The sequence below is a fragment of the Odontesthes bonariensis genome, chromosome 4 (assembly GCF_027942865.1).
Source record: "Odontesthes bonariensis isolate fOdoBon6 chromosome 4, fOdoBon6.hap1, whole genome shotgun sequence".
Taxonomy (NCBI): domain Eukaryota; kingdom Metazoa; phylum Chordata; class Actinopteri; order Atheriniformes; family Atherinopsidae; genus Odontesthes; species Odontesthes bonariensis.
In genome coordinates, this window is record NC_134509.1 from 27239455 (window position 1) to 27301416 (window position 61962).

At 38.7% G+C, this 61962-nt stretch overlaps 2 protein-coding genes across 2 annotated transcripts in view; both read left to right on the top strand.

Annotated features, from left to right (window-relative positions):
• LOC142378840 (complement C3-like) overlaps positions 1-11982 on the top strand; it is a 24522-nt gene extending 12540 nt beyond the window's left edge. Inside the window, exons 17-43 of the mRNA XM_075463767.1 lie at positions 371-439; positions 620-817; positions 910-1021; positions 1130-1218; positions 1310-1449; positions 1748-1960; positions 2361-2424; positions 2518-2607; positions 2751-2957; positions 3102-3177; positions 3308-3467; positions 3655-3750; positions 4179-4329; positions 4644-4729; positions 5734-5811; positions 5915-6070; positions 6172-6234; positions 6771-6852; positions 6969-7017; positions 7147-7237; positions 7352-7441; positions 7529-7631; positions 7791-7880; positions 8051-8143; positions 8258-8341; positions 11502-11646; positions 11771-11982. Of these exons, the coding sequence (XP_075319882.1) occupies positions 371-439; positions 620-817; positions 910-1021; positions 1130-1218; positions 1310-1449; positions 1748-1960; positions 2361-2424; positions 2518-2607; positions 2751-2957; positions 3102-3177; positions 3308-3467; positions 3655-3750; positions 4179-4329; positions 4644-4729; positions 5734-5811; positions 5915-6070; positions 6172-6234; positions 6771-6852; positions 6969-7017; positions 7147-7237; positions 7352-7441; positions 7529-7631; positions 7791-7880; positions 8051-8143; positions 8258-8341; positions 11502-11646; positions 11771-11912 (3017 nt within the window). The 3' untranslated portion in view covers positions 11913-11982. The remainder of the gene's footprint in view (positions 1-370; positions 440-619; positions 818-909; positions 1022-1129; positions 1219-1309; positions 1450-1747; positions 1961-2360; positions 2425-2517; positions 2608-2750; positions 2958-3101; positions 3178-3307; positions 3468-3654; positions 3751-4178; positions 4330-4643; positions 4730-5733; positions 5812-5914; positions 6071-6171; positions 6235-6770; positions 6853-6968; positions 7018-7146; positions 7238-7351; positions 7442-7528; positions 7632-7790; positions 7881-8050; positions 8144-8257; positions 8342-11501; positions 11647-11770) is intronic.
• A 19041-nt stretch (positions 11983-31023) lies between these two features.
• On the top strand, positions 31024-60415 carry LOC142378842 (complement C3-like). The gene is made up of 43 exons (XM_075463768.1): positions 31024-31118; positions 34612-34810; positions 35170-35332; positions 35696-35790; positions 36214-36302; positions 36409-36491; positions 36573-36663; positions 36761-36863; positions 37160-37280; positions 37992-38107; positions 38323-38466; positions 38772-38871; positions 38988-39082; positions 39197-39388; positions 39476-39631; positions 40281-40410; positions 42256-42324; positions 44994-45191; positions 45315-45429; positions 45530-45618; positions 46686-46825; positions 47949-48161; positions 49992-50049; positions 50150-50239; positions 50528-50734; positions 50931-51006; positions 51199-51358; positions 51502-51597; positions 51890-52040; positions 52129-52214; positions 52349-52426; positions 52554-52709; positions 52874-52936; positions 55596-55677; positions 55845-55893; positions 56415-56505; positions 56605-56694; positions 57170-57272; positions 57440-57529; positions 59120-59212; positions 59296-59379; positions 59822-59960; positions 60271-60415. Exons 1-43 carry the CDS (start codon positions 31024-31026, stop codon positions 60413-60415), a joined length of 4983 nt encoding a protein of 1660 aa, XP_075319883.1.
• Positions 60416-61962: the final 1547 nt, after the last annotated feature.

A 61962-nucleotide genomic window follows, 5' to 3' on the forward strand; every position in this document is an offset into this window, starting at 1 on the left:
GAAAGGCCCCAGCTGGGATTTAAACCAGCAACCCTCTTGCAGTGAGGCAACACTGCTAACAACAGAACCATTGTGCAGCCCACCTTTGATTGTAACAGATATGGAGACTGAAAAATAGTGAATATAAAGAAGCTAGAGAATAATATGATAACGGAAAGGAAATGTGCGGAAAGAGATACACAATTCTCAGGCTCACTGTATGGTATGATTAAAGGTTAATTTAAGGTATGTTTAACATTTGATTTAACTAGTTTTCTTGTTAAAAATTGATTTAATGTGTGTGATAGTAGACATTCCTAGAAAAAGACTCAACTCTTGATTGAAGCTTGTTAGGTTCTGTGTCAAATATCATTCTGTGTTGCATTTTCAGAATTGAAATGTGCGAGACCTTCAAGGCGAAAACGGGCCTCAACTATACTCGAAGTCAGAACCACCTTAAGTAAGATGCACTGCTCTAAACCGCTTGATAGCCAATATTGAGCCATTTTCCGATACATAACTTTAATCTTTGCATCAGTGAAAAGTCAGAAAGCTGTTCTACTTTATATTTTTGACTTCTATTTCTAAAGGTCTTTATTTATAACTTTATTTTTCTATCCACAACCCTCCGTCTCTCCAGTGAGCCAATATGATAATAAACTGCAACGTGACTGTTGTTTGGATGGCATGAAGGACACCCCACTTTCATACACCTGTACGCGGCGCAGTGAGTACATAGTGGATGGCAAAGCCTGTGTTGATGCCTTCCTGCACTGCTGCACGGAGATGGAAAGCCAGATAGCTGAGAAAAAACAGGACAACCTTCAACTTGCTCGCAGTAAGTGATTGGAAAAAGGATGGAGGGTGGCTCTTCATGTTCATATCAGTTGCGATAAAAAGGCATAATGATACCATATTCATTATCAATAGGTGAGTCGGATGAAAGTTACATGGATAGCAATGAAATTGTTACTCGCACCAAGTTCCCTGAAAGTTGGCTGTGGTCAGACATCACTCTGCCTGCTTGCCGTAGACCAAACTGGTGAGTAAAGTGAAAGTTGTACAAAAAATATAAAGGAGATCAGTTTAAATGCTAAACCAATCGATCTACAGCTGTCCCTCAAACTGCTGAGACTTTCCTGTATTTCAGCGAGACCACTTCGTGGGAAAAAGGGATTCCTTTGCAAGATTCAATCACAACCTGGCAGTTCACTGGCATCAGTCTCTCAAGAACTCATGGTGAGGAGGAGTCCCTCTGCCACCATTTAAATGCTTACTCTTCTCTGCTGTTTAATCTCTTTTTTTCTTTTTCCATTCTATCTACTTTAAGGAATTTGTGTTGGTGAGTCTTTAGAGGTCATTGTCCGTAAGGATTTCTTCATCGATCTCAGGCTGCCTTATTCTGCTGTCCGCGGAGAGCAGCTGGAAATCAAAGCAATTCTTCACAACTACAGCCCTGACATTATCACTGTACGTCAAAAACAAAAGTAACAACAAAAACAAAAACAGTTCTTCTGCGATGAGGATATTTCCTGAAATGATGAGTGCATGCTTTCCAGATAATCATTAACTAATACCAATGAATGTGATCCTTTTTTGACTCCTTGTACATTCTTCTCAATGATGAAAATAATTTCTATACTCTCAATGCAATTGCTAAAAGTTAAGCACATGTCCAGAAAGACAAATATATTTCACTTTGTTGGACGATCATATTGTTTGCATTTGTGAAACAACACCTCTTTCTTCACCTTTGTCCCGTTTTAAGGTTCGTGTTGATCTGTCTGAGGAGGAGAGTGTGTGCAGTGCAGCTTCCAAACGCAGGAGGTATCGCCAGGAAGTCAAAGTGGGGCCGGAAACTACGCGTTCTGTACCCTTTGTCATTATTCCCATGAAAGAAGGACAACACAGCATCGAGGTCAAAGCAGCAGTTAAAGACTCCCACCTCAATGATGGAATCATGAAGCTACTAAGGGTGGTGGTAAGAGAGACAAATCTATATTTTTATGCTATATAATAGGCTGTTTATCTATTCTCTGTAGAAAAGTATACAGACTTGGATTTTTCAATCAATCTCACCTACATGTAATACAAAACAAAAAAAGTTGGAAGAAATGATCCTGAATAATTCTTCCTAATACACAAAACATAGAATCATGTAAAGGACCTATGACAGAAACAGCTAATTGTGAGTCTCATGTCACAGGGTCTGTCTGAATTCTAAGGTAAATTAAGAGTATTGCATGTACATTAATATCAAAATAATATCAACTGAATCCATTTCAAGGAAAAATGGAAGATAACAAAATCTGGGAACTTTGAAAGTATCTGAATACGTTCTGTATCAACAATTAATAATGTTTAACCTTTTTTTTTTCCAGCCTGAGGGTGTACTGGTCAAAAAGCTTCAGAGTGTAACTCTAGATCCAGTTAAAAAAGGCAAAGGTGAGTTCACCTACACAAAAGTGCAATGTAGCTGTTTAGTAATAGCATGTTTTATCACTCTCTAACTGATCCCTCACTGCTTTCTGCTTTTAGATCGTGTACAAGTAGAAACTTTGAACAGTAATATTCCGAAAGCCGGCTTGGTTCCAGGTGCACCTACTATCACGCAGGTTTCTGTCACAGGTGAGACATACTGTTACATTTTAGCCACTTATGAGATACAATGGAAAATGGAAATGAAAAAGATGAAAACGGAAGGACTTTGAATGTCTGTTTAAGGGTCCTGCTGTTAACTTAAAGGATTTCTTTTTTTTTTGTGCATTCAGGTAGAGAACAAGTAAATGGACTCGTGGAGAATGCGATTAGTGGGAAATCAATGGGTACTCTGATCAGACAGCCCGGGGGCTGTGGAGAGCAAAACATGATCCATATGACCCTCCCTGTCATTGCAACCACATATTTGGACAAAACTAATCAGTGGGAACCTGTGGGCTTCCAGAAACGGAATGAAGCTATCCAACACATAAAATCTGGTAGGCTCACACAGATTAAACCAAGGCATTTCAACATAGAACTCAACTGAAAGGATTTTCTCAAAATGTTTGTAAGTGGATAGGAAGTTACAGAGTTGATGGCTTTCTCAAAAAGGTTTTTTTTTTTTTTTTTGCTTTGTTCAGGCTACACTAATGAGCTGGCTTTCCGTAAAAGTGATGGGTCTTTTGCTGTGTGGGCCAGTCATCAAAGTAGCAGCTGGTGAGGCACTTAAATATACATGGATTCCTACACCATTTTCGGCAAATCATAACTTCTGAATTTTCAAAGCTGTACTTTATATGCATGCAAGTGACACTTGATGATCAAGCCATTCCCTTTCCTTTTCAAGGCTGACAGCCTATGTTATCAAAGTGTTTTCCATGGCCTACAATCTGGTGGGAGTGAAAACTGAACATATCTGTGACGCTGTCAAGTATCTGATCCTAAATGCTCAGCAGCCTGACGGTTTGTTTAAAGAAGTTGGAAAAGTATACCACGGAGAGATGATTGTGAGTGCACCAATTTCATTTATATCATTTCTTTATTTTTAGTGTAAAAAATATGTGACGCATTGAAAAAAGTAATGTACGCTGTGGATGAAAGGATTTTCTTTCCCTTTCCTTTCCTTTCTTTTCTTTTTTTTGATGATGATGATAATGATGGCACCGACATCCAATGGTGTGTGTGCCTGTGTAGGGTGATGTGCGTGGGAAAGATTCAGATGCCTCCATGACAGCCTTCTGCCTCATCGCCATGCAGGAAACACGCACAATATGTTCTGCAAAAGTTAATGTGAGTACCTCAACAGTATACAGCATTTTTTTCCTCCTCTTCAAATAAACTTATCATATACTAGAAAATTGCCAGTGAAGTAAATGTATATGTATATTTTGGAAACATCAGGCTTGCCTAAGCTGGTAACGTGAGAACAGACGTTCAGAAGTAACAAAGAATTAAATAATTATGACTGCTAAATTTGACCCCGCCTTGAAGCTTCCAGCTTTTCTCCATTTTCATCTCAACCCCACTGCCCACTATCGAATGTAATTGAATGAGGTTTAGGGTGACTCCCAAAGCAATGAAGAGGAATTGTTACAGCATTCCCAAACAGGAATGGATATTACGGCTTTTTATATTCATGTCAATGTCTTTTGGTGACTTCCTGTTAACCAAAAATATACATATCCTGCATCCCCTTTTTCTATTTTTCATTTGTCCAGAGTCTGCCAGGCAGCATTGACAAAGCAGTTGCCTACCTGGAGAGACGCCTGCAAAGTCTGACCAACCCATATGCCGTTGCCATTACATCATATGCTCTGGCCAATGAACAAAAATTGAATCGGGAGGTCCTCTACAAGTTTATATCTCCAGGTGCAGCCAAACAGATTTTTTAAAAACATTTTGAAGTAATTATTGCTGTATACATTTTCTCAGCTAGAATTGTAATAAGGTCAGTTATTAGATGATTATTGCTCATTAGGCATACAATAGTATCCCCTTCATTGAATATGGTAATATGGTAATAAGACTAAAATAGTATGGATAGATAGATAGATAGATAGATAGATAGATAGATAGATAGATAGATAGATAGATAGATAGATAGACAGACACTTTTTTGGTCCAGCATCTGGGGGACATATTTCAGACAGTTATAGAAAAGGTATTTTTTTTATATTTTTCAGAGTTATCCCACTGGCCAGTACCTGGGAAACGTATGTTCACATTGGAGGCTACAGCTTATGCTCTGTTGGCTCTTGTCAAGTCCCAGGTAAGCATTTCACACATGAGTGTATTTGAGTCACAGCACTTTCTGGAGAACTCTGACCCTTTGCATCATGCTTAATTTAATTATAGAATCGAAATAATAATTTCTCCAACGTAGTGTAAACTACATATACATATTTTTATTTGTGTCATGTCACTGTTTTGTGTACAAGCAAAATAAATAAACAGATGGAAATTAAAATAAAAGACAGCAAAAAAATTCTGCTGCAAAACCATGGACATGAAATTTATATTGCCTTATTGTGCTTTATAATAAAAGAGCATTAAACATCTGCAGCTCATCCAGAACGCTGCTGCTAGAGTTTTAACCCGGACTAAGAGATCTGAACACATCACACCAGTTTTAAAATCTTTACTCTGGCTTCCAGTCAGTCACAGAATAGATTTTAAAAGCCTGCTGATGGTTTACAAATCCCAGAACGGTTTAGGGCCAAAATACATCTGTGATATGTTCAGAGAATATAAACCAAGCAGAGCTCTTAGATCCAAGGACTCAGGTCAGCTGGTCCAGTCCAGAGTCCAGACTAAACATGGAGAAGCAGCATTTAGCTGTTATGCTGCAAACAAGTGGAACAAACTGCCAGTGGAGATTAAACCTTCACCAAATGTAGACATTTTTAAATCCAGGTTAAAAACATTTCTGTTCTCATGTGTCTATGCATGAAATATCTTTTAACTTATCTAGACTGTTGCCTGATTTTAAATTCATTTAAATGATTTTATTTGTTTCTCTTTATATTCTTTTATGCATTTTTAATGCTTCTTCCACTCCCTGCTGCAATGCTTTTATTTTATGTAAAGCACTTTGAATTGTTTTGTACATGAAATGTGCTATACAAATAAATTTGATTTGATTTGATTATAAGGAATTCTAAAGTAGCTATAAGGTAACATTTTAACTATAACAAAGTCAGCGCTTTTTTCCTAAAACTTCCGTGCATCATCAGCAACAATGGTTCAATTTTTTCTTGCTTTTTATCAATAAAGGCCTTTGAAGATGCAAGACCTGTTGTGAGATGGTTCAACCAACAACAGTTTGTGGGTGGAGGTTATGGATCAACTCAGGTAGTATAAAACCTTTTGTTCAACAAGACTTTTTTATCTGTTTCCAGTGAAATGCTGTTATTAACTTTACTTTACCTTTTGTTTTTCACATTTTTCTGTCTAGGCTACTATCATGGTGTACCAGGCTGTGGCTGAGTACTGGACCATGGCTCAAGAACCAGAATATAATCTGAATGTAGACATTCAGTTGCCGGGAAAATCAAAGCCTGAGAAGTACAACATCAACAGGAATAACCACTATGCTACACGAACATCCAAAGTGAGAACACAATCTCTCATTCACACATACAACACTCCATGTATGTCAGTCTTGTCTACTTATTCCTGTGTACGGATATCTCTGCATGTATATCCCAACAGATTAATAACATAAACCAGGATGTGAGCGTGAGTGCCAGAGGAACAGGAGAAGCAACTGTGCAAGTAAGAGATTATTTTTTTTTATTTAGTTTTGTATGTATCGTTTGCTTTTGAAACTAGACAAATCTAAGTGCATTATTTGCATATCTAAACAATGGGCATCATTCAACAATATTTTATTTACCTTTTTTCTTATCTCATTGAGACTTAAAGGGAACATATGTGGTCATTTCCCTTTCATATCCGAGAAAATGTTTGCATATTATTTTCTTTCAAGCAGATAATTCAATTTTAATATGAATAAACACATGGGCAGCTGATTATTCACAATAAAGAAGAAAGATTTTCATTGCATATTTCCTCAGAGGCTGCAGGCAAATAAATAACAGTTTTGGTCAACAGAAAATGCAATATATAAAATAGTTAAATGAATTATTTGGCAACAACACATCGGCATTAATGTGAAAAGTCCCGTTCAAGAAAATGCATGTCATAAACCTTCCAAGTATTATGGATGAATGGGTATCAGAAATTTTAAGACAAATCTTTATTTGTTTACTACAATTCAAAATCACATAATTATTCAATCAATTTGACAGATGGTGTCACTGTTTTACGCTCTGCCTAAACAAAAGGAAAGTGACTGCAAGAAGTTTAACGTGTCAGTGCAGCTTCTCCCAGGTAATTTTGTTCCCCTTTGTCCATTTAAGCCTCTGTGGTCTGCTTGCATCCACGCAGGTAAAGGTTAGATAATGGTTAGATTAATCTATTGCATTTCTCATACTTTGTTCCTCCAGAGAAACTTGATGATGATGAGAAGACATACATGCTTAGAATAGAGCTTTTGTAAGTACAATACACCACACTCTCGCTTGTATAAATTAGAAAACATGAAACAATATTTGATAAAGTAATTTGCTTTCTTCCTCTCCAACTACTTAGTATTTTAATTACGCCGTCCATTGTTGTTTACAGGTTCAAAGACAAGGATCGTGATGCAACCATGTCAATCTTGGATATTGGCTTGCTAACAGGCTTTACTGTTGACACAAAAGATCTGGACCTAGTAAGAATTTTAATATTCACTGTCTTAGATCATGATTAAGAAATACCTGTTAGCAAAAAACAAGTGTTTTTAAAAAGATGTCTGATGAGCTGCTTGTCTTGTGTTTTTGTGTAGCTGTCTAAAGGGCGTGCCGCCACCATTGCAAAATATGAGATGAACACAGTTCTGTCAGAGAGAGGCTCACTTGTCATTTACTTGGACAAGGTAAAACGTTGGTCTTCTCCGTCTCTTGCTCCACCTTGACATCTGTTTATTCATGTCTATCTCACCTTTGTTTCACATCTCCTACAGGTATCTCACACACGACCAGAAGAGATCTCGTTTAGGATCCGTCAGACAATGAAAGTGGGCGTTTTACAACCAGCAGCTGTGTCTGCCTATGAATACTATGACCGTAAGTCTTAGAAGGATATGCTGCCTTTCTTGACCTTTAATCTTTTTTTTTTTTCAGATAAAATAGTGAATAGGATAAAAAAAGAAAAAGTAAAAAGTACAATTTTAGATATTTGCGAATAAGCATTCAGTTATTTTAAATACATTTCTTCCATTTCAGAAACACCATGTGTTAAATTCTACCATCCAGAGAGGAGGGGCGGACAACTACTGCAGCTTTGCAGAGGTGATGAGTGCGTATGTGCAGAAGGTAAACAAGATTCTGACTATTCAATAACTTAAACTGAATGATAAATAACTTAACATGTGTTTTCCTCAACTGTTTATTAATGTAAATATATATACATATATATATGTTTTATATTAAAGTTGAGGCTGGAATCAGATTAAACTGAGGGTTCTATTTTTTTGTATTTTCAGAGAATTGCAGTATGCAGAAGAAGGAAAAAGTCTCCAATGATGAGCGCACGGCCAAGATTTGCGAGAGCACAGAGACCAGCAAAATTGACTTTGGTAAGAAACCATAAGTGTGCTTCATTTATATTTCTACCCTCAGAAAGTGTGCATTGAAATTGAGATGATCTCAGTAAGACACAGAGCTAAAATCTTTGCATTGTCTGCTCACAGCATACAAAGTTTTGGTGGAAAATATTGCATTCGAGTTGTCCACTGACAGTTACGTAATGAGGGTAACAGAAGTCATCAAAGAAGGTGGGTACTGACCTTGTTTCTGCACTTGTTTCTATACTTCCCTAGACACTGGTATAAATTGTTCACAGGCCCTCTCCATCTCCTTGCTGAAATTGTTTTATCTATTTGATAAACAAGTTACTGCTAGTATTTTTCCAACTTAAGTTGCACTGCCTGGCAGCTGACATGGATTTCAATATGTTTCTGTTTTTCAACCAAGAACCAACCAACTGTGCGGTACAGAATGCAATGCAAAAAAAGCCAATTTTTGTACCTAAACTACATTTTGAATAAGCAAAGCTGAAAGTAAGCTTTAGAGATGCCAGCATGTTCATTTAGTTTCTTGTCCAGAGGCAGGGCAGCCATGATTATCCAATCATGATTCCACAAGAAATGTCTGAAAACTCAGCAGTATTATGTTAAAATGTGCCGAATAGTTGCAATATTTGATATTTACAAACTTAATAGAATTGCAAACAATTACTTGCTATGACAAAAGTTAGCTTTGTAGAGATATTCTTATCAGTGTGCCAAGTTTCAAACATACACACAGTCTGAAGTACTCAAGTAAAAGGACATCCATCCATCCAAGTAGGATGTGCCCGTAAAAAACCTCCAAAGTGAGGTGACCAGGAGGCATCCTCACCAGATCCCCAAACCACTTATGCTGACTCCTTTCAATACGCAGAAGCAGCGGCTCTACTCCGAGTTCCCTCCAGATTGCCGAGCTCCTCACCCACTCTCTAAACTTAAGCCCGGCCACTCTCCAAAGGAAACTCATTTCAGCCACTTGTATCTGCAATCTCGTGGTTATATAGGGACCAGATAGTTAAAAATAAAAAAAGCGGCTCTGGTACCCCATACTCCCTCAGCACCTCCCACAAAATCCTTCAGAGAACACGGTCGAAAGCCTTTTCCAAGTTTACAAAACACATGTTGACTTAATGGCCAAACTTCCATGATCCCCTCAGTAACTCTGCAAGGGAAAGATCTGGTCCACTGTTCCAAAACCTGGAACCAAAACAAACAAAAGCCCTGCATTAATACATGCAGCAAGCCAACTGTATAGCAGAATCACCCGAGAGAAGTTACAACCACAGGATTGGCTGCATCCACAATGTTAATAATACAAGCTTTTTAATTACAATTTCAGAAGAAAATGTTTTATTTCTGCATTAGATTGTAGTCCTTTACTCCCCAAAAGCGGTTCCCAGTTAATATCAGCAACACCGATATTTACTCTTTTTTTGGGACCGTTTCTGTCGTTTTTTACAACAACAAAAAGGTATTGCTTTTTCCAATTCTGTCGATGGCTGTTTTAACCATATTTTTTCGACAAAGAGCACCTTTAAATAAGGCCACAGAGGATGAATAATTTGCTGCTTTGAATCTGAATCCTACAGTGTTAAAGGCCAACTTTCGCTGGAAACCACTTTTGTGTCACTCATTTTAAAATGTGGTAGGTCACAACAAGTCAATGAGTATGCGCCACGCCAAAGTGTAATTCGATCTACTGGGGCTGCACTGGTCATTGAAGGGTCAACCCACTTAGAGACACAGACAAATGAGCGCGTGAGAGAAGGCGAAACTTTCATTCGTCACTCGGTCGTAAGCCTCGCCCATAGCCTTGTATGGCATGGCCACAGCTAATCTGATGGACAGGCACTCCGCAGCTGAAATGGAGTCGTGTCTGTGACATGCAGATGGGACTGCAGATGAAAATTAGCTTCTAAACTACAATCTGGTGCAGGTCATCTCTTTACTTTGTAATTAATGTACTTTGCACATGGTCCCTGACTAAATAAAATAAATAAAATAAAAAAATAAACCTGAAATCACGGCACCGATTTCAGGTGATCACGGCACCGTAGCTCCATTTCAGCTGCGGAGCGCCTGTAGTTGGTGTCCTGCCGAGAGATCACGGCACCGATCCTCCCGAGCAGGTCATCAAACTGGGTCCTGGTGAGCCTGAAATACCGCTGGAAGCGGCCGTCATCCAGACGCAACTCCTGGAGAAGGCGGTGAAATTATCCGAGCTGAATGCACCACCGGATGATGTCACTGACCCAGACACGACGGCGTGTGCGTTTCAGATGAATCTCGGACTGCCACAGCAGGTACAAGGACGCGATGGTACTTTTATCAGCCATGGTTGATGAGAGAATGAAATGGATAGCCCCTTGAGCTATTCGGTCGTTTTTTACTCGCGCGAATAAGGCGAGTAAATTCAATTTACACCCGCGGCAATACTCGCGCGAGTAAGGCGGTGCGAATGCATGAAGACATGATTTTATCCGCCAACTTTCACAAATTCACAGCAATGATTGCCAATCGTTGCAGTGCAGCAAGAAACTCCAGACACAGTTCAAACATAGCGCGCTGCGGGCTGGCAGTGGCACAGCTCAGCTGTAGGTCTAGGGGGTGTGCCCCGTGACGTTTTTTTTTTAAGAAACCAATCAGAGGTGCCTTATTTTCACGTCGCGGATATTCATGAGGAAAACCGGAAAAGCCAGTCGTTTGCCACACAGGCCAATTCTAGCTCACACAAAACAGCTTCAAACAAGGATACAAGGACAATATTTTTTAAATAAAACGATGCACAATGCATTCAATCGTAGTGGTGACCACAGTAATATGTATATTTGTAAATGAAATAACGATGGAAGTGGATCTTTAAACGATTCACTATTATCCATGTCACTAACTACTGACTGTTCTTGGCGCAATATTACATTCAGGTCTCTCTCTTTTCTGTTTTAACATTCCATATCTTGCTATGTTTGTCATGTACCGATGGATACACCAAAGTATCATATGTATCTTCTAAATGTAGAGATTTAAAAGTGCAGATATACATTACTGTACGCATTCAAGTAAAGTGCAGATACCTAAAAATTCAATTACGAAGCATTTGTACGTCATTACTCGCACCTATTTCCACAAAGAAAGGGGTACAATCTGAGTTCATATAGTTTCTCATATAAAGATATCTTTGAGCTGTCTTATGGGCTTCACATAGGCGTCATTTGTGTGTTGGTTCAGTTTTTTTTTTGGATCGAGACTATGCTACTTTGAGCCCAGAGCAGCAGGTTGTTGCATCAATGTTGCATATTAAACAAAGAGTTACATATTAGATTAATTTGTGCTTTCTTTCTCTGTCTCTTCTACATTTCCATTACAGGAACTACTGATGTCAGTCCTTTGAATAAACTGCGCACCTTCCTTAGTTATCAACACTGCAGAGAAGCTTTAAGTCTAATAAAGGGCAAAACATACCTGGTCATGGGTTCATCCAGTGACATGCACATTGAAGACGTACAGCAAACGTAAGTTTTTTTGTTTGTGCTTTTCACTGCATTTAATATATCTTGTGCTTTTATAATGTTCCAGTATGTTACAGAGAGCTAGTCACATCATCACGCAGTGTTTTGGTCTAATTTCTCTCCTCAGGTATCAATATGTGCTTGGTGAAAGAACCTGGATTGAGTACTGGCCAACACCCAGTGAATGTCAGACTGATGAATACCGACCTATCTGCTTGGGCATGAAGGAGATGACCAATCAGTACAATGTATTTGCATGTGAGCAGTAGTGAAACTCAAGGAAGCAATTCATCCTTTTCAGAAAGTTTTGATTTTGCTATATATTTGTAAATGTTGATTGTGACATAAGGATAAATTACACTGTGCTGAATAAAACATAATGGTCCTTATATTTTAATTCTTCAGTTTTGTTCGATTTTTCTCGGTTAAGCTTGTCAGCTCATCATCAAGCTCTATAAGATGTTGATAGAAACATATTAACTCATAGCATTAGCTCATTAGCTTGGAAATATATAACAATGCAGACCATACAGCACTCCCCAACTCTACTGAATAGTGTTAGTTGGGTAATGATGTCTCCTGGACGTGTTGCCTCTGTGACCAGATCTCTGGGAAGCAGGAACAATGGTTGGATAGATGGACACTATGCCTTGGAACAGAACCAAGAAGTATAAACATAGCAAAAATAGTAATTTGCTAATTACTGCCTATTCTATGGATACAACATTCAAATTAGAATAACAGGATGATTATTTAAGCATGAACATGATTAGAACAGTTGTACCATGGAAGATTCCTATTTTTCAGAGAATTACACAAAATATGAATAGAAAGATTAATGTCAATATGAACAGGTATAAAATGAGCTCCAGGGTATAGAGAGGCAGAGTCTCTCAAAAGTCAAGATGGGCAAAGGTTCAGCAATCTACGATTGTGGAGCAATTTAAAAACAAAAAAACAAAAAAGAAAAGTCCCCCAATGCAAAAATAATGAACACTTCTTATATTCCATTATCTTCAGTACTAAATGTAATTGAAATAGTCAGAGATCTGGAGACATCGCTTTTCACAATGGACACATTGGTTTCCTATAATCTTTGGGCTCTGAGACGGCACTGCCGTAAAAACAGACTTGATTCTGTCATGGAAATCACTGCATCGGCTCAGGAACACTTCCAGAAATCATTTTCTGGGAACCCACTTTTCTGTGCCATCCACAAATGCAGGTTAAAGCTCTATCATGAAAAGAACAAGCCACATGTGAACGTGATCCAGTGGGGCTGTCTTCTCTGGTCAAATGCTTATTGAAAATGGACTGAGGTGAAACGGAAATCTGCTCTGTGGTCAAACAAATTGAAATTTGAAACTCTTTTTAGAAAGAGGAGAGGGACCATCCAGCTTGTGATCAGTGCTCACAAGCTTTAAACCTCTCAGTTCAAACTGCTCATTTCAAAAGCCTTCATCACTGGGTGTGCATTAATGTTATGGAACTAGCAAATCTGGAAAGTCACCATGCTATAAGGTATTTATAAATTTTAGAGCAACATATGCTCTCATCCAGATATCTTTTTTCATCTTTGGAGGACTGTGTCCACGTGTTGGACTGGGTTGCCTGCAATTCAGACTTTTAACAACTGATATCAATTGGCACATCGTGCAACACCAAATATGACAAAGAAGATGTAGGACTGTTGAGCTGCTAAAATCCTATATCAAACAAGAGTGGAAAAATATTCCTCTCCTAAAGGTCCAGCATCCGGTGCCCTCGGTTCCCAGATGTTCACAGACAAGAAGAGTGGATGGGTTTTGCTGCCATAAAAATCGAGATAACCTCAAATATTTTTCTTGAGCAGTAAAATATATCTACATAAACGTTCAACATTTGATATGATTTCAATGTTCTCCTGTGAATTACATACTGGTTCAAGAGAAGTGCAAATCATTGTGCTTTGTCTTTATTTTGTTTGACCTCTTATTACCCAGAACCCAGAACCTTGGAATGCAAAGGAGGGTCTGGAGGATCTTCCTTTTCCTTTCCTTGCTATGATTTTTACTCAGTAGGGAGCACACTACACAAAGCAACTAACAGTTTTGATATCAAAGTTGTATATGAACTACAAGAACAACAAAAGTTAAGTTAATATTAGATCAAATAGAAGACATTTTTGGCTTTCATAACAAATCTATAGCTGTGATAATGCAATTTTTACCTCCTTGCATCAGCAATGAACAGGAGGGTGATTACAATAATCAAATATACGTTTATCTATTTCTTTAAAACAAATTCAAAATATTACAGTCCTTAAATGGGATGAGATAGAGAGTGCAGTGTGAGCAAACTACTGCAAGTAGAAATAAGGTAGTCACAGAGCAAGAACCTGCACTGACAGCAGATATGTGATAAAGTAGGTGTAACGAGCAGGCTGGGAGACTCAAGTGCAGAGATCAAACACAGTTTAATGCAGGGCAAGTAGAGGTCATACACAGAAAGGCAGTCCGCGGAACAAAAGTACAGGCAGGGCTGGGCAAAGGCAGAGTCAAAAGACAGTCAAAGTCCAAAAAACCACTGGCAAAGGTATCAAACTGGGCAAGGCAAGAGCAGGGTGAAAAATACAGGAAAAAGGTCAAACACGGGTATACGGGAATACTAGGAGAACACTAGGAGAACTTGGAACAGAGGAATCTAGACAATCTGGCAAGGTAGGTCTGGAATGCAAGGAGTATAAGTAGCCCTGAGTCAACGATTAGTTATGGCCACCAGGTGTAGCTGAGCCTGGTGGGAAACATAACAGGAAGTGGGAGTGAAATGAGGATGACACAGAGGTTAACAAAATAAAATAGGAAATGAATCGAGTCTATCTGTGAGCGTGACAGTAGGATGATTATTTGGATCCAGCTGCTGCTGTTGGGAGCCTTGGTGGCATTTTCCTCTGTGATTTCTCCAGCTACGGCTGGTCCATTGTAAGTAGCCCTGCCTTATCTTTAGACATTCTTTCTCAGCCGGGTTCTACATTCAAAACTGATTAAGAATGTAGTGATTTGCTCTTATGTTAATAAATGATATATGTTTATTTATTCAGAGTCCTTTTTTAATTTTTTTTCTCAATAAAATGTAAGACATAGGGACAGGTTTTCAGAAGAAATGCAATCATATTGACATATTTCTGTACATCTTCTGGTTCAACATGATCTCATGGCAGAATGTGTAAAAGCTACATTGGTCTTCAGTGCCAAATGTTGCAGTTTCACATTGAAGGCACAAAAATGTTTCCATCACTATGTTTTCCATACTCATTTGTCTTTGTCCTTAAACATGACTATTGTCCACAGGTTTTATTATTTGTTTTAGTAATTTCATAGACATTCTACTGAAAACATATTTTGTCCTCACATGATTTTCAGTCCAGGATTTGGACACCTCTAAGTTTCCGACATGCAGACAAACAAACTAATATACATTTTCAAGTGAAACTGGGCTGTCTGCTGTCTTATTTCAGCACATATTTCACATTAAATTAAATGTATAGCCTATGAATCATGCTAATTTTAGTAATCTGTGTAAAAGTGTGCTTTGACAAAAAAAGCTAAATCAAAATGTTTGGTTTTTTTGTCTAAATGCCATTTATAGTGTGGTGACTGATTGGATATTGAGATATGTTTGGGTTGTCTAACTCAAGTAGTATGGGAAAGCAGTCATCAGTAGTTTGCAGCACTGTTTACTTTTAGTTTACTCAGTGCTACATTACAACAGACACAGCAAAGACTGACGGGAACCATGATGAAATGTTTTGTTGACCCAACCCTTAACCTTGGTTATGGAATTGATAGATTTGTCATTCTTTGTCAAGTAAATGCTGGAACTCATGATTCTCATTTTGTCCTTTACCTCTCCATATTTTCACCCCATTTTATTCAATTCTTCACTTACTTTGCTTAAAAAATTCTGTAATAAGAGGGCTCCAAGAGTAATTACATCTGATCTTAGTTGTGAAGGAATATACAGAAACTTTGTAAATGCAGCATTTCAAACTCGGTCCCTCTCCTCTTTTACTTCCTCTTGATAAGGAAGTCATCAAGAAAGTTAAAGAAAGACATATAGTCAGTTGTGATACAAGAAGATGCTCTTTTGTCTATTTTTATGTCCACAGTTCTGCAGACAACACATAGCTGTGTATGTGTGATAGTGATTTGAACTGAAATCTATATTTATAAAGCCCTCACACCTGGGCAATGGGATTGGCTGTGACTAACTTTTAAAAAAAAGAAACCTTCTTTTTTACTTGATTGGACACACCATAAGATGTGCAATATCTCACAGCACTTTCCAGTTTTGAGGTCATATTGTCAACTCCACTTGCGAGCTCCTTCTTCTATGTGGACAAGCTTACCATCACCATCAAAGCTACATAAGTGAAGGTTTTTCATTTGTGGATTTCACACTTCACCAGTAATGATTTCCAATTTCAGGTTCCTGTGGGCTCTTTTACAACATAACTTTGTAACATAACATAACTCAACATAACATGACTAAAGTTATGCCAAGTGAAATGACTTTTTTAGACAGTTTGCAAGATTAGGCACAAATGTAAATAAGAAAAACATTAGCCACTAAATCAATCAGGGAAGTTGCTGCAATTCTTTTTTACTTTAATCCATTCGTCTTGTCTGTGGTTAGATTCCAGTATGTTCTTGGTGAGAATACCTGCGAGTACTGGCCCACACCTTCAGAGTGTCAGAGCAGTCAATGGCGACCTACTTGTTTGGGCATGAACAACCCGGTCCAGCAGTTTGAGATCTTTGTATGTGAGATGAATTGATACGGAATTAAAAAGAATACCAGAATCTAATTTTTAATTTTGATTTATATTGAATTTATTGTTATTATTGTTGTTTTAAACAATAATTACAAGCTAGTTTGGGATACAGACGTTACAAGCCTCTTGAAGACAAGATATGTACCATTAATGGCCTCGTCTGTCTTTTAAAGTCATGGCATTCAGACTTTGATCTTGTTTACATTAATGTGAATCACAGCGTCAGACAGACCCTTGACAGTGATGAAGAAAGCCACAGTGCAAGCAATATATTTGCCATTGGACAATGCATCAAGTTAAGTAGTTTTTTCTTATATATCATTTTATCAATAAGAAGTTAGATTTCATAAAGTGGTGGGATAAGATGAAAATATGGCTGTGGCAGTTGTAGCGTGCTCTCAGGAAAGACAGAGAACGGAGATGTTTACATTAACCTTCCCCCCTTTTTCAAATGTCTTGACATCGAAAACATTTCACTGTTTATGACCCTTTCAACGGATTACCTAAAGAAGATAAGGACCCAGATGTGAATTCCGACCAACTGGAGTCTCTTTGTGAGATTCTCTCCTCCACGCCAGCCACGCATAATAAATTATGCAAACTGACACCCTCTGACAGAGAAACAAACCAGGCTTGCATTCTTTCCTGGCCTGTTACAAAGGAATGTTCAACTCTCTATTTTCTAGAAAGTAGAACTTTCACCATAATCCTCACTTTCTCCTGGAATAAAACTGTTAAAATCGGAACTGCATAAATCTACAGATCATTTTGAAACATTCGCCATTCTTTTACATGGAGTATTTACCAAGTTATGGAATATTGGATTTGATAGAAACTCTGCCATGGAACCACAGCACCACCCAGTGGACATAGATGACGGACACTTTCCACTCTGTCAGCCTAATGACCAAGGACACTCATAACTATGGATGTTTTAATGTTCTCATTATGTACAATGCATAACCCAATGGTGTTAATCCCACAGGTATCACTCAAGGAGCCGCAGATCATTCTAGTTAACAGCAAGCAAACTTGTATAACTCGTATGAACCGGGTAAACATAGGAGGACAACTTCTCTGGTCAGCGGTATTTATTCGGATCCAACATCACGACTGCCCGTCACAGTAGCAGATCTTCAACTGACATATCAACTGTCATATCCAACTGTCATCCTCTGTGGCACGCGCATTAGATTCATTGTCACAACATTAGGCGCTTGCGCACACTACATGAGTGGCTCATGACATCTTCCCCTTTTTGAGACGAAGGCAATGGCTGGGCTCAACACAGAAATGAAACAAAATTGTTTAACTGACTATTAATTATTATACCCAGGTACACTGACAGACAGATTTCTTTCAAGCATACATATACACACATTACGCAAACGCATATCTGAAACAATCTAAGTGATTTCAACACTTTAAATATAAGCCAAGCATTTCATTGTTTTTAAATATTTCTTACTCTATCATAAGGCACATTGGACATAGGCTACTATATACTTAACTTTTCATGCAATACAACATACAATAAATATCAAAGATATCAATCTTTTTTTTTTTTTTTTTTTATATTACGCAGGTAATCTAAGGTCATGGGGTGGACTACCCAGTAACCTGCATAGTTGCCGGAGGTTATTCTGCTCCATGTGGCAAACTATGGTCGATCTAACACAAAGTCTTTCAGTCTTGCGGGTGTATGAATGACTGTGCCTCTGGAAGTCACTCGAGTTGGGGTGTTTTCTGCAGGAACAGGCTGTTCAGGAACAGTCTCTGTGTGGCACACCTGCGTGCCCTCTGCCTCACCTGGCTAACTGCTCTGCTGCACGTTGTCTTCACCATGCCGCTGAGCTGTGTCGAATGTTGGGCGTAGATGACGTCTGTTGCGACGCAGGACTCCCCTGTCGGTCTGCACCAGGTAGGACCTAGGCGCATGGTGGATGCTGTGGACCGTGCCGGTTGTTGTCCAACCAGACTCGTTGTCCAGTTTGACCGCCACGCTCGCCCCCGGGGTGAGAGGTGGAAGTGCACGGGCGCCGGGACGCCTGTCGAATGCACGCCTGTAGCCCTCCTTGGCTCTGGCGTCGGCTTGCCTGACTGCTTCCAAGTCAGGCCACTTTGGGGAGAGGACTGTGTCGAGAGCAGGCACAGTCGTTTTGATCTGGCGGCCCAGCATCAGCTGTGCGGGGCTGGCACCAGTGGCTTGCAAGGGTGTTGCTCTGTAGCTCATGAGAGCAAGGAATGGGTCAGCCTGCCGCATGATCTTTTTGGCTGTCTGTACAGCTCTCTCAGTCTCACCGTTGGACTGTGGGTAGTGAGGACTGGAAGTGTGGTGTGTGAAGTCATAAGTGTCAGTGAAGGATTTGAATTCTCTGCTCACGAATTGGCCTCCGTTGTCTGTGTACAGCTCATCTGGACACCCCCACCGCGCGAAGATGTTCTTCAGACGGGCACAGGTGGTCTGGCTGCTCATGTCAGGCAAGTGGGCGATCTCCAGGTAACGAGAAAAATAGTCAATCACAACTAGATAGTTCTGTTTGTCGTACTCACATATGTCTGCAGCGATCTTCTGCCACGGCCTGGACGGCAGCTCAGTCGTGATCAGAGGCTCCTTCCTCTGTGTTGGTCTGATCTGCAGGCATTCTGGGCATTTTGTCACGAGGCTCTCTCCAGACCGGGCCACCACACACTCATGCGCGCTCTCTCTTTACACTTGGTGATGCCCTGGTGCCCCTCGTGCAGGCGGTTGAGAATGTCGTGTCTCAGGCTGTGCGGGATGACTATGCGCTCACCGTACAGCACCAGTCCTTTTGAGACAGACAAGCTGTTTCCCCACTGGTGGTAAGCTTTGGCTTGGACTGGAACACTACTCACGTGGGCTGGCCAGCCTTGCGCCACCAGGTTGCTGACCACCTGGAGTTCGTAATCCGTGCTCGTCTCCTGCTTGATCCACTCCAGTTTCGATGGGGATACTGGCCAGGCGGTGTGTGCTGCATTTTCAAAAGCTGTCACATCACAGATTAGTTCTGACACTTCACTTTGTACTGCTGGTAACGGTTGTCTGGAAAGTGTGTCTGCTACAGTCAGTGTTTTACCAGGTACATATTCTGCTGTGGGGTTGTACTTCATCATACGCATGAGTAAGCGTTGGCATTGCAGAGGAACTGTGTCGAGATCTTTGTTGTTGATCAGTGGAACTAATGGCTTGTGGTCTGTGTGCACTGTGAAACTCTCTAGGCCATACAGATACTGGGAGAACCTCTCACATGCCCAAACAGCTGCCAGGCACTCTTTTTCTATTTGCGCATAGCGCGTCTCAGAGTCAGTTAGTGTCCGAGAACAGAATGCTACTGGTTTTAGTCCATCATCATGCCTCTGCAGCAGCACGGCGCCTAGCCCATAGCTGCTGGCATCAGCGCTCACTATTGTTGGCTTGTTGATGTCATAGAATGACAGTGTGGGTGCTGTGCAAACGAGTCTTTTTACCTTGCTGAAGGCCTTGGCTTGGGCTGTGTCCCAGGACCACACAGCGTTGTTCTTCAGCAGATCGTTGAGGGATTTTGCTGTCGCTGACAGACTCGGCAGGTACCTGCCCAGGTACTGAACCATACCCAGGAACCTCCGCAGCTCGGGCACGTCGCTCGGCGCTGGCATCTCCATGATGGCACTGACCTTTGATGGATCGGGTCGAATGCCCTTCTGATCGATGCAGTGCCCCAGGTATGTCAGCTGTCTCTGGCGCAGGTGACACTTGTCCTCATTGAGCTTTAGGCCTGCGTCCTTCAGGATGCGTAGGGCTGCCTGCAGTCGCTCCTCATGTTGGCCCTCGTCAGCACCATGGACAAGGATGTCGTCCATGAATACCTCAACGCCCTCCAAGTCGCGGAGCAGCACTGACATCTCCCTTTGGAATAGCTCGGAGGCGCTGGAGATTCCAAAAGGGAGCCGCTTGAAGTAGTACCCTCCCATGGGTGTGATGAAGGTGGTGAGCATCGCCGTCTCTGGGTCCAGTGGTGTCTGCCAAAACCCACTGGCGGCGTCTAGGAGGGAGAACACCCGAGAGTCTGTCAGCCTCGGCAGGATGTCATCTACGGTGGGCAGGACATACCTCTCCCTCTTAACTGCGGTGTTCAGGCGATTGAGGTCGACGCAGATTCTCGCCTCGCCATTCTTTTTGGGAACCGGGACCATGGGTGTGCACCACTCCGTCGGCTCCTTGACCTCCTCAATGACGCCACACTGCAGCATCCTCTTCAGCTCAGCCTTGACTTTGGGGAAAAGAGGAGCAGACACCCGCCTAGCACGGCTCACGCTGTAGGGAATAGCGTTCTCTTTTAGGTGGATTTTCACGGGTTTTACTTTGAGTGAGCCCAGCTCTGTGTCGAACGTGCTCTGTACCTCATTTAGCCTCTTCACCAGCCCCATCGCCTCTGCCACATTGCGCCCCAGCAAGTTACTTCCCTGTGTTCTAATAACATGAATACTGAATTTGTACAGCTGACCCGAGTACTTCACTGTCGTGTTGAACATTCCTAAGCAATCCAGTCTGCCTCCCGGGCTCTGGAGGGATGTGGTGTTTTTGGCTAGCGCTGGTCGGGGTTTTAATCGGCGATGTGTATCTTCCGATATGACGGTAGTGTCGGCCCCTGTATCGATCTTAAACTCTACTCGGGTCTGAATTATTCGCAGCTTTACAGTCCATGGGGTGGTGGAGTCGGTAACGGTACAGGCGGCTTTGATTTCGCCGAGAAAGTACCCATTGTCTCCGCTTGCCTCGTACTCTGCCCCCATGTTAACAAGCTCGTTGAGTTTGGCTGACCGGCATACGGTTGCAAAATGCCCCACTTTTTGGTAATTTCTGCACGTAGCGTTCACCGCTTTACACTGTGCCTGTGTGTGGTAGTCTTTGCCACACCTAAAACATTTTTTTCCTTGCCCCCCCGGCGGTTGGAAACGGTTGGTTCCAGGCTGCTGCCACCCCCTCGAGCCAGAGTGATGGTTCTGAGCTCGAGATTGTCTCCTAGCAACTTCGCTGAGGTAGCTAGCCTCTGAGGAGCTAACTGTAGCCTGCTGGCTAACTTGACTCTTGATTTTCTCCGATTGCCGCACCATTTCAACGGCCATTTCCAGTGTTAGGTCGGCTGTCAGTTGCAGTTTTTCGGATAATTCTTTATCGAGGATCCCTATGACCAGCTTGTCACGGATATTCTCAAATTTGACTGACCCAAACTGACAAGTTTCTGCCACAGGGCTCTCAAGTCTCACGCAATGAGCGTGAGACACACGCATTTCAACAAGTTCACACGCTCACACGCCACACATGCTATTTCTCACACTGAGAAATGATCAACTTCGTCGCACAGAAATTCTAATGGCCTATACTATAAACGAGTCAATGGCAGGTGCGCTCGTACAGCTCAGAACTATAGCTCTGGTATAGCAGTCTTGATTTAGCAACCCATCGGAAAATCACAAAATAGAATTTCTCAGCCAATCAGAAAACAGAATTTCTTGTTGCCGGATGAGGTCTCAAATAGCTTTAAGCTGCAAGCACGCGTTCCATGAATGCCCAGCGGACATAACCTTTATGGTCTGAATGCGTGCAGAAGTTGTAGACGAGCTGGAGGTGGAAGAGAACCGTCAGGATCTTCAGCAGGTCATATCTTCATTTATTTTAATCTTTTGTTAGTTACCATAGTTTTCCTACTCCTTGTAAAAGACCAATACCTGCCGATTAAAGTGTTCATTGGAGTAGTAGGCCTAAATATTCAGCACACACTCTTTGACATGAGCAACTTAATGAAAAATGAAAAATATGTAGGAGTGTAATTAGGCTTCCGTGGTTAATTCTTTTCAAAGGTGACTGGTATGAGCAGGTTCCCAAGGCTATCTACAATTGCCAAACTGGTATTAGTTCTGCCACACTGAAATGCTGATGCAGAGAGGGTTTTTTCCATGGTGGGGCTCAATAAAACCAAGACCAGGAACACTTTGTTTCTGAATGGAACTCTGTCATCCATCATGACTGTGAAAATGGCTGACATTGAGCCACAGTGCTTTAAATGGGAGCCCCCAGTATCAGTCATCAAGCATCAAAATCTGCCACAAACACTTACAACAACACTCATAAAAAACTGAACTTTGCATAACTAAAACAATTTCTTTTAAAATATAGCAGAATTTAGTGTAAAAGTGAAGATTTGTGATTTTGGTATAAATAAAACAATTGTTCTTTAGCCAGTTTATGGTGATGGAATACTGCAAGGGACCAGCCCCCCCCCCAAAAAAAAACAAAAAACGAAAGAACCAATGTTGAATAAATGTTTGTATTAATCCATTTAAGAGCGTCACAGACAGTTACTAAGTCGGTTGTCACTTCAAACAGAACGTACGAATCAGAATGAGACTACCCATGTTATTATCTTAACAGTTTTCCTCTCTGAACTGTAACTTAAACAAGTTAAACCAATCAAAGAGGTGGTTCCCTGAATTCGAGGTTTAAGGTTTATTTGAGACAGTGAGAACGTCTTAGAAATCCTTATATTTGATACATATATATATGCCCCATAACGCTACACAGTTCTGGTTGCCACCGTGGGTTCTCCCAACACATGCACAGAGACCACGTCTTAAGTGTAATTGTATTTATTCAAGATGACCAAGGTTCACAGGGAGAAGCAGGAGACGATCGCCGACTTCTCCGTTTCTCTGGCTTTCGCCCGTTCTGCCGTTTCTTGTCCTGGTCATCTCAGGGTTCTCCTCCTCTGCCTGGACCAGCACACTACTGATAAAGGGGAGAATGATTAGCCGACGATGTGCAGGTGTGCCAATCATCTCCCCTCCCACTGTCCTCTGAGCCCTTCCCACCTCTCCTCTGCACCTGATGCACCACGCCCCCTCCACAATGGCCTGTTTTTTAAATGTTATTTACTCTTATTGGCTTCTTACTTGTAAAGATTCAATAGCACTCAGAGACATGAGCAAAGTTCCTATGAACTTGAGAAAAAAGTTATCTTCTCTTAACCTGGTTAAACTGTTTCAGCCTTCACCACCTTGTAGCCTGTGAGTGTGAGGGGAGAAGCAGCAGCACAGCATGAAAATTTTTTTTCCTTTCCATTTGGTACGCGGCCCTTGCAAAAAAAGATAATACTTACATGCTGCACCAAGCATTGATGGTGCTGTTATTTGTTCAATGTAAAAGCTACGTTAGTCCAACTTAGTAAGAAAAGTTAGTACAACCAAGTAAGACCAACAATACATAACTGAGGGTTCCTCCATGTAGCTACTATAAAAAATAATACTTTCTGAATCAAAGGCGAAAGGTTTTTAGAAAAGAACAATGTATTTCTGTAAAGCTGTCAACTCAGTTTAATTAAAATTGTTGAGGAAATATCATCTAATTTGAATAGATGCATAATAAATATATATATATATATATATATATATATATATATATATTTCCCCTCTTTTTGGTTTAGATCACCGTTTAAATGCAAGCTTCATTAGATACACATGACAAAAGCCAAAAAAACAAAAGTAAGACATTTTTATTTTATACTTTCTCATAACAAAGTAACAAATCTCAAAAGAGTTTGGATGGGTCAACAAAGGGCTGGAAAAGTAAATAGTACTAAAAAGAAACAGTTAGACATTGTTGCAAACAATTAGAATAATTAGCAACAGGTCTAACAAGAAGAGACAGTCATTCAAAAGTATATTGGCAGAGGCTCAGGAATCTGAAAAAAAAACTACATCTACAAATTGTGGAACGGTTGGAATAATATTCCTCAACATTGAACTGTGAAGATTTTGAAAAATCGATTTACATCTACAAATAAATAAGGAGAAATCGACTGAAAAGTTTTAGTTTCCTCTGATTCAGTCAATCACAGCTCTTTTAAAGTCTCGCCACAGTGTTTCCAGGTTTTATTTGTAATTTTTTTAATCATACCTTGGAGGACACCGTTCAGTCACATGTGGTTATTATTTGCCAGATCACACCACAAACCGCTGTTGATTTGTATGATTTAATCTCTGCCCATTCAGACATCCATCCATCCATCCATCCATTTTCTATACCCGCTGAATCTGTCAGTCGGGTCGCGGGGGGGCTTGAGCCTATCCCAGCGGTAATCGAGCGAGAGGCAGAGTACGTCCTGGACAGGCCGCCAGTCCCATTCAGACACAATTCACAAATTTGTTTCCATTCCCCTTTAAGTGCATCAAGTCTTGTTTCAAACAGGCAAAACCACATAAAGGAAGTTTCTATTCTTTTTCAAATCAGTGGAATGGAATTCCAAATTGTTTGGCCTACAACCCTTCTCAGATTGATGGGCTGCAACAATTGCTTCCCCAAGATCACAGATGTTAACTGATTTTAACCATTTTACCTTGACCGGGGATTTTAACATTTACATAGATAATATGACAGATGGTAATGCCAAAGAATTTTCTTCTGTGCTGGACATGTTTGGTTTGTGTCAACATGTAACAGAACCAACCCACCTTCGAGGTCACATTCTGGACCTAGTCATTTCTAAAGGTGTTGATATTTCTTCTGTTGTGGTTATTGATTCGGCCCTGTCTGACCATTTTTGTATTTTATTTGATTTATTTATCACTCAGAATGTTCAAACAACCAGCTTCTCAGTTAAGAAGAGGTAAATTAATGAGAACACAAGTGCTCAGTTTAAGGAGGCCATAGCTATGTTCCCAACAATCAGCGCAGAGTCTGTTGAAGGATTGCTGGATTATTTCAACTTAAAAATTTTGAATGTAATGGAAGCTGTTGCACCGATAAGAATCAAGAGCACCTTGCTCAAACAGAAAACCCCATGGAGAAACACCACTTTTCAAAAACCTGAAAAGAGAATGCAGGAAAGCTGAACGGAGGAAATGGAGGAAAACAAAGCTTCAGATTCACTATGAGCTGTACAAACAAAGCCTGCGTAGTTATAACAATAAGCTGTGCAAGGCCAGACAGCTGCATTTATCTGAAATGATTAATAAGAATGTCAACAATTCTCAAACTCTGTTTGCTATGGCTGAAAAACTCACAAATCCTCCTAAACAGTCAAACCCAGACCTCCTCTCCACTGAGAAATGCAACGAATTTGCCGACTTTTTTGGCCAAAAAATCAAAACGATTAGACAAAACATTCACGTAACACAGACAAACAAGAAAATTCACTAAAGACAGCTGCCATTAGGCCACTCCTAAAGAAGAGAACTCTAGACGCCTCTATGATGAACAACTACAGACCTGTCTCTAACCTCTCTTTTATATCTAAGATTATTGAGAAAGTTGTATTTAACCAGCTCAACGACTTTCTGAATGAAAGTGGAAGTCTTGATAACTTTCAATCAGGCTTCAGACGTCATCACAGCACTGAAACAGCTCTGGTCAAAGTGTTAAACGACATCAGGTTGAATACTGATTCTGGTAATGTTTCAGTCCTGGTTCTGTTGGACTTCAGCGCTGCGTTGGACACTGTAGATCACAGAATCCTGTTGCACAGGCTGGAAAACTGGGTTGGACTTTCTGGAGCGGTCCTTAACTGGTTCAGGTCCTACTTAGAAGACCGGAGTTATTTTGTTATAATTGGCAGCTATGAATCTGAGCGAGTGGCCATGACTTGTGGAGTCCCCCAGGGGTCAATTCTTGGACCTCTTCTGTTTAACTTGTATATGCTCCCTTTGGGTCATATATTGCAGAACTTTAACATCAATTATCACAGTTATGCAGACGATACACAACTTTATGTGTCTCTGTCACCGGACGACTGCAGCCCAGCAGACGTACTGTTTCAGTGTCTGGAGGAAATAAACACCTGGATGAGAGACAATTTTCTACAATTAAATGAAGACAAAACTGAGATACTCTGTTTGGGAGCAAAGAGAAGAGGGTCAGCGTTGGTAAATATCTTGAGACTCGGGCCCTTACAATCACTGACCAGGTTCGTAACCTTTGAGTGTTGATAGACTCAGATCTGACTTTCAGCAGCCACATCAAAGCTGTCACCAAGGCAGCTTTTTACCACCTCAGAAATATCAAGAGAATTAAAGGTTTCCTCTCCCAAAAAGACCAGGATGCATTCATCTCCAGTAGACTCGATTATCAAAAAAAAAATCAAAATCAAATTTATTTATATAGCACATTTCATGTACAAACAGTTCAAAGTGCTGTTTGTACATTACTGTAATGCTCTTTTAACTGGACTTCCCAAAAAGAGCATTAAACATCTGCAGCTCATCCATAACGCTGCTGTTAGAGTTTTAACCCGGACTAAGAGATCTGAACACATCACACCAGTTTTAAAATCTTTACACTGGCTTCCAGTCAGTCACAAAATATATTTTAAAAGCCTGCTGATGGTTTACAAATCCCAGAACGGTTTAGGGCCAAAATACATCTGTGATATGTTCAGAGAATATAAACCCAGCAGAGCTCTTAGATCCAAGGACTCAGGTCAGCTGGTCCAGTCCAGAGTCCAGACTAAACATGGAGAAGCAGCATTTAGCTGTTATGCTGCAAACAAGTGCAAACTGCCAGTGGAGATTAAACCTTCACCAAATGTAGACATTTTTAAATCCAGGTTAAAGACATTTCTGTTCTCATGTGTCTATGCATGAAATATCTTTTAACTTATCTAGACTGTTGCTTGTTTTTAAATTCATTTAAATTATTTTATTTGTTTCTCTTTATATTCTTTTATGTATTTTTAATGCTTCTTCCACTCCCTGCTGCAATGCTTTTATTTTATGCAAAGCACTTTGAATTGTTTGTACATGAAATGTGCTATATAAATAAATTTGATTTGATGTCTTTCCTTGGCATTGTGTTTGCGCCTACTGAAATCACCAGAGCAGTAAACTGAATAAACCTATGCAGCCTTTGTCTCCAGTAGTGTGTTCTGAGATGTTTTAAATGGAGCTTAGAAAAACTAGACAGACCCATTGTACGGTAAAACAAGAAATTACTTGAATAAATCAAAACTTTAGTTCACCCCAGTAACAGCAAGTTAAAGTGATACTCCGGAGTAGATTCAACCTGGGGTCATTTGAACCGTGATCTCCAGCCAAGTAGCCCACCCGCAGTTTTTTCGATATTGGCTGAACATCAGCTGAGTTACAGAGTTATCCCGAATACGGACCAGGATCCATTAACAAGGGTTAATGGATCCTGGTCCGTATCTCCAAAATTACCACACTAAAATCACATGCCATGACACCAAACTTCTACAGTAGTACAAATATGGTCTGTACTCACCAAACGATGCATTTGGAAGTTTGAAAATAGTCCAGGAGTTAATTATTATCAACACAAGCCTGATAGCTTCTCTGCAGCTAAAGCTGCGTCGACGTCACTTCAGAGAGCTGGGAGCTTCAAAATAAGATGAAGGTTGATCTACTACTGTAGACAACAAAGCAAGGCTGCTCAGTTTCTCCATTGATAAAATAACTTCACAACTCTACAACATAAAAATTCATAAAAAAACATGTAGAATATAGCATATACTTTGTTGTCTACAGTAGTAGATCAACCCTCATCTTACTTTGAAGCTCCCAGCTCTCTGAAGTGACGTCGACGCAGCTTTAGCTGCAGAGAAGCTATCAGGCTTGTGTTGATAATAATAAACTCCTGGACTATTTTCAAACTTCCAAATGCATCGTTTGGTGAGTACAGACCATATTTGTACTACTGTAGAAGTTTGGTGTCATGGCATGTGATTTTAGTGTGGTAATTTTGGAGATACGGACCAGGATCCATTAACCCTTGTACGAAGCTATTCGGGATAACTCTTTAACTCAGCTGATGTTCAGCCAATATCGAAAAAACAGCGGGTGGGCTACTTGGCTGGATATCACGGTTCAAATGACCCCAGGTTGAATCTACTCCGGAGTATCACTTTAAGATAGTAGTGTTTGCAACATAAGTATTTGCTATGTCAGTGAAATTTCCAGTAACCTGGTCTACAGATGATACCTTTTGCCAGCCAATGTAAACAGTGTCCAGGACTATGATGAAAAGATATATTGATTGAACACTGGACTTTAGTCAAGGTAATTAATGTGTCACCAATTATTTGTACACTGAAGCTAAAGAAAAATCTAGAAATTTGGCTTTCTGTTATTTTCAACTTTACCAAACTTGGTAAACAGAAATGTTGACAAACTCAAACAACATTTGTGGTAAACTGCATAAACTACTCAATTGCATTAAAAACTCTGGCATTCACATTTGTGAATCAAATTTCAAGAGTTTCAGTGTGTTGAGGATCATATCTGTCAGGGGAATGATTTAGTTGGAGCATGATATTCATTGAATCAACAGCTTACCTTTTAGAGTCGCTTCAGTACATAAGTGGATTTTATCAGACTTGTTCCACCGGCCAGCTTTAACTTTATGTACTTCACTACACTTATACCTTTTAGACAAAGTTTCAATTTGAACCTCCCCACTTGTAACTGCTTTCTATAGAGGTGTTGAATTTCTTTCTGGAAGTCTATTCTTTCTCTCTTTTCTCTCTTTCTGATTGTTTCTCATTTTGCCTATAATTAATTTGTTAATGGAAAAGTATAAATAAAAGTTGCAAATTTTGTTGTAGACCACCTTTGTATTTCATGTCTGTCAAATTAGTATTAACAGTGTACAGATATGTATAAATAATAACTTTGAATTTTATTTACAACTTAGTATGTTGAGCCACTCATTCCTCCAACAAGTCTTGTCTCTTCTGCAGATATATTAAGGGATTTAAACATCCTTAAAAATGGTACATTTATTAATTTAGGGATGACAGAAGATGATGTGATAAAAATAATAGAAATTATGAAAGCCCTCCAGCTTTTATGCAAGTGAGCCTTCCTTGTAAGGAGCTCTCAGGAGAGGCAACATGGATGGATACTCTTTACTAAATTTTACTGAAAAATACTTGATTTACTCCTAAAGGGAAATAATGTTATAGCAGTATAGATTATTAGAGAAACAATATGCAATTACAGAAAGGGAAAAATAAAATCAAAATGAAATATACAAAGAAACAATTAAATTACAAATAAATCCCAAGATTAGTGCTATCCCCAGCCTAATTGTTTAATGTGTGGCTTAAAATACTTTTACCTGAAACAGCTTGAATAAACAGATACACTGCAACTGCCAGACTGGTGTGCTCCAGCTGTGCTGATATCTCGGCTGAACGCTTGGCAAGATGTAACTTACATGAGAATGTAAGTCGTATAGTTTATCAATGTTGCTAACATAGTCGACAGCTGGAAAGACATGGTAATATTTGCTGTCACCAGTGTGACACCACTGCTACGTTTCTCATGATTTTTAACTGTTTTAACCATGCTTGGCTGTATGGATAACAACGCATTTGATGTGTTGTGACAGACTCAGAATGCAGATTTATTTTGGATGTACCTGGATTTTAAGGATATAATTGTGCTGAGGTATTATTCAGTATCTAATTGGTAGCATGTTTCTCTTTACTTAAAGAAACACAAGAACAGTAGATATTGGTAAAGTAATGAGAAACTACTGAGGGATTATTGTTTCACTTAGCACATATTGAAAGTGGGACAGAAAACGGTGACGGAGTCTGCAAGCCAGACCTTTTGCTTTACTCGAGGGAGAAATAAAATCTTTGTCAAATTTTGCAGTGGCTTAGGCATGCTTTTTTTACAGATGATTATCCACTTCTTATAAATTTATGATTCACGAATATAGTATCTAACGGGTAGTTCAAAGTACCTGTTAGATTATATAATCCTGGATTAGGAGTTATAAGGAAAGTGATGATAACAAAGGCCTTAACTATCAGGCATTTCATCATTCACTCTTTCTAAGTGATGATGCTTTATTTTGTGCACTTTACTCTAAAATGTTACTGATAATACCAATTTAAATCCCTCTCGGGTGACATAGAGTAAAACAAATGTTTTTATTTTAATTGAATGGTTTTAGAATCTTGATCATTCTTGATAAATCGTGATTTTTTTTAATTATTATTACGGTGCTGTGATTTGCTGGCGACATGTCAAGGGTGTAACTCACCTCTCGTCCAATGGGATTTTTCTTTTTCATTATAAACATTTTATTTTATTCTGTGGTTCTTTTGTGCTGAGACTTATTGCATGTGTTCTTATGTTATTGTTTGATTAACTTTTACTGCAATCAGTGCATAATTTCTGGCTTTCCCTGTATAAATTAGATTTTTGGTAAAAGGTTATGATTTAGTTACATGAAATAGAATAACAACTAAATACAAATTATTAAGCGAACATAAAAAAACTGAGGCAGGTTTATAGTTTTTAGGAGTTTTTATACACTGTGACATTGGCACTTTTACCTCCTCACACCAGTAACGAACAGAAAGAAGGATTAAAGCAAGAAAGTATAGTTTTTATGTATCAATCGGAACTCGTCTATTTCCCAGAAAGAGATCGAAAACATTGTGAGGCTTGCTTTTGATTGGATGTGATCGGAGGCATAGGAGGAGCAAGCCACTGCATGTAGATAAAAGAGTGTCACAGAGCGAAGTTCTACACTAACAGCAGATATGGATTCAGGTAGGAGGATGACTTGGATCCCGCTGCTGCTGGCAGCCTTGGTGGTATTTTTCTCTGAGAATTCTGCAGGTGTTGGAGCTCCAATGTAAGTGGCCTGACTCTTCTGAAGTGATTTTATGTTAAAAATGACAGAACCTTGATCCTATGCTAATAAATGATCAGTTTTCTGATACATTTCTGGCTGTTATGCTAGTTTTGCAAAAGATATGATGATGATAATAAAAGTCAGTATCAGTGCTACTGTGATTTTTATTTTAAAAGCACATTTAAAACAATGTGAATGAATGAAAATGTTGCACACAGTAAGAGGCAGGGTACCCTGGATGGGTCGCCAGACCCTCACAGGGCCACATGGAGACAAACAAGACAAACAACCATCTATGCTCACCCTCACTCCTAGCGACAACTTAAGAATCACCAATTGACCTAACATGCAATGTTTTTGGGCAGTGGGAGGAAACCGGAGTACCTGGAGAGAACCCACACATACACAGGGAGAACATGCAAACTCTCCAGCTGGTATTTGAACCACAAGGCCTCTTGCTGTGAGGTGACAGTGTTAACCACTACACCACCTAAGGTGAAATCAGTAAAGAAACAGACTAAAACATATTTATATGATATTCTAGTGGTTTTCAAGGTCTGAACGGTTCTCATAGTATTAGTATAGTATGAGCAGCAACTGCAAATGCAAAATCACCTCGATTTTTATATTTTGATTTCAAATATCTAACAGCATGTGATAAGACAACCTCGCCTGTCTTGAGTATAATGATGCAATGAAGTCAATAATGAAGTCAGACTACCGAGAGCCTTAAAAACCAGCAATAAAGTCTATGAGAAGTGAGTCTATATGAGAAGACAATAGCCACTTTCGGACTGTAGGAACCTTTGGCAGTTCCGATAACCTTTTAATCCGCGGGGCCGTTTTCTCCCGTGTTCGGACATACAGGAACTCGGGGCTTTCTCCCTTAGTTCTTATAACCATTTCAGCTCCTTCTCTGAGGTTGGGTCTTTTCATGGTTCTATAGAACGCATCTGACGTAGGTGTTTGGTGGTCGGTAGCTAAGCCCCATGTCATGCTATCACAGCTGAAATGTTTCATCATACCACACAGACAGAACCGGCGGGTGTTTAATAAGTTAAACTTACACGTTGTCTCCTTTGTCTGCGGCGCTCTGCTCTCCTTTCTTCCTTCATGAAATGAAAAAGTATCGTCTCCTGACTCTCTCTGTGTGCTCTTCCAGCCTCGATATTAGACGCCTGATGTGATCGTCCATGATTAATATCACCATCATGCAGACCATGAACACGGTGGCCTCCCCGCTCTCCATATTAGCTTCTTTGTGGTGTTTTTTCTTCTCTCCATAATTTTACCGGTTTTGTTTTGTTTTGTTGTTGAATGTGGCGCTAAACGGCTAACGTAACACGTCACTGACGCAGACGGCTGCGCGCAGCGCAAAGTCCCGACCTGGTCCCGACTCATGTGCGAATGCAGACTGAAACAGCTCCGCTGGGGAAGGACAGTTATCAGAACGAAATTCGAGTAGGACAGTTCTGATAACTGCGTTCTTATAACTACTCTGTCCGAAAGCGGCTAATGTAGTGAGGCCAACACCCTTGTTATAATGCCACACTGTTTTGTCCCTGTTATAAGATGAGTGGCTGGTAATAGTATAAGTTATATGATCTTATAATAATGATAATAATATTTATTATAAAAGATCATATTTCTATATATATGATAATAATAATCTTATAACTGATGATTTTTATCATCAGTTATAACTAATGATGAAGAGATGATTGATTTATACCTACATATTGGGAATCACAATATTCTTGCGAGTTGAGTTTAAAAAAAAAAAAAGCCTTTAAGAACATATTTTAAATATGTAGGAGAGAGGCTGAGTATAAGGGAAGTTTTGTGCTGCACTATATACTTTTATTTTTGATATTATACCCTACCTACAATCATTTGATAATCCTTATAAATTTACATTTTAACTTAGCAGCTTTTAACTCATAGTACATTTGGGAGTGTTAGTGTTAGTACATTCACTGAAATGAAAGATCTAAATATGTTCTTTACTCCTAGAAACAATCAATTTGTCATTCAAATGTTTGTCAAATCTATGGTCAATTTCCATGACCGAAAACCTTATTGAATACTTAGTATATGTCTCACTAAACACATTGTCTGTGAATGGACTTACATTGATATTGTTCTGTACACTCTGATAAAGATAGATGCTTTTTGCGCTGTTAGGGCCTGTCATTGTATCAAAAATGCTATGAAGAAGAGCTAAACTACATACTCATTTACAATGTGTATTTACTACGCTTTTTCCACATCAACTAAACATCAATTCAATGTCTGTGTCGTATCTATTCTAATTTAGTTTCAGCTGTAAAAAATGCGCTTTATTAAGCCAGAAAGCAAAATGTGAGCAACAATAAGTTAAACAATTTTCTGCTCGACAGTTATGGATATAGACTGAAGACTAAATGAATATTGTGGCAGTTTCTTTGGACCTTCAGTTGCCAGTAAATTTAGAATTTGCTCAGCGGTGCACCAGACACAGCAAACAGAGATCAGAACCGTTATGCAATGTTTTGTTGCCCAGTAGTCAAGCTGATAATCGGTTTCTTGCTTGTTTGTCAAGTAAAAGCTAGAGCTCATGATCTTCATTCTGTCTTATTGCTGTCCATGTCACTGTATTTTATCAAGATCTTTACTTACTCTCTTTATAAACTTCAGGAATAAGGAGCTTTCAACAGATAATTTCAGTCTGCTGATGTGAGTCTTAATGGAATACTACGTATCATTATGTTGGAACATGCAACATTTCAAACTTGGCCCCTTTTCCCCTTAATTTGGGGATTTTCAAAGAAGTTTTTAAGGAAGTAAGTGAAGGTCAGGCAGTCAGAGAACAAATACTTAAATTAGGAAAATGTAGATATCCAACAATCAGGATTTCTTTGATAAGTATGCAGCAACATCAGTAAAATAAAACTTGATTTCCTTCTCAAAGCATGTTCACAGGCCAAAGGAAGTGCTGCGTAAATTAGTGAATAGTCAGATCCCCGTTTCAAATTATACTCACTCTGCACTCCAGTTTGCTCATTAGGAGTGTGTTTTCACTGCATGTTGTTTGACCCAGGACCCTGCATTCGCTTGATGGTTTCATGTTAGAGTGAATGAAATGAATCAGAAATGTATCAATCAGCTGTTTTGACACATATGGATATACCGAAGAATTCTTGGAATTTTATCAAACACAAAACCACTGCCCCTTATTTTGTTACAGCTGTGTTTCATCATCATACAGACCTTTGATAAGTAATTAAACTTATTAGGATTTTGTACATCTGATAATTCATTTTTACAATCTCTGTGGAGTGAAGGCCTCGTGTACACCATGTGATCTTTGATGCTCCCAAAGGGGGTGTTCAAAGGTAGATTCTGCTTATTATACTTTTATAGCCCATAAAAAAAAGGATATATATTATAAGGGCTTCATAGCTAAGTTCTCTATGTATTAGCTGTACTACTAACAATGTGTTATTTTTTTCAGGGAAGTGATGTCTGCCCCCAGCTTGCTGCGAGTAGGATCAAATGAAAACATTTTTGTTGAGATTCAAGACTGTCAGCGACAAGACAGCTTTGATGTTCAAATCTATGTGAAGAACCATCCAACCAAAAACACAGTTTTGAGCTCCACAACTGTGACCCTCAGTAAGGCAGGCAATTACCAGGGTTTGGGAAGACTCAAGGTAAGTGCATTGTTGAACTTGCTAATACATTATTTAATTCAGCCAACTTCCTGTTTTTATTAGAATCTTTTTTTTTCTGCCTGTGCCAAAGTTCAGTTAGATAGAGGGAGGCATGCAGAAACAAAATGATAAAAAGCTTATAAGTGGGGAACTTTAGCTCTTCTTTTTTTATGCTCCACCTGCTTTACCTGTTGTGACCTCTTTTTTTTTTTATTTGGACATTGGCCTTATTTGATTTGCATGGCCCCTAATTTGAAAATCAGGAGGACGTTAGAGAAAGGAGAGACACAAGTTAAATAAAAGATATAAGCCTTTCATTTCACTCGCATTTTTCAATTTACAGTGTCTTTTTTTTTTAGCTCTCTGCGGCAAACTTAAATAACGATCCCAAGGTGAAGCAGTATGTTACTCTTCAAGCACAGTTTCCTGGTCGACTGCTGGAGAAAGTTGTGTTAGTCTCATTCCAGCTTGGCTACATTTTCATCCAGACTGACAAGACCATCTATACTCCCAACAGTGAAGGTGAGTCCAGTACTATGTTACTCCTGAAAAGACTAAACTTTTCTGAAGAATTTTTGACTTGATAGTATGTAATAGCCGGGACATACCGGAGTTTAAAGCGTAACAGCCTCTTAATGAACCAAAAGATGTAAAAGCAACATTGGATGTGAGACTTTTGCAATTGCCAGATGTTGCATTTATGAAACCTGTCCTGGGGATTTAATGGGATCCACAACCTACTTGCTATATCAAAAGTAAACAAGATAGTGATGTCAAATATGTTAAAGATTTATTAAAAGACACATACTAGGCCCAATGAGGCCCAAAAGCAGTTGAAAGTGGATAATAACTAAACCAACTTGTATATTTCTGTGTGTCTCACAGTCCGTTACAGGGTTTTTGCTCTCAGGCCTAATATGGAGCCAGTGGAAAGTGCAAATGTACCCGAAACAGAATCTTCAGTTGTCATTGAAATTATGGTATTGTACTGGATTTTTTATAAATTTATAAATGATACAATTTGCTTTATATTTATAGTGAGTGCTAAAACATTCCAGAAATAAATATGATCACAATATATTGAACTTGGAGGTGTAAATAACACACTTAGGACATCCGTCAAGCACAGAAATCTTTAAAAAGCTGCCTATGTTACCATGTCCATCCAACTAAGTGGAAAAAAATAAATCAATATGCAACACGTATGCATTCTAGCACGAGAATTTTGTTAAAAGGAAATTAATAAATCGAATGAATTTAAATGAAAGAAAGTCAATAAGTCAATCTCACACACACAGTTACATGAAAATAATTGTTTCACTGCAAGATTTAGAAATGTAACTTCAAGTTTCCTGTAGAAATACAAAAATTGGTGATTTAAAATGTTTGATTTGTTTTTTCAGACCCCTGGTGGAATTGTAGTAGAATCTCAAACTGTCTCACTGACTTCAGGGATGAAAGCTGCAACTTATACAATTCCTGACATTGTCAGGTGAGGTATTTCCAAACTTGTGGCGGTCTCTGAAACATATGGAGCTGTACCTTTTATGCCCATCGGCAGGGTATCTAACTTGTGTACTTTTTGTATGTGTGTGTAGTATGGGCCAGTGGAAGGTGGTGGCAAAGTTCCAAAGTAACCCACAACAGAGTTTTTTTGCCGAGTTTGAAGTCAAAGAATATGGTGAGTCTCAAACTTTTAAAACAATGAAGTCTTCCCTCATTAAGTGATTGTAAATGGCATTAAATATGCATTATTTCACAGTACTTCCCAGTTTTGAGGTTAAATTGTCAGTCCAGGGTCCCCCTTTCTTCTATGTGGACAGCGACCAGCTTACAGTCAACATCAAAGCTACGTAAGTGAATATTTTCCTTTTGTGGATTAAAGACCAAGCCTAATTTATTAGTCTGATTTTTCCTGATTGCAAGTTGACTATTTTGTGATTGTTTTAGGTATGTGTTTGGTAAAAAGGTGGATGGGACAGCCTATGTGGTATTTGGGATTATCGATAAAAGTGTCAAAAAGGGCATTCCAAGTTCTCTTCAGAGAGTCGCGGTGAGCACTTAGTCATACTTTTCCTTAACCTCTGTCAGTCTGCCAGCTGCTTGTTTTATTTAACTTATTTAGCTCACTCCTATCCTATTTTTATCCATTCAAAAATAAAGACATTGAAACATCTTCAATGTTGTTGGTGTTTTTCAGCTCCCTGCAACTGTAGTAATTTAGCTAATTTGATAAAGATTTTTTTTTTTTTTCCTGTATCAGTTAAGGTTAAACCTTGTCTTAAATAATCAATACATATTCAGAAAAATCCATTAATTGCCCTTTTTTATTGCACAATATTTCATTAGGTCGTAAATGGTCAAGGGACAGTCACATTGAGGAAGGAGGACATCATTCAGACCTTCCCAAACATCAATGAACTGGAGGAGAGCTCCATTTATGTAGCTGTCAGTGTACTGACTCAGAGTGGTAAGAAAAAGTGTGTTCTCCTCTTCTGGGCACATTGTGTTGAGATGCAAATGATTCTTTAATAGCATCTCAAAACATTTGTTAAGATTCTGTTACTAAGATACATGAGTAGAAATCTTGCCAAAACACCAAACAAAGTATGAGCAAATAAAAAGCAGGTCGGTGTAAGCAGACATAATTTATTCTACAATGACATAAGAGAGGTACAGAGTCTGGATCCATATTGGAATCAGTGGCACAGTTCAGTGACATACTGTAAGTCTAACCTTACTATCCGTGAATCAGTATCTGACAGTGATGCTGCTACTGGATCAGATCAGTCCCAACCCATTGCTTCTCTGAAGCCAACATTCCCCTTATTTCAGATAATACATTTTCAATTCTTGTGAACAGACTGCTTTTATCTCAGACCCTTCGTCTATTATTAGATGTGGAGAACTTCAAAGCAGGTTTGTTGTGTTGACAGTCATTGTTTTGTGCACATCAATTAATACAATTTAAAAGATAACTTATCAGTCAGAATAATGGAAGTAATTTTACTCACAATCTAGGCAAATGTACCGTCAAAATTAAAATAAAGAAGCCATGGCTTTGGTGGTTATAAGTGGCAGACTGATGGAAATAGGGATTTTTAATACTTTCCATATACATTTTGTAGATGTTGAAGTTAGGAAGGATGTTGAACTGTTAATGAAATACTGTCACAAACAGGAGGTGAAATGGTGGAGTCAGAGTTGAGAGGCATCCAGATCGTCTCATCACCCTACAAGATCATGTTCAAGAAAACGGCCAAATACTTCAAACCAGGAATGTCCTTTGATCTCATGGTGAAACAGTCATTTTTATCCACATAGAATTACAGTATAATTCATAAAAAAGGAAATGGTTAATGTTTTTTGGAATATATCACAGTCCTGTTTATCCATTTAGTAGTCCTTTTTATTCTGTAGGTTGAAAACACTTCTAAAACATGGTTTAATAAGAAAGTAGATATTGTTTAATAGCTCTATTGTCCTTTTCTTTTTTTATTCTTTGATGGCAGGTTGAAGTTTCTAATCCTGATGGCACTCCAGCAAAAGGTGTTATTGTGGTGGTTGAACCTGGAAAAGTTCAGGTCACTACAGGTGGAAATGGCCTCGCCAAGGCTACCATCAATCCTAAGGAAAAGTCAATACTGAAAATTACAGTATGCTTTATTTGATGTTATCTTTTAGAAATGTTTTTACATCAATATAGACTTTTTTCTTTCTCCTATTGTCATCAACTGCTCTTTGTTTATCTTTGTATTTTTCACTTGGACAGATCTTTCACAACTTTTTATATTAGTGTGCGTGTGCCTCACAATGTACATTTCTGATTAGAGTGACATTTCAAAACTGGAACAGTGAAACTCTTTTCAGCAGAAGACATCAATTGAACACATTTTTCGACCTATCAATATTCAAGCATTACTAATACAACATCATATCAACTTTGTGCCTGTACTTACAGGTAAAAACCAGTCAGCCTGGCATTCCATCTGACAGACAAGCATCTGCTTTTATGGAGGCTCAACCTTATCAATCCAATAGCCAAACGTACCTACACATAAGTAAGTAATATTCTGAAAAAATATCATGTTGTGAATTATTGTGAATTATTGGTGACTAATTATAGTAACTAATACCAGACTTAAGGTCAAATACTAACTTAGAAACATAATTGTAGGCGCGGATACACTTGACGTGGAAATGGGAGGAAGCATGAGAGTCACCCTCTTCCTCAACAAACCAGAAAGTTTGAAAAGTGATATCACATTCCTGGTGAGTGATGTTTTGAAGATGCTTGTGTGCTTGTTTGGGGAAAGACGGTAATGAGCTTTGTTGCGTTTGTGCCAATGGGCAAAAAAGTACTGATGATTAAATCTTTTTCTCCAGATACTGAGCAGAGGTCAAGTGATGCGATCTTACCGATTTGAGAACAATGCCCTAAACCAGATATCCCAGATGATTGAATTTACCAAGGACATGCTGCCATCGTTCCGCATTTTAGCTTACTACCACACAAGTGGTGGTGAACTGGTATCAGACTCTGTTTGGGTCAATGTAGACGACATTTGCATGGGAACGGTGAGAGACACACCACTGATGTGTGTTAAAAGATGATGTTGTAGGCATTTGTATAATTTCATTTTCTTTTCTTCATTCCTCCTTTAGTTGAAGCTGGAGGTAATGGGAAGTGCTTCATCCTATGAACCTCGCAGGTCATTCAAACTAAAGATTACAGGAGATACTGGAGCAACAGTGGGATTGGTGGCAGTTGACAAAAGTGTCTACGTATTAAACGACAAGAATCAGCTGACACAGAAAAAGGCAAGTTCTTTGTATTGTCTCTGAAAATGATTTATACTGGGTGAAGATGAAGTCTGTGTGAAGAATTAACAAACACATGTAACCTTTTTACCACAGGAAAATGAGATTTTAATCACCAAGCACACTTTAGATAGCTTTCAAATATTTGGGTGCAGATTTACAACTCTGTCAGCAGCCAAAAGTAACCGTAGCAAATGATGAAACAGGTGAAACATGTTTAATGAAAAATCACAAAAGCCACTGGAATATATTGTCCATTTACAACTTCAGACCAACTTCTTTACAGTAGATTAGTAAACTCACTGGACATCCTACCATCATTAGCTTGCAGTACACCACTTTTACATTTCTTTGTTAAATAAATTTCCAAATAGTTATGTGCGCTAAAGTTGGTTAAATCTGGGTCAAAAGTTAAAGTTTTCCAGATAACTTGAATGCACCTGGCCTTTGTATCATCATCTTGATGGCAATTCATGTAAATGCAGAGCAATAACACAGCACAAGCTGGCCATGAGACTTTACTGCACATCAATGGCGTAAATGTATTTTTTCTGTGTTAATAAAGGGTCACTGAGTAATCCTCATAACCCCAAATATAATCACTCTATGAGCGTAGTGAGTGTATGTTGACTGACTTCACTCTGCTTAGATTTGGGAGACGGTGGAGAAATACGACCCAGGCTGCACAGCAGGTGGAGGGGAAAACAACATGAAAGTGTTTTACGATGCAGGGCTTCTGTTGGAGACGAGCAACCTCGGTGGGACCCCTGACAGAACAGGTGACACTACTTATGTCTTAAATCTTTTATTTTTGAATAATTCCAAAAAATAGATAGATACAAAAATACTTTGTATACATATAAATTAATAAAAAAAAAACTTCTTTGCAGACAATATGAACCAAAGATATTTCATAAATTGTCCCATTTACTCAATTTAACTTATCAATACATATCAATTTGTAAATGCATTTCAGGTGTGCAACACATTCCAAAAGATTTTGAGATGGGGTAGTTTAGAACTAGTATTATATGCATTACTATAATACTAGTACTATATTTTCAAGAAAATGTGTTTTGCTAAGGAGGGAAAGGTGACCATTTTCAGCTTCCCTAAAAATCCATCGATCTTGAATGAGTGATCACTGTTTATTTTTCCTGGCCAGCAACAAAATTGCAAAAAGGTTTTGATTTGTTCGCCACACTTCACAATTCAATTCAATTCATTTTTATTTATATAGCGCCAAATGCAACAAATGTCATCTCAAGGCACTTAAATAATAAAGTCCAATTTAAGCCAATTGGAATTCAATTAATTGTAATCATAATTATTTATAAAATAATCCAATTCGTTCATATAGAGCCAATTCAAAAACAATTTCCTAGCTAAGGAAACCAACAGATTGTACCGAAACTTGTCTTCAGTCCAATCTCCCGTCCTGAGCGTGCCTGAGGCGACTGTGGAAAGGAACGACTCCCTTTTTAACAGGAGAAACCTCTGGCAGAACCAGACTCAGGAAGGGGAGCCATCTGCCTCGACCAGCTGGAGTTTGAGAGGACAGAAAAAGGGGGGGGGGGGGGGGGGGGGGGGGGCACTGTAACACCATTTAAAGGTGGGGTAGGGGATCTTTTTCTGGAACATTTTTTTACATATTGCTTGAAATACTCTTCACACCCACATTGCAACCAATTAATTAAAAGTTTTGACACAAATATGAAAAGTTTTAGTGGCCTCTAGAACGTACAATCTTGGAAAAACAGTATCCAGTATTGGATTCTGATGCCGTCTATCAAACTGCAATCTGCTTCTCTCTCCCCCCTCTGATTTATCATTGTCTAAATCATCATTAAAAATGTCCAGTCCTAAATCTCTTGAACATATAAATGGTGAAAAGGCAGCTCAGGGGGCTAATGGTATTTTGTGTTGATCAGAATTTCATGATTTACTGACAGGATAACCAAAAGTATCCATTTGCTGCTCTGACTACTGCTCACTATAGTTTGCATTTACCACCGCCAATGCACTTCACTTATTATATTCAAAGAAAGGAGGAGTATGTAAGCATCATTACTTCTTCTTGGTCTTGAAGGAGATGTTCTCTGCCTTAGTTGACACTTTACCACACTTCCTACAACTGCACCTATTAACATGGAAATACCAAAAAAATAATGCCGAGGAACTGACAGTCAGCATAGTCTGTGATGTTGCAAAGTTGTAGGCAATAAGCATTATCCAAGCAGAAATGTTCAGCTGTAAACTATGTTGTGGCGGTTTGGCATGCTGCTCATACTCATTCTGGATATTTCATGTTCACTTTAAACCATTAATGGAATCTAGAGTATATTCAAGGTGAAATTGGCAAGGGTGCAAGCCTAGGTTGGACTCCTATGATTTACGATCAGATGACACTGCATCAAGAACTGTCATTCATCAATGCCTGATGTAACCACATAAGCAAATCATTGCTGTAGGAAGCCTTTGTTAAGCCCTTTGATAGGTTCAGAAACAAGGACATTTTTGTTTCTACTCTGTCAATATTACCACTCTTTTATTTTAACAATAGAATGGCATGCCGTTATACTTGCAGGATTCTGTTAAACTAATTTATCCCTTTGCTTTTCCAGTTTCTGAGTGTCCTACTTCCAGGAGAAGGAAACGAGCCAGCACCATAATGGACGTCAGAACCAGCTTATGTAAGAATCATAGCTCAAATAATCCAATAACCACTCATTCACTCATTCAACTTCTGCATTACAGTTCAGGTCTTCATAATTGTTTGTAGGATGACTAACTGAAAACATGAGTAGAAACCTAAACTAGGGATGTTTTTTAAATCATTACAGATATTGCAGTTCTGAGCTGTCATGACCATGTGTTGGCCAGATTTTTTAGTCAGAAATGTACAGTTCAGAGGAGCTGAAGAGCAGAACACAAAATCCAACCTTCATAGATCAAAGCATTGATAAATTTGACCTCCTTTAGCAGTATTCCCATCAATTTCAGTGGGCTATAACAAATGAATATAAGTTTGTGCAAGCCAATTTGTGTGAAGGCAGAAGCCCCTTCATTAACTTTTTTTTTTCTTTTACCTTTTTGAAAATAGGGCTGTGTAATGAACACTGAGACTAATTTGTTATGATGTATTGTTGGGCAAGTTTGGCCCTATTGTAATCATTAGTCTTTGTGTGAAGCAGTACAACCATAACCATAATTTTGTGTAGAACATAGGGCTGTGCACATAACCTTTTGGAGTGCCAGTGTTCATCAATATTAGATGAGGTGAGATCTCAAAATATTACAGTTTGCGGCCTGTCAGTGAGAAAATCTATCAGATAGTCATAGACCATAGGGTTAAATCTAATGTTGATCAGTTTGTCAGCAAGTTTACGTGGAAGGATCTAAGTGTCCTTATTTTTCAGAGGTCCGTTTCATGTAGCAGGTTTAGTGAAAACTCTGAGTTGGTTAACCCTGAAATGAGGGAAACCCTGAGTTTTCCGTTTCACAAAGGGAGGTAACTCAACCCCGAGAAAGAGGGGTAACTCTAGCCTGTTTCACAAAGAGAGGTAACTTAACCTCATGGTCAGTTACCGGAGTAACAGACTCTCTGAACCTAACCTGGTCGGGACCAGGTTTTCTTCAAGAAACCTTGAGTTTCTCTCCGTCTCCGCCCTCTTTCAGACACACACGCCATTTGATTTCCTCATTCATTCAGTCAGCAGAGCGAGTTCTTCTACTTCTAGAAGTCCATTAGGCACAGTAGGAGGCGACTTTTTTTCACAAACATGTCCTTTTGACAACGATCCCGTGGATGAAGGTGCAGCATTATTGCGCAGAGAAATAAATATTCGTCGGAGATGGTTATCAGACCGCGCATAGATTTTTGCATTTACAGACAATTATCTTTTTGAGCGGCACCATCAGAATGTGTTGGGACAAAAGAAAAAAAAGACATAAAAGACAAATAAATATTTGTATGAATAGGCTTAAAAAAGACATATATAGGCCTATTATATTTTATAAAGGCACTTGTGTCTTGGGGGTGGATTCCCTCCGGGGACTCCCTCAGCCACTGGCCTCCCGTTAGAGGTGGCGGTGCTGGGCACGGGTGCACCCGTTTTACGGGCATCTGCCTTCTTTCTGTTGGCTCAGTAGAAGTCTGTGTTAGTTTAAATAGGCTTAATTATTTAACAGAACATGATATAGATGATGACTCTAAATTGTCCTTCGGAGTGACTGTGAGTGTGTATTGGTTGTTTGTCTCGTTTGTCTCTATGTGGCCCTGTGATGGACTGGCGGCCTGTCCAGGGTGGACCCCGTCTCTTGCCCATTGACCGCCTGGGATAGGCTCCAGCCCCCCCGCGACCCGACTGACGGATTCAGCGGTGTATAGATAATGGATGGATGGATGGTATAGATGAGAAGACATAGTTTATGTGTGTGAAAACAGCATTATGTCGGGACTCAAATAACTGCACAGTCAAATAGCCACTTAATATTCATGTTACAGTGTAAAACATGATCAAAATGAGATACCTCCATGCCGAGGTCTCACCTGTTTGAACAATGTTTTTATATTTCATCTTAAACTGCTGCCAAGAGCGCTTCTCCCCTGCGTGATTGCACCTAAATGAAATAAATGAATGGGCTACCATTCAAGTAGTTTCCCTGTAATATTATTGTGATTGCAAAGGACTACATTTAAACTTACACTTTTGCAGCTGCAGCGGTGTTGCACTTATTTCTAAAAACGTATTGAAACTCGCCGCATGAGCGCATTAAGATTTCCAATTCGAGGTTGGTGAAAAACGTAGCCCCCCCTCTTCCCCGTTGCCAAGGCGACTCGTCGAATCGGGGCTCCATTGATGCTGGCTTTTTAAAGTTGTGGTGCACGCGCTAAACTCAAGGTGAACTTACTCAGAGTTGATTAACCTCACTTAAATCAGCGTTTGTGGAACCGAAAACTCAGAGTTTTCTATCTCAGAGTAGATCAACTCAGAGATCAGGAATAGACTCAGAGTTGGTTGAACCTGCTACGTGAAACGGACCCCAGGTGGTAGAGGACCCTTGGCAATAACAACATCTTTGTTTTTATTATTATCTTATTAATTCATCCAAACAAGCCATTAGGAACAAATCCTTGTTTAGATTGATGGCTTGGCAAAAACTCCCACCACCAGCGAACAGTACAGTCACAATAAGCATAGTACACACTGCAAAGAACACAGCAACATAGCATGTATAAACATGCATTAGACAGAAGTAAACACTGGAAATATCAGTGAGTTAGAAAGAACTGCATGTGTCATGTGAATGCCTATAAGCACATTTTCTCTCTTTTTTTCTCAACCATTTTTCTTGTCAGTAAGTCAATTTCAAGAAAAAGAAGAAAAAGAATGCTGTTTGGATGGTATGCGGGAGGTCCCTGTTTCATACGACTGTCAGAGACGCAGTGAATACATTGAGAATAATTTGAAATGCAGCAAGGCCTTTCTACACTGCTGTGAGGAGATGACAAAACATCGAGATGATCACAAGAAGGAAGTCCTTCATCTAGCCCGCAGTAAGAGATGGGTACAGACTGAAGGATGGGGGGTAGCTGCGTTCCATTTGTCATTGTGTATTAAAAAAAAAAGGGAAATTAAGCCAATCATGAAAAGTATTAATCTTTTGATGACTTTCTCAGGCGAAAGAGATGACGGATACACTGACAGGAATGAAATCACTACTCGTACTAATTTTCCTGAAAGCTGGTATTGGACTGATGTTTCACTTACTTGCCCGCCAACTAATAAGGGCTGGTAAGGACGGCAATAGAAAACAATACAAGGAAAAAAATATTGCCATCACAAAAGTTTCTCTGAAAGTAATTTTGTGTATAAAAATGTTTTTCTTTTTTAGTAAAATCGCATCACTTGAGCGAACTGTTCCTTTGCCGGACTCAATCACAACCTGGCAGATGACTGGCATTAGCCTGTCACAAACTCACAGTAAGAACTCTTTTTCTTACTTACTTTAGTTTTTCAGCTTCTTAACAATAATCAAAGTGGAGTGATTTTTACTTTTGCGTAGGTAATGGCAATGTTTAAAGTTCCTCTCTTTCTCGACCCTTCATTGCACATACCGTATATGCCCTTCTCAGTTATTACACTGTCTTGAGAGGAACATTTTACACTAGTATTTACATACAGTATTGCGATACACTTAATATATAGGTATAAACTATGCATATGTACTATCATAACATCAGTTGTAATACTAAAGTTACCTTCTGCTAACCAGTGTCACCAGTTTACATTTGTTTGCTTCTTTCCTACAACCTCTGCTCTTGTATACTGTATTGTACAAGTGAAGACATAATAAAGCCGTTTCCTGCTTCTGTTACGAGACGGCTCAATGAGTCACGAATAGTGGCTGGAATAAAACCTTACATGCTACATGACTACATGCTAATCAGCAGTCTCTGATTTAAAATGTCATCTGATAAAATTCCCTTTGAAAAAGTCTGTGTTTGGATATTGGTTATATTTACATATGATGTGACTCTTTACATGAACTGATAGTTCACAAAAACAGCATACATTTTCAGCTGCTTTATCAATTGCGGGTTTTGTTTAGCCAAATGCAATGTGTGTGTTAGCTTGATATGAAATTTTATTGTAAATTGACATTCTGTTAAGGGAAATGTTTCAAGTGTTTTGTGTGGCGCTGCAGCGTCTCTTCTGACAAACAGTATTGACGGCACATACAGTGTCCTCAGGTAAAATAAACCTGACAACAACTACATTGTAACAGTAGAGTAATTAAACCCTCGTGGTGATAACAGTGATTGTTAAATAAACTTAAACACATATAAAAGTGATTTTTTTTTTAATCTAATTCCATATTCTGCTGCTGTTTTTACACTGCCACTGCATGCTTAGCATGATAATATGAACTGTTATTGCAATAAAATATTTTGTTGTGAGAAAATTAGAAACTGAGGACTGTAGTAAAAACACAGTACTTTGTGTACTATCAGACATTTAGTTTTCTTTTTTTATATTTTCTGTTTAAGGCATCTGTGTGGCCAAGCCACTGGAAGTCATTGTCTGGAAGCCATTCTTCATTGATCTCAGGCTACCATATGCTGCTGTCCAAGGAGAGCAACTGGAAGTCAAAGCAATTCTCCACAACTACGATTTAGAGACTATCACTGTGAGTCATTCAGTAATATTTTTTTTCTAATTTGTTGCTTGTGTACAACAATCTCTCAGGATTTATCTGGCTTTTTAAAAAAATGTAGGGGACAATAGTTGATGGAATTCACAGAGATATTGTAGTTAGTGAGTGGTGAGATTCTCCTTGTTAGATACCACATTTGGTGTTTAGTTGTGCAATTGGCTTGGAATTGGTCTCCAGGATGTCTTCCACATTCCCATTGAGTTCCTGATGAAGGCTCTTATTGTCCTGTTGATGTTGTAGAGCTCCTAGCATTTCAGTATCCGTGTGTGGCATTGAGTCGTAGGCTAGATTTGTATGTTTGATCTTACAGTCTTGACTGACAGTTCTGTAGATTAGTAGCTGGTGTTTAGCTCCTCTGGTGTTACTCCCAATTCCCCTCTGTGCCCCGCTTAAGTATTGAACCATACACCAACTCATCTTATCTGCTATGATGCCTGACAAGAGCTTCCATGTTCTGCAGAGGCAGGTTATTGGCCAGTAGTTGGGTGGAACCAACCCGTTCTGGTGTTCTTTCATGATCAGCACTGTCTGACCTTAGGTTAACAACCTTATATATCCCATCTTACTTGGATTGCTGGAATAGTAGCAATCCAACAATGTGAAATTCTCCACTCTATTCCATGAATGCCTTGTAGCAGTAGCCGACTTACCATCTGAAGGTCCTGCTGACACCTTGTCAATCCGTTCGATGTTTGAGCCAGCATGGCTTCAGTTCTATATTTCTCATAGTCCTCATGTTTCTCTTATATTAGTACCGAGGTTGCTGGTGGCGACAAAACTATTTGCAAAATAATAATTACAAAACTCTTTTTTTTCTTTCATCCTCAAAAATGTTTTATTTAATTTTAGATTTTTTTTTGTCTTCTTTGTAAGGATCAGTCATTATTTAAAATAACAAAACTCGCTACTCGCTGTTCCTTGAGTTTGCACTTTGTCAAGGTAGATTATGAGATTTTACATAATTTCATATACTCAATGCACCATTGTCCGAGGGTAAACATCCGCATATTATTACCATAACATTTTGCCTGTAATTTGTATTTGTGTAAAAGTCATCCATGTTTGTGTCCACCTCCCCATCTTTACTCATTTGAAGGTACGTGTGGAGCTCAAAGAAGACAGCAGTGCTTGCAGTGCAGCTTATAAGAAAGGGTGGTTTCAGCAGGAGGTTCAAGTTGGGCCCGAAACTACAAGATCTGTACCATTTATCATTATACCTATGAAGAGTCCGGAACTCTCCATTGAGATCAAAGCATCTGTTAAAAACTCATACCGTAATGATGGAATCAAAAAGACTCTTCGCGTGGTGGTAAGAAGAATGGATGTTCTCTTATGATTGTGGTGTGCTATTTTGCGGCAGTAAAATGACCCAGCAATTTAATCCTCTTTTAATATTTAGTCAGACAACTGACTTGGAAACATCAGTTTTATATAAACTGTGTGTGTGTACATAAAAGGGCCATGGATAATCAATATGTATGTATTTATTTACAAAATGATTATCCATCCTGACTTAATAATCACGCTCCAAATATATGTTCTAAATGCACCTCAAAGGGATATTTTTTAATACTCTTATCAAAATAGGGCCAGACAAATATGCTTGCTTTATGAAAATGCACATGACATTTATTGTTGCAAAAAATCCCAAACAAATTGTCCTGAATAGTTATATCCAGAGTGTTCTTTAGAATTCTCAAAAAAATTTATGCTGAAAGCTCATCATGGTAAACTCAAGCCCAACAAGCAAAACAGAGGGGCATAATGTCTTCTTTGTAAAATCTTATTTGTAACAGTTTCACATGTGTGACATTCACAAAGGGGGAATTATCTTACGTATTGTAACTGTGTCTAACCTTGACGCAGGTAAAGTTGTCAAGACGTTTTGTTGCAAACTACTCTCTATGAGTGTGGTCTCATAGAGAGGGAGTGCAGATCTTTGTATCAGCCGTGTGTTTTGCTAGCAAGCAATATTTAAGATCAGACATACTCCAGTGAGAACTCAATTCACATCGACTGTTCTGAGAGATAACGTTGATTTGTCAAGAGATCCATCTGTCAGGAATTTGAAAATTAACTTTTTTCTTATCTATTTTACTTTCCACAAGGTTAAACTATATTCACTATAGTTTCCTGCACTATGGGTCGACCAAGGTCGTATTCACAGAATGCGTCTATATTAATCTTACATCTAAATTTTCATTAACTGGTTTTTAAAGCGTTACTTTTGACAGCCCCAACATTTATATGACAAAGCCAGAATTCAACTTCAGAAAGCATGAGACATTAGTTTCTCACATCAATTAGCCACCACACAGAGCCTAACCCCCCTAAGAATCTTGAAATTTTGAAATACAATAATTCCACAAAAGTTGGACCTGAAGTTTAGAATGTAAATACTGTAACACAAAATGTAGTGACTTGCAGATCTCATAAATCAAAATGATATTCACAATAGATCATGATAAACTTATCAAATCTTGAAAGCGAATTGTTTTACCAATGTCATGAAAGATATTTGCACATCTTAAATTTGATGGCAACAACATATCTCAGAAAGTTGGGACAGGGGCAACAAAAGGCTAGAAAGATAGATGGCACTAAAAAAAAGCTGGTCAAATGTGTTGCAGCTAATTCTGTTAACTGGCATATCTGTAACACAATTTGGTATAGAAAGAGCATTTTTTGGAGAGACAGTCTCTCAGAGGTAAAGATGGAGGATCAGCAATAACATTGTCTTTGAATTGTGGAGCAATTACAGAATAATGTTCCTGAATATATAATTACAAAGACTTTGAATATTCCTCCATCTGCAGTACAAAATATCATCAAAAGACTGGAGAATCTGGAGACAGCTATATTTTTTCATGAAATGGGAAAACATCTCACTTTCAACATCTGATATATCTTTTGAGGACGACATTTGCAAATCATTGCAATCTGTTTTAATTCAAGTTATACACAGTGTCTTAATGTTTTGGAAATTCGGGTTGTAAATACAGTGACAGTGCATGACATTAGCAAAATATAGTGCATATTTTCTAAGGATTTTTGTGGCACTGGCGGCTTTTTATTTTGAGTTATTTTTAGTTTCTTGACAGGAAGTGGACTATTTGTTTGTTAACTACTGTCTTTCCAGCCCCCAGGTGTACTGGTAAAATCTCCATTTGATATAACACTGGACCCTGGCAGGAAAGGTAAACTTAAGTTTACCTCTTAAGATGCCACAATAAGTTAAATTCAGTAATGTCTCATTTTATTTTTCGAAGCATGCTTTCTCACTGTCTCCTTCCTCAGGTGGTAAACAAGTGGAGACTATCAAAAGTGAAATAAACCCCCTTGATTTGGTTCCTAACACACCTTCAAGCACACTAGTCTCTTTGACAGGTGAGACCAAGATACAAAGTTTAAACCATAAACATTACAGTGACTTGTTTACTACTTGTAAAGTGGTTGAATATGCCAGGCGTGCCCATTAATACATCTGCCCCATGATATTTAACAGACCTGAAACCTAGCTGGACACAGTTGGCCATATAAAACATGGAGATAGGCAGTACAGATAACTTGGACATTCTCTGGACAACATACTTTGATCATGTGTGCTCAAACCATTTGTTTTTGTTGCATAAAATGATCTCAAAGCTTGTGCGGACTTTATATCTGTTCACACAGGAATAGAGCAGATGAGTTCACTGTTTGAGTACGGCATCAGTGGGGAGTCCATGGGATCTCTGATCCAAGAGCCCGACGGCTGTGGAGAGCAGAACATGATTGGCATGACTCTGCCTGTCATTGCAACCTCATATTTGGACAAAACCAACCGGTGGGAAGATGTAGGGTTTGAGAAGCGCGACAAAGCCTTAGGACACATTAAATCTGGTAAGCTTGTGCAGATGTCTTTATAAGCACAGATACTATAATGTGTATGCTATCTGAATACTGAGAAAATATTGCACTAAAAAGGTAAACTTACATCAACATTTAATTCTCCTTAAACTAGCAACTAGTGTCCAGTTGCTCATATGTTTAAGGAAACAATGGTAAAGTAAAATATTTTTCTGGTTGTTTTGTCCAGGTTTTAACAAAGAACTTGCATTTCGGAAAAATGATGGATCCTTTACTATTTTTCAATCATGGCAAAGCACCACCTGGTGAGGCACACAAACATTGTACATAGGTATTGCTCATCGTCCTTTACTCTGAGTTATGGCGAGATAGTAAATTCAATATTTTATGGACTGTCCATGTAGAAAATGAACCCTAAGGCAAATGATAAATGACTTAATCAGTTTTCTTTTCAACACTTCACTGTGCTATAACTCTACTTTTTTCTCCACCAAAAGGTTGACTGCATATGTTACCAAGGTGTTCTCAATAGCCTATAGTCTCGTGGTAATTGATAGAAGTGTGATCTGCGATGCCGTCAAGTTTCTCATTCTTAACACTCAGCAACCTGATGGGGTTTTTGTGGAAATCGGAAGTGTGTATGAAAAACACATGATTGTAAGTGAATGTATTTTAGTAATATCAGTTCTTAATTTAGGTCCAAAAGTTCTCATAACATATTTAAACATCATATGTATATGTAAAGAAAGAGAGAGAGGTGTAACATATATTTGTTTATATGTCAATGTATGTGTGTGTAGGGTGATGTGGGCGGTGTAGATTCAGATGCTTCAATGACAGCTTTCTGCCTGATTGCCATGCAGGAGTCACAAACATTATGTTCTTCTTCTGTTAATGTAAGTAACCCATCAACACATTGTGTCTTTCTGCTGCCCTCTTTTCTTTATGCCATTGTTTGCACAGAAGTGCTTTATAATTAACAGTGTTCACGATTGGACTTAACCTACTGAAATATTGGGGTGGAAAAGGTTATCTTTATAATCTCATTGTAGTCAGATATTCAGTCAGAATAATTAGGATAAGCTGCCCTAAGGATCACAATGGGAGCTGTAGCTTCACCATTTATAGCTTACACAGGATTTATTGTCAACGTTTTCCTCTTATAAAGTATCTTTGTCTTCTGCACAGAGTTTGCCAAACAGTATACAGAAAGCAACGTCCTACCTGGAGAGGCGCCTCCCCCAGTTAACCAATCCTTATGCTGTTGCAATGACATCATATGCCCTGGCAAATGAAAATAAACTGAAGAAGGAGATTCTCTTCAAGTTTGCTGCCCAAGGTTCTCACATAATACTTCTAAAAATGGAAAATGATCAAATCAAGTCAGTGTATGATGGATATAAGTACACTGTATGTGTCCTCAACAGACAGATCCCACTGGCCTGTGGAGAAGGGAGACATTTTCACACTGGAGGCCACAGCTTATGCTCTCCTTGCACTTGTCAAGGCTGAGGTCAGCGTTTGTTTGACTACATTTGTCTCTAGGTTAATCTCGAGCATTCAAAAGGCGTCTTAGTTGATGAAATATACTCAGGCTACAATGAATATGTTCTTATTTTAAGTTTTTGTTGCCTTTTTTTGTTAAAGGACTTTGAAAATGCAAAATCTGTAGTGAGATGGCTCAGCCAAAGGCAAAAGGTGGGAGGAGGCTATGGATCAACTCAGGTAACATCTAACTCTCTCTCTATGAATATGGTTTTGTGCGAATGTGAATCATGATTTTAAAATTCAGATTTTCAGTTTTATGTCAGAAAATTGCGAATTGAGCTTTTGCTTCTGTCTCCGTCTTAAGGCGACTATAATGGTGTATCAGGCAGTAGCAGCTTACTGGACCAATGCAAGAGAACCACCATATAATATGAATGTTGACATATTATTACCAGGCAAGTCACTGCTGGACAAGTACAAAATTAACCAGCAAAATCACTATCAAGCAAGAACGGATAAGGTGAGAAAATGTGTTATCTGAAATCATCAGTTGTATATATATTCACTTAAAATGATCTTCTAATCAATAATAATTGTGTGTGATAAATGTGTGTATATCTTTATATGTATTGCATTTGTATGTATTTGTGTATGTAAACAACTGTCCAATTTAAATCGCAACAGTTCCAAGGTATAAACAAGGATATACAACTGACTGCTACAGGAACAGGAGAAGCAGTTTTCAAGGTGAGTATGATGCAGTTTGGTTTTTTATGTTATTGGCCAGTGTGTACAGTCGCAGATATATACGATCCTACTGTAGGCTAATGGTAGTTTCACAGCAATGCATCCTCATAACATGGCTGTAGAGTGCTGTAGGACACAGGTTGATTGTACCTAGCAGAGCAAGTCTATTTGTTATATCTCATTTAGAATCCAGCGTTATTTAGATTGTTATGTAATTAAGTAACCTTCTAACTTTAACTGCTATCGCTTGCCTCATTTATGAAAAACAATGTTTCTACCTGCCATTTAGATGATTCTGGTTTTGTTCCCTCAAATTTTAAAATTGGTGCAATAACTTTCATACATGTGAAACCCAGTGCGGACCCCAAAATTGACCTAATTTTTGTCTAATTTTACATTGGTCATTTCTCATTAAAATACTTTAAATACATAGCTGTGGGTAAGCTTTGATAGGTAATTCAAGCCTTTTCGAAATAAAACAGTCCAGATTGATACTGCAGGCAGAGCTCTAGCAACAAAAACATGCAAAAATTCTCCAGAAATCAGAATCTGTCCACCCTTTTGGAGAAAAACACTATAAGGCACCGGGAGAGCATTTCATTTGCTCCGGACACAGAGGCAAGAGCCAATGTTAAAACTACATAGTTTCAGCGGGATTGCAACAACACTTTTTGACTGGTTCTTTGGCCATTAGTTTAGGCCCTATCCAAACAATAGTCGTTTAATCCTGAGACTGTTGCAATTGCCGTGTCGAGTGCTTCAGTACAATAGTGTTCTAACCCCACGCATTTAAGTTTTATTTTGGATTTATTTCAGATTTTATTTCGAATTTATTTTATTTTTCACAGCTGCCTCTGCTATTCCTGCTCTTCTCAGGTGTACCCAATGTAGTTTTACATCATTTGTAATGTGATGTATATCTTGTATAACAAATTGTAAATAACAACACGTTTATTCGTGTCCCTGCCCTCTCTTTCCTCATTTGTTCTTTTTCGCGGGGGTGCTGCACAGCCGCGGGGCCTTTAAAAATTGAACATTCTAAATGTGACGTCACGAGCGAACAAAGCTACCAAAGCGAATTCTCAAGCGAAGCTTCTCCAGCTACCTCCGCTACCAGGTAGCGTAGGTTGCCCTTGGTGTACACGCAGCATTAGGGAAGTAAAGGTTGGGAATTGTGTGGTTGGGGTTTTTCCTCTGCTAATTTTCTTGGTTCTTTTGGTTCTAATTTAAATCTCAGGGGTCTTGCTTCTTTGTACATTTTCTCAAAAATAGAAAAGGGAGAAAAGAGGTCTGTCTTTATCACAAAGACATTCAGAAAACACATAGGATATATATATATATATATTTTTTTTTTTTCCTTTATTTAGCCAGGATTGTCCCATTGAGACTAAGAGTCTCTTCTGCCAGGGAGTCCTGGTCAAAATGGCAGCTTACATACAGTTCCAGACGCAGACAGACACAAAACATATAATAAGGAAAATAAACTTACAAAAAATACATTAAGAGAGAAAATAATAATGATAAACTTAGGCCTACATAAAACATAGCATCAGATCAAGGTTATGTGGTGTATGTTTAAAAACAATGACATTCCTCTGTGTAAACAGCATTAATTTCCCTCTTAAAAGTCTCCAAAGAGGGCAGAGAATCCATACACAATATATTCTGCAACTCATTCCATAGGTGAGGAGCATAAAAAGAAAAGTCTGTCTTCCCTAATTCAGTACGAGGAGTGCAAGACTGAAGTAACAACTTCTGTGAGGAACGTGTACCATAAGATGAAGTGCGAAGAGTCAATAAATTACAGATATAATGGGGAAGTTTACCCAACAATGCCTTAGCAATAAAAAGTATCATGGCCATTGGACTTTAGAGTATAGATCACAATGGTGAGTTCTTGAGGGGGCACCTGTTACAAATCGCAATGCAGAATGATAAACTGCGTCCAGCTTCTTGAGGAAGCATAAGGGCGCATGCATATAAATTGTATCACCATAATCCAACACTGAGAGAAAAGTACTCTGGACCAGCCTTTTTCTTGCTAAAAATGAAAAACATTTTTTCATACGAAAATAAAAACCAACCTTAGGCCTTAGCTTTCTTAAAAGATTATTGATATGCACTTCAAATGTGAGCTTTTGGTCTAACCAAATACCAAGATATTTGTAAGAAATAACCCGCTCCAGGAAGGTACCATCAAGTGTTGTTAAGTTACCATCAGGACATGCTCTTGATCGTGTGAAAATCATATACTTCGTTTTATTTGTGTTAAGTGCTAATTTTAACTGCAATAATGCATTTTGAATGGATATGAAGGACGTTTGTAAAGAATCCAAGGCATCTTGCACTGAGGTACTAACAGTGCATATAATGGTATCATCTGCATATAGATGTACCTTAGCTGGATTTAGGCCCTTACCTATATCATTAATATACAGAGAAAACAAGATAAATGGCATCTGTCTTCATGAGTGTGAATGTGTGTGTTCAACAGGTGCCAATGGGTTAAAGGCGGAGGAGTAATTTTGTGTATTTCATGTATTTACATGACAATAAAGTCATAATCTAAAGATAGTGGGTGTTGGCATCAAATAGAGCCCTCTTTTGGGCCTTGACAATGTTCCTACTCAATTAAGTTGGATTTTTGTTTGTTTCATAGATGGTGTCACTGTATTATGCTCTCCCAGAAAAAACTAAAAGTGATTGTAAGATGTTTGACCTGAACCTGGAGCTTATCCCAGGTAATTGTGCCCTTTTCTGTTCCTTTTGCTTCCAATCTGTTGATGTTGGTTTCTGTTATAGTGATTTTTTTTGCTTCCTTACATTAGTATGTCATGTTTATATTTTGCTGTTCTGAGGGGTGGGGTAGAGCTTAAACAAAACTCATTCAATATTTTTACTTCTACAGAGAAAATCACAGATGGTGAGAAAACATTCAAGCTGACAATAAAGGTTTTGTAAGTACCATCAACAATTCTAATGTCATATGTGGCAATGTTCAGTAATGGACCCTTTCTCTCATAAAAACTATCAGGGTTTGGAAAAAAAACTATGACAAGAGCTTTGTTTATCTTTAAGTGGTTCTTTTAATTGAGTATTAACAAAGTATGTACTGATCAGCTGTTAAATCGGCTCAGACCCAACAGCAAAATTCTCCACAGATACATAAATTCCAAATTGTAGCAAGGGTGGCAATTGGAATTTCACGTTACCATCTCTTGACACAATATTTAATTTCTACACAGGGCATTTCAGATTGATCTTTTTTCCCTGTCTTTGAATCTGGCCGTATTTTGTCTTTATTCACCATTCTTCTGTTTACCATGGTCAACATTAATGCAGGCTGAAAATAATTACCTTTCCCCTGTTACCAGTTTCCTCAGGGATAAAATCATGTGTAGAACATTCATAATCTTTATAAAGGCTTTGTACTTTCTTTCTAGACTTTATCTTTTCTATCATTTGTTTCTGTGTGCAGGTATAAAAATACAGAACGCAGTGCATCTATGACAATCTTGGATATTGGTTTACCGACGGGCTACACTTTTAACAAAAATGACCTGGAATCGGTAAGACATGCATACAAACCTATAGTCTACAGGTTCACACTATTTTCAAACTGAGCATATTTGTATTAACCTGTAATTTTAAACTCTTTTTGCATGTAGTTGTCTTCAGGACATGCTCCCATTATCTCAAATTATGAGACAGACCAAGCTCTCTCAGAAAAAGGTTCTCTCATCATTTACCTTAAAAAGGTAAGACTTTTACTATGGCGCCCTTTTTCAAATTTAAATGCAGTCCTCTGGTGAATGGTCCAAAGTGAGACTGTCCTACAAAAACAGCTATGTGTGGTAAATGCAAGAAAAGTAGAAGACTGAGAGCTGTCAGGTAGGGCTTACATTCACCCAAACAAATCTTAAACATGGTAGCCGGTACAACAAAAGCTTGTCTCTTATTTGGGGAGACAGTTTGCATACTGTCCACTTGAGTGTTGACTTACATGGAACCAAAGTTTTAAGTGAAACATGACTTATTTATACTGCTGTTGTCAACAAACAGAGCTCAAGGTGTGTTTGCTTCCATAATTTGGTCACCTAGTTAGGGACTCAACATATTCATTTACAGATATTAGTTGTGGAAACTGACATTAACATTGATGTTACAAAACATTCATGCCTGCAGAAATTCTATTCTCCACACTTAGTGTACCTTTGTTGTCCCCCTCTACAGGTTTCTAACACACGGCCTGAGGAGATCTCTTTCAGAATTGAACAGGAAATGAAAGTGGGTGTCTTGCAACCAGCTGCCGTGTCGATCTATGAATACTATAACAGTAAGTCTCTCAATGTATTTTACTTAAACTTATTCAATGATCAAAAATACATTAAAAAAAATTCTCTTGCTTCTTCTAAAATTTAGATAACTTTCTAATGTACATGTGTTATGAGTCTTCTCTAATTCTTACTAAATATTAAATTATTCTTTTCTTTCTTGTTACAGAGAAACGTTGTGTGAAATTTTATCGCCCTGAGAGAGGTAGTGGAGAGCTCCTGATCCTTTCTGTAGATGATGTACGTGTTTGCGCTGAAGGTAATATGATTACTTAATCTTCCAAAGAATGCATTTGTGATTTATGAACTTATTAAAGAAGTGCCTTGGCATTTTGTACAGTACTCTGAATCTTATACACGATGAAAACAAAAGTCACTATTTTAAAAGAAAGGAGCCAAATCAACAGCTGCAGAAAGTTTGATTTTAGGATCAGTGAAGGTCAAAGGCTTGGACTCCATGGCATACATTAACAAAATGCACCTGTGGACCGCTTGATGTGACATCAGCTACGAGGACTAAAACAGCACACAGACTTACACTTTTAAATGAACAAGAACTGCGTTTATTGTGGATACCTTCAGAATTTGTCTGGGTTTAGAGAAAGACTGTGTTTCGAATTATGGTCTGAAATAATCCAAGGAGGTGTGGTAAACTCGGTTACCACACCTGGATAGCGGATAGAGATTAAACACTGAGCTGGCCATAAGCAGTTTGCCAGACAGAGGTTGTTTTGATCAAAGAAATGGCTGGACAGGGAAAAAATATGTTTTATTAGACCAATATGTTGCTGTTTTATAGATACAAACTTGATTTGAACTGTTGACATAATGGGATAGTAAAGTTTACTTAAAAAACTTCAGTGCACAATTTTTAGTTAGCCCTCAACAAGAAAGAAAAAAAAAGATACTTTAAAATGGGTGTAATAATAGGCCTGAAGCCCTAACTAATTTGGTTATTCTCTCTTGGCCTGTGAACTGTCCTTGCAATAGCCTCAAAAGACAGAAAAGGATCAGATACGTTGACACTGGCGAATTGTGATCAAACTAGGATACTCAAGGCAAGGCACGTTTATTTTTAGAGCACAATTCGTACACAAGGCAATTCAAAGTGCTTACTTTAAAAGTACTTCAACGTACTTAGTGTTGCAAGAGAGAGGTGGGATAAGCTACTCTACTGGTGGTTCAATAGAACTTGTCTTGAGCCCTCAACTTGAAGAGGAAAAAAAAAACGGTGTATTAGTGGAAGCCTTTTTGATTTTACCTGCTCCATTCACCTTTCCTTATCCACATCTCCTAAAGATGAATTGAAAACAGCAATGGAAACCAAGCTAATTTATAAATATAAACTAAACTATATATCAAACTCTCACATCAACCCCAAACTCATAAGCATCTTGGAGGCGAGAGCTTTTTCCCTCTGTGAATTTACAGTGAACTGGGCTGAACTCTCATTCCTGTTGTCAGTTGGAGCAACATGCCTCAGTCACTGAGACAACCAATAGGATGTGTTTTTTTATTTCAGTGTTAAGGAGGAATCTGACAAAAAGTAATTAAACTGTTAAGCAAGAGTGGCTGTTTTCTGGAGAGACATCACTACGACTGGAAAACACGATAACATCTAAGTTCCAATGCTCCTTTATCCAGTTATGAGCTTAAAAAAAAAGACAGTCTAGAGCTCTATGTGATTAAAGTATTTTTATACCTCTTAATATGTCAGTTTTTCTTCCCTTGTATTTAAAATAGCGTGGAACATTGAGCATATTACTGGGTATCAGTAACATTCGGATTTGCTCTGCCATCTGAGTCATCAGATGTGTATTTTTGTTTTCTGTCCAATCTTTATTTCCAGAGAGCTGCACTAAGCAGAAAAAGGAGAACATCGACAATGAACAGCGCGCTACAAAAGCTTGTGAATCCACAGCAACTAGCAAAATAGACTTTGGTAAGAGTGTGTGTGAATGTGTGAATGAGTAAGTAAGAAAGAAAGGCCAGAGAGTTAACAGTCTTCAACTTTTCTCCTTTCAGTTTACAAAGTGAGAGTGGAACATTTTAAAGCCGAAGAAAACACTGACATGTACTCTATCCGGATATTGGAGGTCATTAAAGTTGGTGGGTCTAATCTCCTTTTTGCTACAGAGATTACAGTCCCGGAAACAGCAAAAAAAAAAAAAAAGTTGTCCACATGATAGTAGTGTTTTCTTTTGTTGTTGTTGTTGTTAGTGTAACTTTGTAGTTTACATTATATTGTTCTCTAAGAGTTGTGATCAGTAAGGATGTTTGGCATTTATGTACTCGGAGATGACTAAAACTTTCAAATCATCTGTCAAGGCAGCAATTTTAAAAGTTATAACAATAATGTAGCAATATTTCAGATTGTGTTATAATCCAGAGGATGCCTTAGTTTTTTTTTTTTTTTTTTTTTTTACTATTAATGGATACATTTATAAATAGTGCTTTTGCGATTAAAACAGTGATACATGTAACCTTTTGTCATGCATTTTATGGTGGTCTTCTAAGCTCTCTTCCTCATATAATTTTTTTTCAATTACAGGAACTAAGGATCCGGCTCCAGGAGGCAAACTTCGCAGATTCATCAGTTATCAGCACTGCAGAGATGCTTTGGATCTGAAAGAAACCAAAACCTACCTGATCATGGGATCATCATCTGATATTTACAAAGACGGCGATTCGTAAGTTTGCTGTGTGCTGTAAGACCGCTTTATAAACCTCTGGTTTTGGTTTCATGTTGCTGCAGCAGTAGGACAGGTGAAAAGAAAGTTGGTAAGACTATTGTTCATGATAAATGTCTACAAAAAGACACATGAATTTTAAGGTCAAGAAATAGCTGTTTTACACAGAATTATATAAATTACACCACACACATTATTGTTCACTATTATCTACTTTAACATTTTATGTATTCCAATTCCTATATGGTATACACTGTAGAATACCTTGCCTCGTAAAAATTTGAAGTATTTTTCATTTTTCTGTGTTCAGATTCCAGTATCTGCTTGGTGAGAATACCTGGGTGGAGTACTGGCCAGCAAGAGAAGAGTGTCAAAATGAGAAATATCGACCTACGTGTTTGGGCATGGAGCTACTGATAAGGCGGCTTGATAGCTTTGGATGTGAGATGAAGTGAAACTGAACAAAAAAAAGTTTTTTTGGTTAATTTTAAGCCAATATAGAATACAGATGTCATAAATCCTTTTGTCTTGTCATCAATGTCATAACAATTCATTATAAAGTGGTATCAAGAATAAAGAATCGTCATTGTCTGATATGAGCATGTCAGTCATGTTGCCAGTGGTAGGAGTAGCTTAAAATGTTGCGTTTCCATATGTTTGAACATTAAATACACCTAAAGCCATTTCACAACTTGAGAACAATGTAATCTTTCCACTTCACCTGAGGACATTGTTGAGGTTTCTCTTTGTGAGAGGAGAAGCAGGAGCACAACAAGAATTCTTCCTTTGCATTCAGCAAAAGCTGTGAACGATGAAAAAAAACTTTTAGGTTAACATTTACTGCTACTGTGTGCGCCTGTCCTTAAAATTCTACTTCATGCAGTTCAGAGTTGTGCTGTGTTGATAGAGATATGTAAAAGTTACTAAGTCCAACCCACCAAGACTGCTGTTGCAATTTTTTCCCAGTAATGAGGAACCTAGGTCACCTCTTAGCAGCTCTTTAGCACAAGTAAAAACAACTAATACTGAATCTGGAGAATCTGAGAAAGAATTGCAGTGTACTTGCTGGAAGCTGTACCCTCAGTTTGGCTAAAGTTGCTGACTAAATAGCAATGCATTATTTGAATAAATAAATGAGTTTTAGCACCCCACATACAGTATGTTTTTGCATGTTTTGTTTCTATCTGGCTTTTTTTAAGTTTACACACTGCTGACCTGTCCACAGTGCACCAAGCCTCTTGCCCACTGGCTGCTGGGATAGGCTTACAAAAGAAGACAAGACGTGAGACAGTAAATAAACATGCAAAAAAGAGGAACCCAAAACAAACAAACAACAACAATAATTACAGATACAATAGGGTCCTTGCAGTTTCACTGCTCGGTCCCTAATAAAAAAAAAAAATTAAAAAGGTAGGTACAGACATGACTTGTGAGGAATAGGAAAAAAGTAAAGAAAAAAAGACATAACCAATGTCTTTAAGATGAAAGAAAAAATGGCATCATGTGGATCTGCTAGAAACAGAGAGATAATGATAAACAGTAACACTAATAACAACAATAATTCCAATTATAACAATCATACTAGTTAGGCCTCCAAGGGATCTACTATGGAAATTCATACACATCAGAGGGCACCCTGCTAGTGTGATACAATAAAATTAGCGTGGCATTGCAAGGCAGACGGATCGCATCAAAGTGCCAGGAAGGGGTAAGAGAGCCCCGGGAACATCACAGGGTACCACCATCACCGCTCACCTCCTGAAATCCATCACGAGCCTTTAGTTTCTCCTGTAGTTTATGGGTCAGTTGGTAGAAGTAATACATTTCATTCAGATCTGCTTTTTTTGGTCAAATCACTTTTTAAATCCAGTCTTCATCAGATGCATATGACAAAACTTAAAATGACAATATAGCCGCAAGTGGCAATATACAGGTTCTAATCCCATCAGATGTATAGGAGGAAGCAGTCAGTTAAGCCAAAATCAAGGGGGGCGAGCAGCAA

What these genes read in the sequence shown, in the direction of transcription:
- LOC142378842 (XM_075463768.1), top strand. Translation starts at nt 31,024, where the DNA reads ATGGATTCAGGTAGGAGGATGACTTGGATCCCGCTGCTGCTGGCAGCC. An exon ending in CTATACTCCCAACAGTGAAG is followed by an intron (nt 35,333 to 35,695) that starts GTGAGTCCAGTA and finishes TGTGTCTCACAG; the next exon opens with TCCGTTACAGGGTTTTTGCT. An exon ending in CACACTAGTCTCTTTGACAG is followed by an intron (nt 50,240 to 50,527) that starts GTGAGACCAAGA and finishes CTGTTCACACAG; the next exon opens with GAATAGAGCAGATGAGTTCA.